Below are 72,089 nucleotides of genomic sequence, written 5' to 3' on the forward strand. Positions count from 1 at the left end.
GACTCCCAAGAGGCTCACAGGGTTCCTTGGAGTTGTGCCCAGATACGGGGGGAGAGTAGCAGAGGTGGCAGCTAGGGCGGCTTCGAGATCCAACCAGGATCTTCCACTCTACTGGTCATGGTCATGGTCCGTGTGGCCATGGTCCGTGTGGCCATGGTCCATGTGCGACCGCTATGGCGTCCGGGGCGAGCAGACCCGCATAGGGCTCTGCTACGTGAAGAGTGACTACCTCCATGTGAGCTACAGGTGGACATCTCAGACGTTGGCATGCGGCTCCTCCGCTGTGCCCCAACGCTTTGGCCTCACCCAGGCCAACCACCAGGGGGCAGAGCTGGGGGTGCGGAGCTGCCAGATCCCCCCTCCAGGTCCATCCCCCAGCCAGAACACCAGGCCCTTCTGAAGTTCCTGGGCCTCAATGAGCCAGAATCTCCAGGGGTCCCTGTCTACAACCACAACCACCCAGTGGACACCCCACTCATCCTCTCTGCCCTGGGGCCAAACCTCAGCACGTGGTAGCCTGGGACCAAGGCTCTAGGCCTCTGTACCACTCCCACTACATGGAGGGCCTGAATGAGACCTCCCGTCTGTTCATAGACACAGGCCACCACCTGCACTGCAGCCCAGCAACACAGGAGGACAGAGGGTCCTGCTGGATCCAGGGGAAGAGGGCTGCTGAGATCAGGCTGTGTGTTTACTACCATCTGGGCTGCAAGCATCTGCTCTCTGACCCTGAGGATTATTCTCCTCTACTATGGGGGGATGACTGGGGATATTTGTTTTGATAGTGCTGTTGAAGTATACTTGGCGCACAGTAAGACCAAAAGTAGCCAAATACCTGAGGTGTGCTTGACACTTGGTGAGATTGGTTTTTGTTGAGTTATTTTAAATAAATAATTTTGTGAAATGTAGAATTGCCTCTACTTCCAATTGATCTAACTCCAAGCTAAAGAAAGAAAGTGTGTTAATAAAGTGTGCTAATGATGTAGGAACATGTGTCCAAAAACTTATGCTATTGCCTACCCTATTGGATGTTTGCTTGATAACCAATAGGTGGCACTAGTGCATTAGCCTGGATGCCAATGGGGACGCCTATGATGCTGACAGCTCGAAGCCTATTACTTTTTCTTTTAAGCCATGTTTTACCGTAGGCTAAACTGACATGCATACCTTTAAAAAAAGAAGCTTTATTGTCATTACTCACTGGTTTTAAAGATAATTTAGGGATAAAGTGCACACATTAGGCCTATTTATTATGCGCACTGATTTTCCGCGGCAGGTTCATGTGAGATGCAACATCAAAGGCTTTATTGCGTTATACACACCATCAGCAGCTACGCCTTGCAAATGTCAAGGCGTTGCAGAAAGAGGAAGATCAAGTGAGCTACACGACACACACAGTCAAGTGGTAAGTAAACCAGCTTCTCTTTTTTTGGTAATGCAAGACGGGAGAATCTCCAGCCCGACTTTTGGTACTGCTTCTGCAAAGTGATGATGTCTCTGCGTGCTGGACTTATAAAGTGATTTTTTTTCTTCAGCTTACAAGTTCCCACAAGTGCCTCACGGAGAGGTTTCAGTCGCCACGGGTTTCCAAAGAAGACAGTTGCGCGCAAAGGGGAATCATGAAGGACCAAAGCTGTACTGATGAAATTACACAAATCTTCCAGGAGGCTCCGTCGGCGAGACGAGCCCTGTTGGACAACTACGACAACTTGATGAAGGTGGCTGAATACTGCGAGAGCAACTACCTGCAGGTGAGATGGAAGTTTAGTGCAGACATCGCATAGTTAATGTATAACTACGTCAGTGTTAGGACACTGCCTAAGTTATGCCGTAGCTAGTAGACATGCCATAGCCTATCAATTACTTGTACAGTTGAACAAATAGCCCACAGTACCGTTAACTTCACAGCCCACAGTACCGTTAACTTCACAGCAACGAGAGTAGGCTATTAAAATCTAGGCCCGACATCATGCATCGATCCGTCAAAATAGTGAAAGAGAATGGGTGAATCTTTCACCTCATTCCATAACACAACTGTTATCACACAGCATATCCAATGTGAAAAATAATATACATTTCAACATAAGCTATATATCCAAGAGTATGTGGACACCCCTTCAAATGAGTGGATTCGCATATTTCAGCCACACCCATTGCTGACAGGTGTATAAAATCGAGCACACAGCCATGCAATCCCCATAGACAAACATTGGAAGTAGAATGGCCTCACTAAAGATCTCGGTGACTTTCAATGTGGCACTATCATTAGATGCACCCTTTCCAACAAGTCAGTTCTGTCAAATTTCTGCCCTGCTAGAGCTGCCCCGGTCAACTCTAAGTGTTGTTATTGTGAAGTGGAAACGTCTAAGAGAAACAATGGCTCTGGGATGGCCGAGTGCTGTAGCCCATAGCACGTAAAAATTGTCTGTCCTCGGTTGCAAACTGCCTCTGGAAGCAACATCAGCACAATAACTGTTTGTCGGGATCTTCATGAAATGGGTTTCCATGGTCAAGCAGCCGCACACAAACCTAAGATCACCATGCGCAATGCCAAGCGTCAGCTGGAGTGGTGTAAAGCTCGCCACTATTGGACTCTTGAGCAGTGGAAACGTGTTCTTTGGAATGATGACTCACACTTCACCATCTGGCAGTCCGACATACGAATCTGGGTTTGGCGGATGCCAGGACAACGCTACCTGCACCAATGCATAGTGCCAACTGTCCCCATAGCAAAACCCTTTGAAGAACCCTTTTTGTTTCCAGGTAAAACCACGTAGAACCCGATGCGGAGGGGTTCTTCGAGGAACCTTGAACCAAAAATGGTTCTTCAAAGGGTTCTGCTAATAACCTTTTTAGGTTCGAGATAACACCTTTTTTTCCAGAAGCGTGTACACTCTTAGAAATAAAGGTGCCTGCAAGAACCTTTTGGGTCGCCACATCGGCGGAAACTTTCCAGTTAAAAAAGGTTCCTTGAGGAACCCCTCTGAGAAGGGACTTCGAGGAACCCCTGTGTAAATGTTCAAACCGGAATCTTTTTGTGATGGGAGGGGTTCAACCTTTTTTAATAATAAATACATTGTATATTGTTCCACCACAAATGTGTTGCTACATTGAACCATTCAAGGTTCCTCCAAGAACCCCTCAAATAACCGAAGGTGCAAATATGAACCATTTACTAGGAAAGGTTCCTTGCAAATCCATGGGGTTCCTCGAATCACCACTAATTCTAAGAGTATAGGCTACAGCGTGGCCAAAGTGGTTCCTAATTCGGCTTCTTAAATTACTCTTTACGTATTGATCAATGGAGATAATTTTTTGGGCCACCAAACCAAAACTGTTGCAGTGATATAATTGAAATTGTGATGGTGAGTCAAAAACAATGTTTGATTTCACCAAATTTTAACATTCTGTGAATAACAGCACATGTTCAACTTAATGAAAAATGTTTTCCTATCTCAAGTGGTAAAACAAGTGCCTCACTTCAGCGTAGTTAAATAATGAAAATAAAATAAAGTGCCCGATTTAAATGAAAACTGTACAACGGTCCACAGTATGTCAAAGTGTAGGTCTGTGTCTTGTGCTTCCAAAAGTGTTTATGCTATTACTATACTACTATTGTCACGCCCTGACCATAGACAGCCCATGTTTCTCTATGGTGTAGTAGGTCAGGGTGTGACGAGGGTGTAATTTAATGTTAATGCTATGTCCAACTGGCCTCACAACCGCAGACCAGGTGTATGGCGTCGTGTAAGTGAGTGGTTTGCTGATGTCAACTTTGTGAACAGAGTGCCCCATGGTGGCAGTGGGTTATGGTATGGGCAGGCATGAGCTACGGACAAAAAACACAATTGCATTTCATCAATGGCAATTTGAATGCACAGAGATACCGTGACGAGAACCTGAGGCCCATTGTCGTGTCATTCATCTCCTCATGTTTCAGCATGATAATACTTGGCCCCATGTCGCAAGGATATGTACACAATTCCTGGATGCTGAAAATGTCCCAGTTCTTCCATGGCCTGCATACTCACCAGACATGTCACCCATTGAGCATGTTTGGGATGCTCTGGATTGACGTCCATGACAGCATGTTCCAGTTCCCGCCAATATCCAGCAACTTCATACAGCCATTGAAGAGGAGTGGAACAACATTCCACAGGCCACAATCAACAGCCTGATTAACTCTATGCGAAGATGTGTCGCACTGCATGAGGAAAATGGTGATCACACCAGGTACTGACTGGTTTTCACAGGTATCTGTGGCCAACAGCATATCTGTATTCCCAGTCATGTGAAATCCATAGATTAGGGCCTAATTCATTTATTTCAATTGACTGATTTCCTTATATGAACTGTAACTCAGTAACATTTTTTCAAATTGTTGCATGCAGCATTTATATTTTTGTTCAGTATACATTAAGAAACATTCCTGTCAAAGAAAGAGGAACAGATGAGTTTACGTTGTCAGAAGTATTCATACTCATCTTGAAAGCTTACTAAAGTGACAAGGAGCATTTCGGTGCTTGTATTCTAATCCAGTGTGCACCCTGGGAGAGTGAAGCTGCTAGATTGGGCATTGTCGAGATGAGCAGGAAGAAGTGCACTTCTGGTGAACACCCATCTCTTTCAAATATTTCAGTGTAAAGAGAGTTTCATTTTTGAAGAGAAACACAATTGAGTGCATCCTAATTGGTTGTGCCTGCGTGTGACGCGTGTCTCTGTCGGGCATTCGAGTCTGAGAGAGAAATGGTGTTCATCTGAGCACAGCAAGTAACACAGGAAGTCTCTGTGCATCTGTGTGTACAGTATATGTAAAGTGAGCGTGTACAGTATATGTGAAGTGTAAAGTGAGCGTGTACAGTATGTGTAAAGTGAGCGTGTACAGTATGTGTAAAGTGAGCGTGTACAGTATGTGTAAAGTGAGCGTGTACAGTATGTGTAAAGTGAGCGTGTACAGTATGTGTAAAGTGAGCGTGTACAGTATGTGTAAAGTGAGCGTGTATAGTATGTGTAAAGTGAGCGTGTATAGTATGTGTAAAGTGAGCGTGTACAGTATGTGTAAAGTGAGCGTGTACAGTATGTGTAAAGTGAGCGTGTACAGTATATGTGAAGTGTAAAGTGAGCGTGTACAGTATGTGTAAAGTGAGCGTGTACAGTATGTGTAAAGTGAGCGTGTACAGTATGTGTAAAGTGAGCGTGTACAGTATGTGTAAAGTGAGCGTGTACAGTATGTGTAAAGTGAGCGTGTACAGTATGTGTAAAGTGAGCGTGTATAGTATGTGTAAAGTGAGCGTGTATAGTATGTGTAAAGTGAGCGTGTACAGTATGTGTAAAGTGAGCGTGTACAGTATGTGTATAAGGTGAGCATGTACAGTATATGTGAAGTGTAAAGTGAGCGTGTACAGTATATGTAAAGTGAGTGTGTACAGTATATGTAAAGTGAGCGTGTACAGTATATGTAAAGTGTAAAGTGAGTGTGTACAATTGTTTGATATTTGTGACGTGAGCATCCTTTTTTCACGACTGTTTTCCCGTGTCTCGCTCTCTGTCTCTCTCTTTCTCTCCCTCTCTCTTTCTTTCTCTCTCTCCCTCCCATTAGGCAGGTGCGGATGCGGTCAAGGCCCTGGAGGAGACTAAGAACTTTACCACCCAGTCTCTGGCCAGTGTGGCCTACCAGATCAGCACCCTGGCCTCCAACGTCCTCAAGCTGCTAGACGCACAGAACTCCCAGCTCAGACACATGGAGTCTTCTGTCAACCTCATCGGACAGGTACATCATCTCCACACTTTTTTTATCACTAGCATGTCTCCATACACACTTGTGAGTTAGGCCCCGATTCAGTTTCAGGAAGAGAACACAAGCATGTGGATGTTAGCAGCAGTGGTGGTCGGTGCCGTTTAAGGTAAGGGAGGACACTTTTTTTTTTATGAGCATGGACTAATTTCTATTACAGGATATTGGATGACTATCATTCATATTCCATTCATTACATTTACATTTACATTTACATTTAAGTCATTTAGCAGACGCTCTTATCCAGAGCGACTTACAAATTGGTGCATTCACCTTATGACATCCAGTGGAACAGTCACTTTACAATAGTGCATCTAAATCTTAAAGGGGGGGGGGGGAGGGAATACTTATCCTATCCTAGGTATTCCTTAAAGAGGTGGGGTTTCAGGTGTCTCCGGAAGGTGGTGATTGACTCCGCTGTCCTGGCGTCGTGAGGGAGTTTGTTCCACCATTGGGGGGCCAGAGCAGCGAACAGTTTTGACTGGGCTGAGCGGGAGCTGTACTTCCTCAGTGGTAGGGAGGCGAGCAGGCCAGAGGTGGATGAACGCAGTGCCCTTGTTTGGGTGTAGGGCCTGATCAGAGCCTGGAGGTACTGAGGTGCCGTTCCCCTCACAGCTCCGTAGGCAAGCACCATGGTCTTGTAGCGGATGCGAGCTTCAACTGGAAGCCAGTGGAGAGAACGGAGGAGCGGGGTGACGTGAGAGAACTTGGGAAGGTTGAACACCAGACGGGCTGCGGCGTTCTGGATGAGTTGAAGGGGTTTAATGGCACAGGCAGGGAGCCCAGCCAACAGCGAGTTGCAGTAATCCAGACAGGAGATGACAAGTGCCTGGATTAGGACCTGCGCCGCTTCCTGTGTGAGGCAGGGTCGTACTCTGCGGATGTTGTAGAGCATGAACCTACAGGAACGGGCCACTGCCTTGATGTTGGTTGAGAACGACAGGGTGTTGTCCAGGATCACACCAAGGTTCTTAGCGCTCTGGGAGGAGGACACAATGGAGTTGTCAACCGTGATGGCGAGATCATGGAACGGGCAGTCCTTCCCCGGGAGGAAGAGCAGCTCCGTCTTGCCGAGGTTCAGCTTGAGGTGGTGATCCGTCATCCACACTGATATGTCTGCCAGACATGCAGAGATGCGATTCGCCACCTGGTCATCAGAAGGGGAAAGGAGAAGATTAGTTGTGTGTCGTCTGCATAGCAATGATAGGAGAGACCATGTGAGGTTATGACAGAGCCAAGTGACTTGGTGTATAGCGAGAATAGGAGAGGGCCTAGAACAGAGCCCTGGGGGACACCAGTGGTGAGAGCGCGTGGTGAGGAGACAGATTCTCGCCACGCCACCTGGTAGGAGCGACCTGTCAGGTAGGACGCAATCCAAGCGTGGGCCGCGCCGGAGATGCCCAACTCGGAGAGGGTGGAGAGGAGGATCTGATGGTTCACAGTATCGAAGGCAGCCGATAGATCTAGAAGGATGAGAACAGAGGAGAGAGAGTTAGCTTTAGCAGTGCGGAGCGCCTCCGTGATACAGAGGAGAGCAGTCTCAGTTGAATGACTAGTCTTGAAACCTGACTGATTTGGATCAAGAAGGTCATTCAGAGAGAGATAGCGGGAGAGCTGGCCAAGGACGGCACGTTCAAGAGTTTTGGAGAGAAAAGAAAGAAGGGATACTGGTCTGTAATTGTTGACATCGGAGGGATCGAGTGTAGGTTTTTTCAGAAGGGGTGCAACTCTCGCTCTCTTGAAGACGGAAGGGACGTAGCCAGCGGTCAGTGATGAGTTGATGAGCGAGGTGAGGTAAGGGAGAAGGTCTCCGGAAATGGTCTGGAGAAGAGGGGAGGTTGTTGGGCGGCCGGCCGTCACAAGACGCGAGATTTCATCTGGAGAGAGAGGGGAGAAAGAGGTCAGAGCACAGGGTAGGGCAGTGTGAGCAGAACCAGCGGTGTCGTTTGACTTAGCAAACGAGGATCGGATGTCGTCGACCATCTTTTCAAAATGGTTGACGAAGTCGTCTGCAGAGAGGGAGGAGGGGGAGGGGGAGGAGGATTCAGGAGGGAGGAGAAGGTGGCAAAGAGCTTCCTAGGGTTAGAGGCAGATGCTTGGAATTTAGCGTGGTAGAAAGTGGCTTTAGCAGCAGAGACAGAGGAGGAAAATGTAGAGACGAGGGAGTGAAAGGATGCCAGGTCCGCAGGGAGGCGAGTTTTCCTCCATTTCCGCTCGGCTGCCCGGAGCCCTGTTCTGTGAGCTCGCAATGAGTCATCGAGCCACGGAGCGGGAGGGGAGGACCGAGCCGGCCTGGAGGATAGGGGACATAGAGAGTCAAAGGATGCAGAGAGGGAGGAGAGGAGGGTTGAGGAGGCAGAATCAGGAGATAGGTTGGAGAAGGTTTGAGCGGAGGGAAGAGATGATAGGATGGAAGAGGAGAGAGTAGCGGGGGAGAGAGAGGGAAGGTTGGGACGGCGCGATACCATCCGAGTAGGGGCAGTGTGGGAGGTGTTGGATGAGAGCGAGAGGGAAAAGGATACAAGGTAGTGGTCGGAGACTTGGAGGGGAGTTGCAATGAGGTTAGTGGAAGAACAGCATCTAGTAAAGATGAGGTCGAGCGTATTGCCTGCCTTGTGAGTAGGGGGGAAGGTGAGAGGGTGAGGTCAAAAGAGGAGAGGAGTGGAAAGAAGGAGGCAGAGAGGAATGAGTCAAAGGTAGACGTGGGGAGGTTAAAGTCGCCCAGAACTGTGAGAGGTGAGCCGTCCTCAGGAAAGGAGCTTATCAAGGCATCAAGCTCATTGATGAACTCTCCGAGGGAACCTGGAGGGCGATAAATGATAAGGATGTTAAGCTTGAAAGGGCTGGTAACTGTGACAGCATGGAATTCAAAGGAGGCGATAGACAGATGGGTAAGGGGAGAAAGAGAGAATGACCACTTGGGAGAGATGAGGATCCCGGTGCCACCACCCCGCTGACCAGAAGCTCTCGGGGTGTGCGAGAACACGTGGGCGGACGAAGAGAGAGCAGTAGGAGTAGCAGTGTTGTCTGTGGTGATCCATGTTTCCGTTAGTGCCAAGAAGTCGAGGGACTGGAGGGAGGCATAGGCTGAGATGAACTCTGCCTTGTTGACCGCAGATCGGCAATTCCAGAGGCTACCGGAGACCTGGAACTCCACGTGGGTCGTGCGCGCTGGGACCACCAGATTAGGGTGGCCGCAGCCACGCGGTGTGGAGCGTTTGTATGGTCTGTGCAGAGAGGAGAGAACAGGGATAAACAGACACATAGTTAACAGGCTACAGAAGAGGCTACGCTAATGCAAAGGAGATTGGAATGACAAGTGGACTACACGTCTCGAATGTTCAGAAAGTTAAGCTACGTAGCAAGAATCTTATTGACTAAAATGATTAAAATGATACAGTACTGCTGAAGTAGGCTAGCTGGCAGTGGGTGCGTTGTTGACACTACACTAATCAAGTCGTTCCGTTGAGTGTAATAGTTTCTACAGTGCTGCTATTCGGGGGCTAGCTGGCTAGCTAGTAGTGTTGTTTACGTTACGTTGCGTTAAAAGAACGACAATAGCTGGCTAGCTAACCTAGAAAATCGCTCTAGACTACACAATTATCTTTGATACAAAGACGGCTATGTAGCTAGCTATGTAGCTAGCTACGATCAAACAAATCAAACCGTTTTACTGTAATGAAATGAAATGAAAATGTGATACTACCTGTGAATGCGACCGGGTTTTTGAGTTCTATTCAGAAGACGTTGGCTAGCGTTGGCTAGCTGTTGGCTAGCTAGCAGAGTCTCCTACGTTAAGGACGACAAATAGCTGGCTAGCTAACCTCGGTAAATTAAGATAATCACTCTAAGACTACACACTCTAGACCTAAACAACACAATTATCTTGGAACGAAGATACGAAGACAGCAAAGACAGCTATTTAGCTAGCTAACACTACACTGATCAAGTCGTTCAGTTGAGTGTAATAGTTTTCCCAGTGCAGCTAATCAGTGGACGTTAGCTAGCTGGCTAGTGAAGACTACGTTAGGACGGCGAAATACGATAATTACGCAATTATCTTTGATACAAAGACGGCTATGTAGCTAGCTGAGAAGAAATTGCTAAGATTAGACAAATCAAACCGTTGTGCTATAATGAAATATAATGAAATGTAAAAAAGTTATACTACCTGCGGGAGCGAAGCGCCGATGCGACCACTCGCTTCAAACCGGAACCGGCTCAATGTAACATCGATAAGTTTAGGCTACTACACGATACTCAAATTTTCCCTATACGCATCATGAGGTTGCTACAACTTTAGCCTATGAATGAGAGTTTACAACGTCTGTGCACAGGTCGAGAGAAATTTGAATAGTCAAGGTGACAGACATTAATACATTCAACACCGCCTTGCACACCCTTGCCTGCATCTAGTCCAACAGTTCATTAGTCCAACAGTTGCAAACAAGAGTTTATATAGGACAAATTCAGGGATCTTTATACCCGTTTAGTTCCGTTTGCTTCCGTTTACGGAAAGTTTTTCAACAGAAATCGGCGGAATTTCTACACCCCTGATCACACGCAAACACCGTTTACTTTCATAGCAGCCACTCACAAACAGCATGATCACTTTTCTCTTTGTATAGTCCTTCTCGCATCTACGTAATCTCCTCCTCTCACATTTCCCCTTTACTTGTGGACTTCAGTGCAGAACACATCAACTGTCATCAGAAGCCAAACCTTCTTTTCATAACTGCTAACCGCTAAACACAGCCTAGATCATCGTCACCAAATTTTCATGGTCAACATAGCTACAGTGGGGCAAAAAAGTATTTAGTCAGCCACCAATTGTGCAAGTTCTCCTACTTAAAAAGATGAGAGCCCTGTAATTTTCATCATAGGTACACTTCAACTATGACAGACAAAATGAGAAAAAAAATCCAGAAAATCACACTGTAGGATATTTTATGAATTTATTTGCAAATTATGGTGGAAAATAAGTATTTTGTCACCTACAAACAAGCAAGATTTCTGGCTTGAAAACCTCCTTCCATCAGCAAGGGCATTGAAAATGAAACGTGGCTGGGTCTTTCAGCATTACAATGATCCCAAACACACCGCCCGGGCCTCTGTCCCGGATTATTGTTTGCTGTTTGCTGTTTGCTGTGTCTTGTTCCGTCCTGTCGTGTTTTGCCTTTTCATCAGATGCTGCGTGTGAGCATCCCTACGGCCCGCGCCTACCCGAAGGACCTGCAATTCCCCTCAACAACTAAAGAGGATTTATGTTTTCCCTGTTTGGACATTTCCTGTAAAGGATTGAGGATTATGTTTTCTCTGTGGCTTTGTAAGAAGCATTTGAAGGTCCTGGAGTGGTCCTGAAAGACCCAGCCAGTCTCCAGATCTCAATGGCCCCATTAGAAAATCTTTGGAGCATGGAGTTGAGATTCCATGTTGCCCAGCAACAGTACATCTTCTTCTGGATCATCCAAATGCTCTCTAAACATCACTGCTCTACTGCAGGAGATAAACATGGAGGAATGGGCATTCAAAATACCAGCAACAGTGTGTGAAAACCTTGTGAAGACTTACAGAAAACATTTGACCAATTTTGTTTCTGTCATTGCCAACAAAGGGTATATAACAAACAGATATTGAGATAAACTTTTGTTATTGAACAAATACTTATTTTCCACCATAATTTTGCAAATAAATTCTAAAAAAATCCTACAATGTGATTTTCTGGATTTTTTTTCTCATTTTGTCTGTTATAGTTGAAGTGTACCTATGATGAAAATTACAGGCCTCTCTCATCTTTTAAGTGGGAGAACTTGCACAATTGGTGGCTGACTAAATACTTTTTGCCCCACTGTACTAGAACTAACACGTTAGTAAACCCACTACAATCTTCCATTACAGTCAGCAGCAAGCAGTTTAGCACTTACACTGGCAAGCCCCGGTTGCAAAACATTTGTAAAACCAAAAGCTTATCTTAACTTGGAAGAGTTCTTGTGTTGGATAGCCATAGCCAGCTAACTAACATAGTATCCCAATCTGTTTGAGCCAGTTGTTTGGGTAGGCTAAACTAGCAAGCTGCATTTGCTAGCTAAGTAAGTGAAAGTGAAAAGAAAAAACAATTCAATATAGCTAGCTCTAGATTAATTCTGGGATCCTTTGATTGGGTGGACAACATGTCAGTTCATGCTGCAAGAGCTCTGATAGGTAGGAGGACGTCCTCCGGAAGTTGTCATAATTACTGTGTAAGTCTATGGAAGGGGGTGAGAACCACGAGCCTCCTAGGTTTTGTATTGAAGTCAATGTACCCAGAGCAGGACGGAAGCCAGCTGTCCTCTGACTACACCATGGTGCCACCCTACAGAGTGTTGTTGAGGCTACCATAGACCTTCATTGCAAAACAGTGTGTTTTAATAAATTATTTGGTGACATGAATATATTTAGCATAGTTTCATTTATTGAAAAATGATAACTTTTTTTGGTGTTTCACTATTTTTATTTTTATTAAATTCACTGAGGAGGATGGTCCTCCCCTTCCTCTTCTCAGGCGCCTTCACTGGTTAGCATAAATGTACAGTTAACTTTGCTAAAAAGGAAGATTTGCTTGCTTGAACCCAGGCTTTAGAATGAGGAGGCCCATCAGTGTTAGTGACTGGACTGAAGGGGCACAAAAAAAGGAAATTTGATTTCATGAGTCACCCTCCGTCCGGGTTGATGCGTTGTTGCACCTAGATCAGCAGGGTTCTATGAGTGTCAATGGTACCCACTGTGCCAATTTTCTTTATTCCTTTCCCCCTCCCTCTCTTCCTCTTTTTCCTCTACCCCTCCTTATCCACTACCCTTCTACTCCTCCCTCCACTCCACCATCCCTTCCTTCCTCCCCCTCATCTCCTTACACCTGGTGCTCAGCATATGAAAGCTGCAGGGTCTGCCTCTCTGCTGATCTGGGCTGGTTTCCAGGGACTCTTTGGGGACCCTGGCCTTCTTCCATGCAGAATAGCTGAATTCTCCATCCCCAGTACACCGCGTGTCCCCCCCCCCCCAGCTTACTCTCTTACACAAGCACAACTGTCCCCCGCTGCCCCCCATCCACCTCTCTGTAGCCCCACTGTTCCCCGCTGCACCCCCTCCCCTCCCCCTCTCTGTAGCCCACTGTCCCCAAAAGCTGGCACAGACCCCAGGCATTCCTGCATGCTCCGTGCCCAGCATTATCATACAGAACCAGGTCACCTGAGGAGGGGGTTGGGGGTGGAGGGGTGAGTGGGTTGAGGGGCAACAGGGTGAAATTTGACCTTCAACACAGAGCATCATTGGGGCTGGGATGGAATGAAAGACCCCAATGTTCTCTGTTCTGAGCGTTCCTTCCTGCAAACCTCTGATTGATGTCCTCCATTTTCTGCTGGCACCCGTGAAGGGTCCCTAACAACTGTATACTAAATGATAGGGCTCACTTGAAAGAGTGTTTGAGAATATTACCACTTTCGTTTATGAGCTATATTGAGCCAATGATGTTGCCAGAGAAAGGGTACCACGCTATTCCATCCTGTGTGGTTTATTTTGTATTTTGGAAAAATGTACGATTTACCAGAGGGAAGGAATTAAGAATAGCACATGTTTATCTGTAGTTAAAAAAAAGCGTTATTGATTCATACCCTGACGGCAACATCCTCTGCCTCTTGTCTTGCAGACAGTGGACATGCACAGAGAGAAGGTGGCCCGGAGAGAGATCGGGGCTTTCACCACAGCCAAGAGGGTTCCCCGCAGTCACAAAATAATCCCCCCGGCAACAGGCAAGGAGCCCAAACCCAAGTACACCCGTAGTCCCATCGCCTACTCTGACCTGGACACACTGGGACATGGCATGAAGGTGAGACTGAGTGTTCAAGTTCAAGTGCAATTACTCACATGTTTTACCTAACATTCCCATGACATTAAAAAGGCCAAAGGCGCAAATACTTTCCCTGCACGTGTCTTACTATACAGCTACAGAACTGTACACTACTCTATGTTGCAATCAATATTCAATAGTAATGCTGGAAATTACTGATGTGGAAATGTCATTTCTCTTTGGTGAAAACGGCTTTTTAAAACCTGGGTTGTGTCACCAGGGTACTATGGTTGGAGTCCAAAGGCTCCGTAGGTTTCCTTAGCTCTCAAGACAAGCCGTTTAAAATGCAGCCAGGCAGCAGCCATGATTTTTGTTTTACCACCCTGCCTCTCGTCTACACCACATCCAGTTAGAGAGGAGCAGCTTGTTGCGTAAGGCTGACTAGCGTAAGGCTGACTCGATTAGCGCACGCACACACACACACGCACACACACAGAACAAGCAGCCAGCCAGCCACTGTGCACCGTGGGAAAATGGCTAGACACACTAATTAGTGCTGCCAAGGCTCAGCCGCTTCATTGATGCTCCAACACAATTCGCTCATCCACAACACACACGCACGCACGCACGCACGCACACACACACACACACACACACGCACGCACGCACACACACACACACACACACACACACACACACACACACACACACACACACACACACACACACACACACACACACACACACACACACACACACACACAAACGACCTCCTCCTTTTCACTCTGCTCTCCCTTTGTCTCTCTCTCTCTGTCTCTCTCTTTCTCTCTCTCTATCTATCGCTCTGTCTCACTGCATCCCCACAGGATTCTGGTAAGCTGATGGGGAAATCAGGGTCATCAAAACGCAAACATGGCAGCACAATCAGGTATGATGCTGACACAGCTGACTCCATGTGATTGCTCTGCTCTCACACTACCAGTCTAACTGTAACTGTTTCACTTCCTGTTAAAGACCTTCGGACAGGAAGTCTAGTTTCCGCACATCCTCTGTGCTCAGTGGTCCACGAAAAGCCCTTGTTCAACTTTAATTCGATACCAGAAACATCAGCAAAAGAAATGTTTAAAACAATTTGTGTGAGCTTGCGGGTAGGATTGGGGAATGTATTCATGGCTAACCACACCTCCTGTCCAGTCATGTTTGTTGTGTTCATTCAGTCGGGGGTTGAATGACATTCAGTCAGAGGGAGATTTACTGTGGACAGGAGAGAGCGATTACAGAGCTTTCACATTGTGATTATGCCAAGAACAATTTGCACCTAGTAGCATATTTAAACTGTTTCGCGAGAGAAGAGAACAACGTCTCACTGTCAATGTGCGCGAGTGCGATTTGAAGCTTTCTGCACGTTTCTCACTATTTATGAGTTGATAGAGCTGGTCTGTGTGATGTCCAAGTGTCAGCATTTGTGATAATGCAGTACAGAGACAAAGTGGAATCTCAATTCAATGGCTCAGACACAAGAGGCATGTGGCAGGGTCTACAGTCAATCACGGACTACAAGATGAAATCCAGCCCAGTCACGGACCAGGATGTCTTGCTCCCAGGCAGACTAAATAACTTTTTTGCCCGCTTTGAGGACAATACAGTGCCACTGACACGGCCTGCAACGGAAACATGCAGTCTCTCCTTCACTGCAGCCGAGGTGATTAAGACATTTAAACGTGTTAACCCTCGCAAGGCTGCAGGCCCAGACGGCATCCCCAGCCGCGCCCTCCGAGCATGCGCAGACCAGCTGGCCGGTGTGTTTACGGACATATTCAATCAATCCCTATACCAGTCTGCTGTTCCCACATGCTTCAAGAGGGCCACCATTGTTCCTGTTCCCAAGAAAGCTAAGGTAACTGAGCTAAACGACTACCGCCCGTAGCACTCACTTCCGTCATCATGAAGTGCTTTGAGAGACTAGTCAAGGACCATATCACCTCCACCCTACCTGACACCCTAGACCCACTCCAATTTGCTTACCGCCCAAATAGGTCCACAGACGATGCAATCTCAACCACACTGCACACTGCCCTAACCCACCTGGACAAGAGGAATACCTATGTGAGAATGCTGTTCATCGACTACAGCTCGGCATTCAACACCATAGTACCCTCCAAGCTCGTCATCAAGCTCGAGACCCTGGGTCTCGACCCCGCCCTGTGCAACTGGGTACTGGACTTCCTGACGGGCCGCCCCCAGGTGGTGAGGGTAGGCAACAACATCTCCTCCCCGCTGATCCTCAACACGGGGGCCCCACAAGGGTGCGTTCTGAGCCCTCTCCTGTACTCCCTGTTCACCCACGACTGCGTGGCCACGCACGCCTCCAACTCAATCATCAAGTTTGCGGACGACACAACAGTGGTAGGCTTGATTACCAACAACGACGAGACGGCCTACAGGGAGGAGGTGAGGGCCCTTGGAGTGTGGTGTCAGGAAAATAACCTCACACTCAACGTCAACAAAACTAAGGAGATGATTGTGGACTTCAGGAAACAGCAGAGGGAACACCCCTATCCACATCGATGGAACAGTAGTGGAGAGGGTAGCTAGTTTTAAGTTCCTCGGCATACACATCACAGACAAACTGAATTGGTCCACTCACACTGACAGCGTCGTGAAGAAGGCGCAGCAGCGCCTATTCAACCTCAGGAGGCTGAAGAAATTCGGCTTGTCACCAAAAGCACTCACAAACTTCTACAGATGCACAATCGAGAGCATCCTGGCGGGCTGTATCACCGCCTGGTACGGCAACTGCTCCGCCCTCAACCGTAAGGCTCTCCAGAGGGTAGTGAGGACTGCACAACGCATCACCGGGGGCAAACTACCTGCCCTCCAGGACACCTACACCACCCGTTGTTACAGGAAGGCCATAAAGATCATCAAGGACATCAACCACCGAACCACTGCCTGTTCACCCCGCTATCATCCAGAAGGCGAGGTCAGTACAGGTGCATCAAAGCTGGGACCGAGAGACTGAAAAACAGCTTCTATCTCAAGGCCATCAGACTGTTAAATAGCCACCACTAACATTGAGTGGCTGCTGCCAACACACTGTCATTGACACTGACCCAACTCCAGCCATTTTAATAATGGGAATTGATGGGAAATGATGTAAATATATCACTAGCCACTTTAAACAATGCTACCTTATATAATGTTACTTACCCTACATTATTCATCTCATATACATATGTATATACTGTACTCTACAACATCGACTGCATCCTTATGTAACACATGTATCACTAGCCACTTTAACTATGCCACTTTGTTTACTTTGTCTACACACTCATCTCATATGTATATACTGTACTCGATACCATCTACTGTATGCTGCTCTGTACCATCACTCATTCATATATCCTTATGTACATATTCCTTATCCCCTTACACTGTGTATAAGACTGTAGTTTTGGAATTGTTAGTTAGATTACTTGTTGGTTATCACTGCATTGTCGGAACTAGAAGCACAAGCATTTCGCTACACTCGCATTAACATCTGCTAACCATGTGTATGTGAAAAATAAAATTTGATTTGATTTGATTTGCTATGTGACGCTTAGGGCTGTGTGTGTGTTTTCAGCAGGAGCACTTCCAGAGCACCCCCAGAGCCTGTCCAGTGTCCCATAGCCCCCTCTCTGTCTCGAGGGGCGTCCCTCACCTCGCTCAATGATCGCTCCATTGGGTAAAAAACACTTACTGGAAATACAGTTTTACTGTACACATGTAATCTTTGACACTTACTGTAGTATATCTCCAACCAGACATGGAAATATACCTCTAGCTCACTTTGACGTTGCCCTCCCCTCCTGTAACAGGTCCAGCTTCGGCAAGGCTGTGCCTCCCCCCCGTGGTCCCCGGCTGGCCCGCGTCACCCGACTCTGACATCATCACCACCCTGCTGGAGGAGGCCCCGCCCCCACCACCGCCCCTGTCTCTGATGGAGGATGGTGACGCCGCCATGACAACTGCGGCCCCTCTTCCTCCTCCTCCCATGGCGCCTCCTGCCTCCTCTCTGGATGTCCCTCCTCTGCCCCCCACCACCACAACCAGCACCCCTGAACCTGCCCATACCAGCCTAGCCTGCATCCCCCCTCCCCCTGCCCCACCCCCACTGGAGACTGGTAAGTGTCTGTATCACATTTTATTATCAATTTTCACACATTTCTACAAACTATTTGTAACTAGTGTACATACTGTTAGTAATTGACTGTAAACGTACTGTATGAGTAACTAAAGTACATTAACATGTCTTAAACTGAATATCACACTCAATATCAAACATCCTGGCAGGAAATATTGCTTGTTTTTTTGTGTTTCCCACACTGTGAGACAGCTTTAGCACACCGCACAGTGTAGGAGAGGAAATGAGAACACGTTGTGTGCAGACAGACACCCAGAGACATGCTCATGCTGACACATCTAGAGGCAGGAAACCAGGAACTGTGATACTTGTGCCTGCACTGTGATACTAAGAAATAGATCCTTTTTTTTCTTCCCCTTAGTTGCATGATTGTGTTACTGATTTCACACGGTATGAAACGCTGAATATCAACCGAAGCAGATATTCTTCAATGAATATTCTCTTTTCTTAGTGGCTGAAGAGAACGGCTTCCCGCCCCCAATGCCACCACCATCTGACGAGCCTCTCCCGCCACCAGCCAGTGAGGGCCTGGAGCTCCCTGACCCGCCTCCTCCACCGAGTGATGAAGTGGATGAAGGTGAAAGGAGCGGAATGTGTCACACTGTACTTTTAATGGTCTTTCAACAAGTGGTTTTGAAAGGACTCTTGAATGAGACCTCGCATCCATTTCTAACGCCGTGAAGGATCTGATTTGTTGAAATGTTGCTTATCTGTTTGTTTAGATTAGCTGTCTGTCTGGGGTTTGTCTGTTTGTCTGTCTGTCTATGCAGAGCATGCTCGCTGATGCTGATCTTTGGTGTTTTCCTGTCCTTATCTCTGTTATTCGACTTTCTCTCTCTCTGTGTGTGTCTGTCTGCTTCTTCTTGACCTTTGACCTGTGACCTGTCTCTCTCCGGCTCAGCTCTGCAGCCCAGGCGGCCTCGTGTACGTCGTCACCCCCCCCAGCTCGCGCTCCATGTCCCTCAGGGTCCGCACGGGCCCTAGCTCTCGCTCGCTCTACACTCGCTCGCTCTTCCTGCCAACCATCCAATCACGTAAGGCCACTTTGACAACCCCCCCCCCCCAATCCCAGGTTCTACCCCCCTGGCTGTAGTCCAATATGGCCTCATGACTCAGTATTACTATACCAATCATTAGTTCTTGAGGAGCTGAACATGGCTAATGCAAAACTGGTTTAATATTACACCACCGTTGTTTAGGTTTATAATGCATGATGAAAGTTGAAGCCTTACTTAAGCAATAGTGTTAGCTTAGTGCTGGCGTTAATATTTGGGCCGTCATTGTAACTAACTATTTGTTCTTAACTGACTTGCCTGGTTATATAAAGGTTCAACCAGTAAATAGATTTCAACAAATGTGGAGTCCCCTCTGAAGACCCATTTTGGTTGATCTGATGTTACCTTTCTCCGTCACCCATTCCTACCTCTCCCTCTGTGACTTCACCGCTCAGTCATGATCCCTCCTCCCCCTTCATACCCTCCCCCTCTCGCCCCTCCCGTGTCGCTGAGCCCCCTGTCCAGCCTGCCCGCCCGCCTTGATCACCTGGGTAAGTGGAGACTGTGTGAGACCTCAATACACCCTCCAGGCTTCTGGGGGGGGGGGGGGGACTTCTGTCCAAATTACTGCATCACTGCTGCTGCTGCTATTGCTGTTGAGTCTACTGTGTTGGAAGGTAAAGCCATGGACAGATCCTGTCCTCTAGAAGTGCACCAGACACTGGGTTGGTAACGTCTTTGTTTTGGCTTTTCAATGTAACAGATAACACATTATGTGGAGAAAATAGTTTCAAAGAAGCTAGGTACTGTAAATGGATTGAAACAGTCCTCGGGAACAAGTTATACACTGTAGTTTTGATACACTTTGGAACAAGAATTACTTGTATGGGAAGTGGTGCAGCCTATCAGTTTGGGTTTATATAGGCCTTTTTCCCCAATCCTGTAGATCTGGTGATCCCAGCCCCGCCTCCTCCACCTTTTACCGACAGTGTGGGTGGCTTTGATGACGTCATGCCACCCCTACCTCCCCCTGCTGATTATGACACGACTGGCCCTACAGACTTTTTAGAGAAAGGTATGATAGTTCTCCATGCACAAACACCAATGGATAAATTACTAAATGCTGACATGGCCCAAATTGCATCTATACTTCTACAGTACTTATTCAATGTCTGACCAAGTAATACCATTCAAATTTGCCCTGTGTTTCTGGGGTGTCTTGGTTGTCTCATTGCAATTCACTTTCCCTTTCAGTGGTGGCGCTGTACAGCTACAACTCAGGGAAGCCTGGCGACCTGATGTTCCAGGAGGGAGAAGTCATCTACCTGATCAAGAGGAATGAAGACGGCTGGTGTGAGGGAACGCTCAACGGAGTAGAGGGATTCTTCCCTGGGAACTACGTAGATTCCTTCACCAACTAAGATATTAGACCGCTTAAAGGTAGACTCAGCGATATGACGTATATGCAGAAAGTAAACAGCACAGTGGGTCAATTTCCACTACAACTAAGAGTTTTGAAGCCCGAGGCTCAACTTGTCCTCTGTTTTGGTCTTGTGGCTACCATGTTGTAAAAGCGCGGAGTCGTGCATCTCGGCTTATCGCAATATCTGTGGTGCTGCTCGTGGCAATGTCATTTCGCTTAGTCTACCTTTTAACCTGTTGCGACGAGCAATCCCGTATCCGGGAGCGTAATTATAGCCTCAAGCTCATTACCATAACGCAACGTTAACTATTCATGAAAATCGCAAATGAAATTAAATAAATATATAGGCTCACAAGCTTAGCCTTTTGTTAACAACACTGTCATCTCAGATTTTCAAAAAATGCTTTTCAACCATAGCTACTCAAGCATTTGTGAAAGAGTATTGATAGCTAGCATAGCATTAAGCCTAGCATTCAGCAGGCAATATTTTCACAAAAACAAGAAAAGCATTCAAATAAAATCATTTACCTTTGAAGAACTTTGGATGTTTTCAATGAGGAGACTCTCAGTTAGATAGCAATGTTCAGTTTTTCCAAAAATATTATTTGTGTAGGAGAAATCGCTCCGTTTTGTTCATCACGTTTGGCTAAGAAAAACCCCCGAAAATTCAGTCATTACAACGTGAATTTTTTTCCAAATTAACTCCATAATATCAACAGAAACATGGCAAACGTTGTTTAGAATCAATCCTCAAGGTGTTTTTCACATATCTATTCGATGATAAATCACTCGTTGCAGTTTGGTTTCTCCTCTGTTCAAAATGGAAAAATGCACGCACCTGGAGATTACGCAATAGTTTCGACGGAGGACACCGAGCGGACACCTGGTAAATGTAGTCTCTTATGGTCAATTTTCCAATGATATGCCTACAAATACGTCACAATGCTGCAAACACCTTGGGGAAATGACAGAAAGTGTAGGCTCATTCCTTGCGCATTCACAGCCATATAAGGAGACATTGGAACACAGCACCTCCAAAATCTGGCTCACTTCCTGTATGAAATTTCATCTTGGTTTCGCCTGTAGCATTAGTTCTGTGGCACTCACAGACAATATTTTTGCAGTTTTGGAAACGTCAGAGTGTTTTCTTTCCAAAGCTGTCAATTATATGAATAGTCGAGCATCTTTTCGTGACAAATTATCTTGTTTAAAACGGGAACGTTTTTCATCCAAAAATGAAATACTGCCCCCAGAGGTTCAAGAGGTTAATATGAAGAGGGAAAGTCGGCTCTGTCCACAAACAACCCCTAACCCTAAACCCTAGGTCTACCTAGGCACTTTATGTTGATCAGTAAGAATTGAACGGGTGTAAACATACATACTCACATCATTGGTATAAGAAATAACTATTGTAGCTTTATCTGTCCCTTTGATAGGCCAGGTGGAATTTCAATCATATTGCCTGTCAGGTATAGCGTTTCGGGCTAGTGGTTGTTGAGTTGTTTCTTGATGGGGACGTGGTCAACTGTAGAAATACCTCTACTGACCCCTACTGGTCATAGTAATATGAACGGAAAATAAGGCAATATTTCCACTTGGAATGATGACAGGACTCTGAAATATAGCCACTATATGTAGTTATATATTACCAAGAGGGTCACAAGGTAGGACGACTTAAAACCTGCTATGTTTCAACCAAGACTAGATCAAATATAAAAAGTCAGCTTGCTTATTAACCATGAAGGTAGTGAATACTTGGGAAATGCTTTGCAAGTTATACAATAGCTCTATGTCCCGTTCAGTATTGTTTTACAAGTACTGTAGTACCAGTATATGAGCTACTGTTGTGCTCAGTAGGACAAGCCCTAAACGCTGTATAATGATGTGGTAAAGTTGCTTCCGTTTTTTTGTCAATGTGACCAGCCACTGTTTGCTGCTGCAGTTTTTGGCTCTGCAGGATGATATTGGTCACTTAATTAGACTTGCACTAATATATTTTGTAATATTCAAACTCAGATGAAATAATATATGGATTATAGAGAAAATTCTCTGAGAAAATATGTGTATGAATTCTGTTACGAGGTGAAAATATTTTACTGGCAGTGAGGTCATATGAGATTGAGAAATGTAAAGGTGATTTTAAACTTGTTAATGTGGTCAGTTAGTTTCATTTTTGATGTTTAGCGTATCCTTTGAGGTTGAACAATGTTTCATTTACATGTCTGTCAATAAATGCGTAGCTTTTCCAAATCAAACTTCCTCAAGTTCTCATGCTTAATCTAGAAACCAACTATAGAACAAAAGACTACTGCTGCGTGTGCCATGAAGAGCGTTAAGAGGTGTAACAAACTAAGTCCATGTCATTTTGTTGTCTAAAACGTTCCCCCGATATTCTATATTCTTATTCTAATGCTAAGACAACATGACACAGTAACTTTGTGCCTTTAAACAGAAACGGATTGCTATAAACCTGTCACCTTAACCCTTAACCCTCAATAGCACACCCGTTGCCAGATAAGACACACAGACATTACAATACACATACACTCAGGTCTTCTATATTCACACACACACACACACACACACACATAGTACCCATAGGTTCAGGTCCTTATTGATTTCCGTTGAATTCCCAGGTTCACTGAAAGCGGCCTGCTGGCTTTAAGGTAAGATAAAGTTCATTTTGGATTTATATGTTTACACAAAGTATAATATGACTATAGGTCAACAGAACGTTGTTGGCATGAATGTGGGACACATATCTACTCGGACAGACTGAATTGAATAGGTTCTTCTTGGTGTTGACTTCTTTGTGTTGTACACACTGTTAGTTATACTATTCTTTGGAAACTTGTTCTTTCACTCCACTTCCACTTGTGTTTTTTTTTATCCACTTGTGATTTTATCCACCTGTGGACTTGTTAACATGATATACTGTCACCTGTGAGTGCCTCTCGATCAAGCCACAGACGGCCATAAACAACCTATTTATATAAACACACCACAGCTTTACAGTAGAATGCCGATACTACCTGTAGCTTGATACTGACCAATTCAAATTGAGGGTGACAGAAGTTTTACATTACATTTTCGCTGCAACGGTCTTTTTTAAAAAGTGCAACTAGTCTCTGGTAGCTGACATTTGGTTCTGAGTGTTGCAAAGGTACTGTTTCCTGAGTCATGTTTATGACCGTTGTGGAAAAACATGATTTCACAAGTGAAGTCACTTCACTCAGATGAAGTTTTACGTGTGTCCAGAGTTTCAAGTTCCCTGGTGTCCACATCACCAACAAGCTATCATGGTCCAAACACACCAAGACAGTCGTGAAGAGGGCACGACAACACTGTACCCCCGCACATTTCTCTTAACACCTTTTGGGGGGTTACTACATGATTCCATGTGTTATTTCATAGTTTTGATGTCCTCACTAGTATTCTACAATGGAGAAAATAGTCAAAATAAAGAAAAACCCTTGAATGAGTAGGTGTGTCCAAACTGTATATATATATTTTTTATTCTGGTTTTTCAGGGGGTGCTACAGCACCCTCAGCACCCCTACTTTCCGAGGCTATGCCTGTTTCAAGACGTCCACTATCATCCCCGTGCCCAAGAATGAGAAATGAACTGAACTGAATGACTATCGACCCTTAGCCCTCACCTCCGTCACCATGAAGTGCTTGGAGAGGCTATTCAAAGACCACATCACCTCCCTCCCAGACACACTCGACCCTGTCCAATTTGACTACCGCCCCGGCGTCTACGGACGAACACCGTTGATTATTCGATCGGGAGGACGAAAAGGGATGTCAAACTATGGTGTTGTGTTTGTTCTTGCAGGTTTCTACTGAGGTGTGCGGGTGTTAACTTCACAAGATGCCGATACAAGAGTCTTTTTACTTTTTAGAGTAAGAGTCCCATTCCTGTCCACATTCATATCAGTCTAGGACACACACACACACACACACACACACACACACACACACACACACACACACACACACACACACACACACACACACACACACACACACACACACACACACACACACACACACACACACACACACACACACACACACACCCTTACTGAAATGGACTTTGCCTGTGTCTGGTCAGGTGCTCCTACAGTAATGAGCAATTTCACGAACCAATTACATTTATCTTCCCTTAGAATCTTCATCCCGATGATCACATTTGGCATCACCATCATCTGCTGCACAGCCTTTTGTAAGGCCTTCCACCGGGCCCGCCAGGAGCAACTGGACCGGGAGGAGAGACGAGACAGGCCCTCCATCTACGTCATTCCCTTCCCCGCAGTATCTTATGACAGCGAAGACCTCCACAGGCCTCCTCGCTACAGCACCTCAGAGTTCTCCAGCCCACCTCCGGCCTACAATGAGGTATTAGTCCATCCTAAACACGAGGTACAAATTGTACTGTTCAATAGGGTTTACAACTTTACAATACATTTTTATTCACACTTTTTTGGGTAAAACACTGTACTGTATTGTAAGTGTTTTTTAATCTCAATGCTTCTAGTCTATTCATCCAATCTCATTTTGTCTAGGTGGAGATGAAGCCAGACTTTATCCACCCAGAGCTTCCTCCAGCCTACTCGGAGGTCTCCAACGCGCCTGTTTCCCCCCTGCAACCTTACTCGGCGTCTCCTGAACCCCACTCCCAACCATAGGACCGTACCAGCTTAGGAAGCCTGCGAGGGGGAGGCCTGAAGCCACATACTAAGGGATAAATGACACAGAATATGGCACATACTGTATGTGGAGTGGGGATTCTGAAGCTGGATATGTACATGTATACCACAGAGACTTGGTCCTTGGGATTGTTCAATGGGGACGTGAGGTGTAAAGTTTGGAGACCATAAGGAAAAGCAAGTGTTTGGACATCTATGAAAGTGTGTAACTGTAAAGCAGAAGTTGGGGACAAGAGATTGAATGGGGTTGCGTAGTAGCTATAGCTACCAATCTGTACATACCAGTGTGTAAATATTAATACATCTTTCAAATGGTATTTTTCAAGGTGTTACTTTTTCAAGGTGCCATGGAACTTGCTGTGTAATATGGTAAATAAAGTCTGTTTTCGTTACCAAAGATTCAATCTGTCCTATATTGGTCATGTCTGATGCTGTAACACATCGTCCGTGCTCTTTGGCCAGATAGGTTACATAACAGCCCTACCCAGGAAGCTGTTCTGTAAAACACTGGTAAGATATTGAACAGACAAACTGAAATGTACTATGTGATGGACATGACAGTTTTTGGCATTCCTCTCGGCCATAAACACGTTATTTCCTCTTACTCCAGTTGCCCAATCATATATCCTGACATGAATATGAACAAGTCTTTGGCTGATGGTGTGTAGTGTACTAAGTGACAGTAAAATAGTAACCCCTTGACTTAATGTCCCCTTGCCTATGACTGTAAACTATGATCAAAACATATATGGCCCATCTCTGTCATTCATGATCTAAGATTAGGCCAGAGGTTGAGCAGTTGTTACTGAGATGCCTCAATGCTACTAACCCAACACTGTTTTGCTTTATGTACATGAACAATACTAGCATTTTGCAAATATGACAGACTGGGATTGAAACCTGGGTCTCTAGTGTGCTTGTGGACTGTGTTAGCCCGATGAGCTGAAGCCTAGGCATTAACTTGGGGAACTAACACTTGTCTTCAGGACAGGTGTCAGTGCAAAGTTACTCACTCATCATGAATCTCATAGCAAAAGGTCTGAATAGTTATGTAAATAAGGTATTTCTGTTTTAAATTAAAAAATAAATACATTTGGTAACATTTCTAAAAACCTGTTTTCGCTTTTGTCATAATGGAGTATTGTGTGTAGATTGGACATTATTTTTTATTTCATCCATGTTAGAATAAGGCTGTAACGTAACAAAATGTGGAAAAAGTCAAGGGGTCTGAATACTTTCCGAAGGCACAGTAACACTTGTCGTGAATGTTTAAGTGATTTTAATGGCATGGGAGTTCAATGTCCAGTTCCCAGCATAGTGTTTGTACTGAGAAGTGAGGTGCAGTGAGAGTGACTTATTTTCTCCTATCTGCCATTTGAGTCGATAGAACAGGACAAGCTGAAACCTACCTGGTGTCTGTCTACAGTACTAGGTGCAAAACGTACAGCAGTGTAAGCACAGTGTAACAGTGAAAGATACTACAGTAGCAGCATTACTTGGTTACAATGGATTGTACAAGTATTGAACATAATCTGGCTGAACCTACCCTCAGTGGAGAGGGGGGGGGGGTGCAAAGTGCACCTTAATGAGTTTGTCTATCCCACAGAAGCACTTCAATGGAAACGAAACATAAAACACACCCATGTTTCTGCCTGCGATCTGACTAAAGAGTAGCAATCATTTACGACTGTGAGGAATCCAGTGATGTCTCTTTTTTCCCGAACATCATTAAACAAAGCTAAAGAGATGGCAATGTGTAACCATAACAGGTAAGAAAGAAAGACACCATATTTTCATTCAATATAAGACAACATGGTACTGTTACATGAAACTGATAGACAGGGTGATAGACAGGGTGATAGACAGGGTGATAGACAGGGTGATAGACAGGGTCATAGACAGGGTCATAGACAGGGTGATAGACAGGGTCATAGACAGGGTCATAGACAGGGTCATAGACAGGGTGATAGACAGGGTCATACACAGGGTGATAGACAGGGTCATAGACAGGGTCATAGACAGGGTCATAGACAGGGTGATAGACAGGGTCATAGACAGGGTGATAGACAGGGTCATAGACAGGGTCATAGATAGGGTCATAGACAGGGTGATAGACAGGGTCATACACAGGGTGATAGACAGGGTCATAGACAGGGTCATAGATAGGGTGATAGATAGGGTCATGGACAGGGTGATAGACAGGGTCATGGACAGGGTCATAGATAGGGTGATAGACAGGTTGATAGACAGGGTGATAGACAGGGTCATAGACAGGGTGATAGACAGGGTGATAGACAGGGTGAAGAAATGTGACATACTGTATGCAGTAGCCTACACGGTATTGGTTTATGTAATGATTTTGACTGTGGTCAGTGCTGTGTCCAAATAGTTTCTCAGGCCTTGTTACGAGCCTTTTCACGAGTCTGCTTTTTGAGCTGTTTCTTCAGCGCTAGGAGGTCCATGTAGAGAACACGGTCCAGAACTGTCGAGGCACACAGGATTCCTCCGTGCAGAGCACCGGCCATCCCGTTACAGAACACGTCCTGGCCTGGGGTTCAGAACAAGACAAACAAAGGGTTTGCTGATATGAAAACTACTGACAGTAGGTTTGAACAATGTGTAGAACCATCTAGAATAGATCAGAAACATTATTATCTATGGTAGCACCTTAAAATGGCTTTCAGTTCTTGCATGTTACGCTGCTGAGTAACTCATAGAACTGCCACAGTCAAGCATCGCCTTGTGCCTTTGTGACCAATGTACTCAAAAACAACTCAAATACTACCACAGTGACCCATTTCTTTCTCACCGGTGAGGTAGAGTCCCTTGACGGGGGTGGGGGGCCGGGTTCTGGCCACCGTCTCCGGGCTGAAGCGGTCCAGGTTGTGTTCAGCCCCATACATCTCTCCACGCGGGGCGCCCAAGTAGTGCATGTTGGTCAGGGGAGTGGAAGCCTCCATATACACCACCTATAGCGAGACACAAGGTACCCAGTGAGCAAACTCGGTTTTTCATCATCTTTCAACCAAAAATACGTATTTTCAACACCTTGTGCTGGTAGGTACAGAGACAGCCAGCAGGTATGAGACATTACAATTGGATGACATTATTGCCTCAAAGAAGACTTGATTCCAAGCACAATGGGTGTGATAACGAATTATAATGCCTCTTTGGATTGTCAAAGAAACTCTACTCTACTGTATACATCAGTAAATTGAATATGATCGTGTATTTTGCTCAAATTACGCTATATTTTCAAAGTACCTTATCCCTGAGCTGAGGCAAGACAACCAGTGCCCAGTCTAGGAGCTCCTTGGCCATGCTCATCTTCAGGTCTTCGTAATCGGGCCCTCTCTTGTTTATCTTGGTATCTTTCCAGTCCTCAAACCACTCAAACTTGGCCATGGTCAACAGAGTCATACAGGTCTTCCCTGTTGGGAGGTGGAGAGAGAGTCTTAGAAGACAATCATTTGAGCTATAAAAACTCTTTCTCATAATTAATGTGTGAAACTATCTGCTTTTCTTTTTGGTGTGAAAATCGACCTTCAGCAGCATTGAAGTACGGATCATCACTGCTCATCTCAAATGTTTTATTTGATATATTATACTTTACTCTGTCTTTTCGGTGTTTCTGTTGGTGGGATGGGTGCTCTATGAATTCAAATACGACGTTATATTCTATATAAGAAGGATTTCACTGTTGGTCTACAGCTGTTGTTTTTACGAAGCATGTGACAAATGAAATTGGATTGATTTATTATTGGTGCAGGTGTGTGTTGTTGAGGCTGCTACCTGGATGGCGGGTACTGGAGGTGGGGTCTTTGGCAGAGGGGGAATGAATGAACATCATGGGGATGTTCCCCACCACCTCCTCTCGGCTCAGAGAGCTGTAGCGCTCCATCCTACAATCAAAACATTACACGTACGCTTAAATAAGTATACATGTGATGTAAAAGTGAAGGCATGTAATACTGTGGTTAGGCCCTCAAAGTGCAAGGGATTTCACAAAGTGCAGTTCATTTCATTTCATTTTCTCTGCACATACAGGAGTAAGTAATTAAGGCCTAGTGCACTCATTTGGCATGGAAACATTTTGATTTCATTCATCTGTATATTATATTATTTAATTCTGATTTGTCAGGGGATGCTGCAGCACCCTCAGCACCCCTGCTTCCCACGGCTACGGGTGTCACACCTTTCCCCCATCCCTAGCAAACACAGCTCATGAAACGAGTTGCATTCTACACTGAAGATCGTGATTAGCTGATTACTGGAGTCAGGCGTTTTAGCTGGGCCTGACTGGGGCAAAAGTGTGACACCAATCAGGCCCCCCAATGACTGGAGTTGCCCATCCCTGAATTAAATAGAACACAATAGAACACAAATGTCGTACTATATTTCGCTACAGAACGAACAAAGACCAAATGAACGAGCGAGTGACAGAATCAAAGATAATAGAATTCAAGAGACCCGCTACTGTACTAACAGTGTGTCCAGGTCGTTTTCTTTGTACATCCAGTAGTTCATAGAGGTGATGCCCAGCTCCTCCTTCGTGCCGTCCAGACCCACAAACACCAGGAAGTTGCCCATTCCATGCTGCATCCTCCCCAGCAGGGCCTGGATGTCTGGGAACATAGAACACATCTGATTAGTCCAAATCAGTCCAACACTGTCTACTCGTCACGTTTCCTCATGTTTCAACCTGTTTCAGTTAAATGTTCAGCATGGCTAGAGTTCAGTACAATTCATGACCGCCCCCACTCACCCGGCTTGGCCTGTATCTCTGGGGGCAGGAACTTCTCAAAGGTGTTGAAGATGCCAGCGTTGGAGATGACCACTGGAGCCAACACCTCCACCTCCTCCTGACCTTTCCTCACCGTCACACCTGACAACCAGAGGTCGACCAGAGGTCAGTGGACAAAAACCAACAATTCACTTTGCAATGAGTCTAATGTAACGCCAAAGATTCCCATGGAAGACGGTCAACAGTAAGCATATCTAATAGTACAATGTCATTGATTTAGTGCTTTCCCCCTCGGAACTAGATACTGACCATACGCTGAGCCCTCCTCATTCAGAAGGACCCTCTGTACAGGGGCTCTGACCAGCACAGCGCCACCTGCCTTCCGGATGACTGGGATTATGTGGAAGGCGATCTCACTGGCCCCTCCAATGGGGTAGTAGGCTCCCCTCTTATAGTGCTGCAGCAGTAGAGTATTCATTAGGAAACTGGATTCCTTAGGGGGAACACCTACCAGCAGGGGAAACAGTTACATTTCACATTAGAGCAGGGGTTGCCAACCTTTTTCCCCCAGGGACCCCCAAACCACTACATTACAGAACATGCAGAGAGAGAGAAATGTAACCACATGCTCTACATCCAAGAAGGACAGAAGAACACTCAATTGTGTGTTCTAGGACTATGTTGTAAACTAGCAAGAGTGTGTCAGTTCAGTTCGGAAAATAGTTGTCCATTAAAAGTATTGGAATTCACGCTGGGAGTGGATGTGTATAGGGACTGACCATAGAAGAGGTATGCGGAGAGGGCGTGCAGGTCTTTGTTCTTGGTCAGAGTGGTCATCTTCTCTGTGTGTTTGGTGATGGCCATGCGGAACACTGAGGAGATGCGCTCTAATAGGCCAGTCCGAGCCAGGAAGCCTACCAGCCACATGGGCATCATCTTGAGGCCGGCCAGGAGATTGATACGACGAGCTGCCTTCTGCAGCATGGGGAAGACATGAGAGAGTTTATGATCACACACACACACACACACACACACACACACACACACACACACACACACACACACACACACACACACACACACACACACACACACACACACACACACACACACACACACACACACACACACACACACACACACACACACACACACACAGTACCTTCATATACTTGAAATATTCATTCAAGGCCTCCACATCATCAGGAAACTGCCTCTTCAGGCTCTCAGCCATCTCTGTCTTCCCAGAGAGGATGTGGTAGTCCCTGCGGTCTTCACCCTGACCTAGGATCAGTGTGTCAAAGTGCTGCTCCAACCTGTTGAACTGGATCTGGCCCTCACTGATCTGATCCAGGGCCACACGAAACATGCTGTTCTCATGGAGCTGGCCCAGGTAGTGGATCCCTAACAGAGGGAGGGGGTAGAGGTGGTGAGAGAATATTTGCTGGATCATTTGTGCATGTATTAGAAGCTTATCCTGCCCAATGATCCTCGCTTATGACTGTGCCTAGATTGAGTTCATCAAACACCACTCGCCATTTCATTTTGCTTAATCTCTGCATCCCTGAACCAACTTTTGCGTGGAGCACTGGCCTCTGGCCGTCTGTCACCACTCTCACCAGAGAATAGTTTTCGCTTTGTAAATTCTCAATGAAACAAGTTCTGATTTTTCACCGAGATTAACAAACACGAATAACCTTACTAGCCCGAACAACTTGAGTTACATGCACTTTAAGGCCTCCTTGAGTGTGGTCCATGGGCGGTTCTGTCACAGTGGCTCTTACCTACGTCAAACTCAAAGCCATGGTTCTCAAAGCTGTGAGTGCACCCTCCAGCCTGGTCATGCTGCTCTAGAACCACAACCCTCTTCCCTGCTTTGGCTAGAACCGCTGCTGCTGTCAGCCCCCCGATACCGCTGCCAATCACTATAGCGTCAAGGTTCTCCGGGACACGGTCCACTCTGAAACCTGGAAATGGTGATAGGGGGAGGGGTGAGTTAATATCATCATAGATATAGGCAGAAAAGAGGATATCCTATTCGTAAAAGTGCAGTGTGTTTGTGTGTACTTTCTGCTCGGTTCATTTTCACATGTTGGCGTTGAAGTCGATTCTAAAAAAAACAATCACTCAGAATAACATCAATGTGATTTAGACAGACAATCACCGGGGAATCGACCATCTTAATTGGGAAGACCGGCGGAAGTGGCAGGCAACGTGGATGCAACTTTTCCCTTTTTCGTCATCCACTCACACAATAAAAAAAAGGGTTTTAAGGAATGGTGAACTCAAATGTAATATTTCCAAGAGCTGCTATGTTTGTCACACCATGCACATGCCTCACACCCGTTGTTTTAATATTTCATTCAAATGCTTAGGTCATATTTGTAACCCTTGTCAAGTTAGGGTATTGCTGTCAAATAACCATTCATTGTTTAAGCACATACTGTTGAAGCCTACATTATAGTAGACATGGCCTTGTCAGACATCAACACAACAGTAACAGATCACATTTGACATTATATGTATACAGTAACCCAATCCAGAGATGGATATAATCCTGTCTCTTCTATTCATAGCACGGCGTCATTTTCAACAGCAGTTCAAAAACACAGCTAACTAATTCCCCCATCTTACTTAGGCAAACCTACCATCATCAACAACATTGAGTCCTGTACCATTGACAACTCACCTTTCTTCAGCACCTCATCTCTCTGCTTCTTGTCGGTCACCAATGGCCCCGGTGGTCGCAGGCACTCCTGGGAAAAGACCCTCTTTCTCTTGGAATAATTTCGAATGTAGACGGTCACCCAGGCCACCACCAAAGCAGTGAACACACCAAACAGCACTGGCCACATCCTGGACAGTTCGGCAGGAGGTTAGAGGCACAGGGAGCACGGTTATCTGTCACGTCCTGAAGGAAACACCTACGCTTGTTGAAACTGTTTTTAAGTATTGTGCTTGTTGGTTGGTAGATGGCTGAATATCCTGAGCTGTCTGTTGCGGAAGAGATTGAAGGGTTGAAGCAGTGGGGGAACTGAGGGATGGAAAGAAAGAAGAGAATTATATATATAACACAGATGATTAAATCATCTAAATCACCCACCATTTGTGCTTTGGCCTTTGGGGATGAGGAGTGACAATGGGCAGGGCTCTTAGAAACACAGGGGGAACTGTTTCTATCGATATTATCTGACGAGGCATTGATAATCTAATATTTGATGCTAGTTTCATTGAATATCAGTTGGAACAATTCATTCTTTTCAGTGACAGTGGAAAATGGAGTCAGATGAGGTCATTATGGCGTGGAATGCATATCCTCCTGATAGGCCTACCAATAGTACGTTATCATGTGCTTGGGCTACCACATGTGTTCTTAACCTTGGAAAACCCTTGCACGTGGGCCTAAAAAGTGGGAGAGCTTCTGCTGTTTCTTAAACCCCCTAATAAATGTAGCTTGACTGGGATGCTATGGGGTGGCAGGTAGTCTAGTGGTTAGAACGTTGGGCCAGTAACCGAAAGGTTGCTAGATGGAATCATTTACATTTACATTTAAGTCATTTAGCAGACGCTCTTATCCAGAGCGACTTACAAATTGGTGCATTCACCAATCCCCCGACGTGACAAGCTTAAAACAAACATCTGTTGTTCTGCCCCTGAAAAAGGCGGTTCTGTTCCTAGACCGTCATTGTAAATAAGAATTTGATATTAACTGACGTGCCTAGTTAAATAAAGGTTAAATAAAGGTTCAATAAAGGTTCAATAAAAAACAGATCCTTCCACAGAATCAGACGCCAATTTGGTCTCGTTGATTTTAAGCATTTAATTGTGCGCATCATCAAATGTATAGTTCATTTTCCTTTAAACAATACACTGTTACTGTAGTTAGCGTTTGCCTCTAGTCTATTGTCTATCTACATTCACAGTCTGTCATTTACAGTACATCTAGAAACTGTGACTGATACACAGTCAAATACAGAAGCATCTTGAAATTGTTCAATCATGGATTCATCTAATTGAAATCTCCAAACTCATATTCTTAGTGTTTGAAAATGCCATGGATACATGTGAGCATTATGGAATGTAGAAACCATACTAAAAGTAAGAACCTCTATGACCTTACACTCATCGGGAGCACACAAACGTGTCATTGTTGTATGTCATTCCTCTGGAGTTTCCAGGGTCATATTTATATTAGGGCACATTATAGCTAAATGTTTCGCAACAGAAAACAAAAACAAGCGTATCCTATTGGAGAAGTAGTACATCCTCAGTCTGTTTTCTTCTGTTTCGTGTCTAGTGCCTTTAGCTTTCTCTTTCCCAAACTAATTATCACCAAATCCCCCAAAGCCTGGGGTGCATCAATTTCAACTGACCTAATAGACCTAGCATCCTGTACTACTGCATCACAAGGTCCTCTGTTGCGAAAGTGTAATAAAAAGGTCTGCCCAGTTGAACAAGTAAAACGGCTCCAGAGTTTTACTTGATGGGTTCCTTGCTGTTGGTTACCCAGAAGGCCTGATGAATGGCTCCAGAAGGCCTTCCTTGTAACCAACATCAAGCAACGCAACGTGTAAAACTCTGGAGATGTTTATTTGTCAAATTGGTGTGTACTGTACTGTACAGCAGACCTGGGTGGAAATAATCTTTTTTTTAAAATCAAATAGAAAGAAGGCTTTTGACACATCAAAAACAAATAGAAAAAGTGCCCGTGTGGTCACATAAATAAAGGTGGTACTTACAGTCTTTTTTATTTGATTTATTTCACCTTTATTTAACCAGGTAGGCTAGTTGAGAACAAGTTCTCATTTGCAACTGCGACCTGGCCAAGATAAAGCATAGCAGTGTGAACAGACAACACAGAGTTACACATGGAGTAAACAATTAACAAGTCAATAACACAGTAGAAAAAAATGGGCAGTCTATATACAATGTGTGCAAAAGGCATGAGGAGGTAGGCGAATAATACAATTTTGCAGATTAACACTGGAGTGATAAATGATCAGATGGTCATATACAGGTAGAGATATTGGTGTGCAAAAGAGCAGAAAAGTAAATAAATAAAAAACAGTATAAAAACAGTATGGAAATGAGGTAGGTGAAAATGGGTGGGCTATTTACCAATAGACTATGTACAGCTGCAGCGATCGGTTAGCTGCTCGGATAGCTGATGTTTGAAGTTGGTGAGGGAGATAAAAGTCTCCAACTTCAGCGATTTTTGCAGTTCGTTCCAGTCACAGGCAGCAGAGTACTGGAACGAAAGGCGGCCAAATGAGGTGTTGGCTTTAGGGATGATCAGTGAAGTACACCTGCTGGAGTGCGTGCTACGGATGGGTGTTGCCATCGTGACCAGTGAACTGAGATAAGGCGGAGCTTTACCTAACATGGACTTGTAGATGACCTGGAGCCAGTGGGTCTGGCGACGAATATGTAGTGAGGGCCAGCCGACTAGAGCATACAAGTCGCAGTGGTGGGTGGTATAAGGTGCTTTAGTGACAAAACGGATGGCACTGTGATAGACTGCATCCAGTTTGCTGAGTAGAGTGTTGAAAGCCATTTTGTAGATGACATCGCCGAAGTCGAGGAACGGTAGGATAGTCAGTTTTACTAGGGTAAGCTTGGCGGCGTGAGTGAAGGAGGCTTTGTTGTGGAATAGAAAGCCGACTCTTGATTTGATTTTCGATTGGAGATGTTTGATGTGAGTCTGGAAGGAGAGTTTGCAGTCTAGCCAGACACCTAGGTACTTATAAATGTCCACATATTCAAGGTCGGAACCATCCAGGGTGGTGATGCTAGTCGGGCATGCGGGTGCAGGCAGCGATCGGTTGAAAAGCATGCATTTGGTTTTACACGTGTTTAAGAGCAGTTGGAGGCCACGGAAGGAGTGCTGTATGCCATTGAAGCTCGTTTGGAGGTTAGATAGCACAGTGTCCAATGATGGGCCAAAAGTATATAGAATGGTGTCGTCTGCGTAGAGGTGGATCAGGGAATCGCCCGCAGCAAGAGCAACATCATTGATATATTCAGAGAAAAGAGTCGGCCCGAGAATTGAACCCTGTGGCACCCCCATAGAGACTGCCAGAGGACCGGACAGCATGCCCTCCGATTTGACACACTGAACTCTGTCTGCAAAGTAATTGGTGAACCAGGCAAGGCAGTCATCTGAAAAACCGAGGCTATTTAGTCTGCCGATAAGAATATGGTGATTGACAGAGTCGAAAGCCTTGGCGAGGTCGATGAAGACGGCTGCACAGTACTGTTTTTTATCGATGGCGGTTATGATATCGTTTAGTACCTTGAGTGCAGCTGAGGTGCACCCATGACCGGCTCGGAAACCAGATTGCACAGCGGAGAAGGTACGGTGGGATTCGAGATGGTCAGTGACCTGTTTGTTGACTTGGCTTTCGAAGACCTTAGATAGGCAGGGCAGGATGGATATAGGTCTATAACAGTTTGGGTCCAGTGTGTCTTCCCCCTTTGAATCCTTGGGGATCTCAGACGATATGAAAGAGAGGTTGAACAGGCTGGTAATAGGGGTTGCGACAATGGCGGCAGATAGTTTCAGAAATAGAGGGTCCAGATTGTCAAGCCCAGCTGATTTGTACGGGTCCAGGTTTTGCAGCTCTTTCAGAACATCTGCTATCTGGATTTGGGTAAAGGAGAACCTGGAGAGGCTTGGGCGAGGAGCTGCGGGGGGGGCAGAGCTGTTGGCCGAGGTTGGAGTAGCCAAGCGGAAGGCATGGCCAGCCGTTGAGAAGTGCTTATTGAAGTTTTCGATAATCATGGATTTATCGGTGGAGACCGTGTTACCTAGCCTCAGTGCAGTGGGCAGCTGGGAGGAGGTGCTCTTTTTCTCCATGGACTTCACAGTGTCCCAGAACTTTTTGGAGTTGGAGCTACAGGATGCAAACTTCTGCCTGAAGAAGCTGGCCTTAGCTTTCCTGACTGACTGCGTGTATTGGTTTCTGACTTCCCTGAACAGTTGCATATCACAGGGGCTATTCGATGCTATTGCAGTCCGCCACATGATGTTTTTGTGCTGGTAGAGGGCAGTCAGGTCTGGAGTGAACCAAGGGCTGTATCTGTTCTTGGGTCTGCATTTTTTGAACGGAGCATGCTTATCTAAAATGGTGAGGAAGTTACTTTTAAATAATGACCAGGCATCCTCAACTGACGGGATGAGGTCAATGTCCTTCCAGGATACCCGGGCCAGGTCGATTAGAAAGGCCTGCTCACAGAAGTGTTTTAGGGAGCGTTTGACAGTGATGAGGGGTGGTCGTTTGAGTGCGGCTCCGTGGCGGATACAGGCAATGAGGCAGTGGTCGCTGAGATCCTGGTTGAAGACAGCGGAGGTGTATTTGGAGGGCCAGTTGGTCGGGATGACGTCTATCTGTCATATACATCTCTCTGTGTATCTACATGCTATCTTCACATTATTTTGAATGTTTTATGTTCACACCTCAGCGTCTTGCGTTTTTGAAATTATAGAAAAAATAAATACTCAACAGTAGGTGTCATAAAGGGTTTCAACTTGAACTCCCCATACAAAAAAAATAGAATTTGGTAATAAAAATAGAATTTGGGGAATAACACAGCTGGCTCCCTTTGAGTGTGTGTGTGTGTGTGTGTGTGTGTGTGTGTGTGTGTGTGTGTGTGTGTGTGTGTGTGTGTGTGTGTGTGTGTGTGTGTGTGTGTGTGTGTGTGTGTGTGTGTGTGTGTGTGTGTGTGTGTGTGTGTGTGTGTTGCTGACCTAAAGAATCAATGTAGCGAACATGATTATGGTTAAGACACTCTGCAACCACACGAATGCACGCACACACAGACACACACCAGAATCACATAATGTCCAAACAAGAAAATCCTTGACGTTTTGTCGACAAATTTCCAAAAGCAATATGTACACAGCAAAAAGAATGCTGTCAGTTCAGTCTTATGTATGGGGTCCAAAGGTCAGAGGTCCAGAGGTCACTGTGATGATGAGCCAGACAGTATCATCGGATGTCTTGTGTTGACGAATGAGAGAACAAGTGTTCAACACCAGCCTCTTGTCCTTCTGTCTCTCACTAGAAGACCCAGGTGACTGGGACCCACTGCTGGGTTGCAGAGACCTTCTCCAGAGCTGCCTTCAGGTTCCTGTATCTCTCGTCCAGGTTGCCGTTGACGATGGTGAGGTCAAAGTAGTGTCCGTAGGCCGTCTGGATGCGGGGGCTCTCGTCCACTGTTCTCTTTAGCTCTGAGTCCTACAGAGAACAAAGACGGAGGTTGATAGAACTTAGAGAAACAGGAAGGGAAGAGGCCCCACACAAGCTAATTAGTTATGTTTATGAGGCGCCAATAGACATGTAAGACGTGTAGCTATTGAGCAACGTTTGGGCGTTTCAGCTTTACAGCAAGTTGTGGCCTTGGGTCTATAACGTTCTATCGGTGCAAAGCAAAGTTCTACCTGAACTAGTCATGTTCACTGTTGCTATTTGAATATATAAATGATAGAATAACACTATTGTACCCAGATAAAGTCAGGATACATCCTCAAGTACATCAAGACATGTATTATGATCATCAGACGAGTGACTGTCGTCACTGAAAAACGATGTGACATTGTTTACTTCTGACATTTCTGACAGTGTTGTCGGCAAAGACACGTCCTGATTCGTCCGTCTGCATTTGTTCAGGCTTGTGATTGGATAGCTCCAAGTTCAAATGGCTTCATGCAGTTCGAACTTCTTAGTGTTGACTTTTTTTTCCACTTGTACTTTTTCAAAAATCTAACTTCACAGATGTACAGTATAAAGAACCATCTGAATATCTATTATATGTGGCTCACTCATTTTTGACCAAAAAAATCAGTTGTGTGAATTTGGACGGATGTCCTTTAGGTGCCATTCTTGATACACACGGGAGACAGCGTGAAAAACCCAGCAGCATTGCAGTTCTTGACACAAACCAATGTGCCTGGCACCTACTACCATACCCCGTTCAAAAGCACTTAAATGTTTCGTCTCTCCCATTCACCCTCTGAATGGCACACATACACAATCTAAGTCTCAATTGTTCCAAGGCTTAAAAATCCTTCTTTAACTGTGTCTCCGCCCCTTCATCTACACTGATTGATGTGGATTTAACAGGTGACGTCAATAAGGGATCATAGCTTTCACCTGGTCAGACTATGTCATGGAAAGAGCAGGTGTCCTTAATGTTTTGTATACTCAGTGTATAATGGCTAAACAAAGTGAGGCATGTTGGTCTTCCTGAATGAAAGACATAGTCAGTAGCTGTCAGTCATTATCCTCTGTTTGGCTTCACCCTAGTGCTTACCGTCAGCTGCTTGGTGACGACTCCAGTCTCGATGGCCGACTGGTTCATGGCCTTGAGGACCTCAAAATCAGGGGCCTCGATGAACACCACGTAAGGCAGGAACTCAGACGTCCACAGTACCTTCAAGGCCTGGAAGTAGTGCAAGGAAAACAATGTCTGTAAGAGGTACCAATGTCTCTAACTGTTAGGACCCTGAATACACCCATATAGGGCTCCAGATTGGGGTGTGTGAGGTCACAATGTGGCCAATCGCTCCTACCTGAGGATTGGCGTCCAGTACACAGATGCGACCGGCCTCCACCACCTCATGGATGGAGTCAATCTTGGTGCCGTAGAGATTGCCGTCATACTCGCCATGCTCCAGGTAGTGACCGTTCTTGATGTCTGCCTCCATCTTGCTCCGCGAGGTGAAGGCATACATCTGGCCTTCCCGCTCCCCTAACTTTGGCTTTCTGGAGGTGTCTGGAGGAGGCAAGAATATCATCTACATTTGAGTTATTTAGCAGACAATCTTATCCAGAGCGACTTGCTGGAAACTATTTAACAATCACTAGTTACTGTATGAAGGTGTCCTAACACAATGGATTCAATCCAAAAATCCAAAGAACATTCTTGGATTGTCAGAACTCTACATCAACGGCTAGCTTTAGCGTGTTAGCATTTTTGTTGTTGTTTTTAATCAGTTGGATAGTTAGCGTTAGCAACACTCACGGGGGATGGTGGTGCCGTAGTGCTGTGGGTCAGACAGCAGCAGGTTGTTCTTCAGGCTGCGTCGGCCCACTCCCAAAGCACCAATCAGAACCAACGTCTTCCTGCGGAACGGAGGCACCTTGGCAACATCCTCATAGATCAGTAACTCATGCCTGTCAAACTCTAAGAGATAGAGAAATAGAGAGAGAGAGAGAGAGACAGAGACAGAGAGAGAGAGAGCGAGAGAGAGACAGAGAGAGACAGATACAGAGAGAGAGAGACAGAGAGAGAGAGAGAGAGACAGAGAGAGAGAGAGGGTGAATAAAAACCATGACAGATAAAGACAGAGAAATACAGTGACAAATTGATAGCTTTATTTATGTGTCAACCTTTCAATGTAACTTACAGAACATTTTCAGAATTCATAAAATTCCCACCTGCATTCTTAGTGGTTAGATACATCATATTTTTCTTCTTGTTCTTTCCCGCCACTCCAGTACAAAGGTTTCATGTCACAATAACAGACATGTAAACAACGATGATCCCATACAAACATAATCCCACACAAACATGATCCATTACAAACTCCATCTATCCACATGTATCCACAGGTATTCACATGGTTTTCTTATTGATCATCCATTTGATTTTTACACTAGGGGGCAGTATATAACAATGCCAAGTAGAGATCATGGGTACAAAAAGATGGAAACATTCCGAAATGGACCTGGGGCTTTCCCACCCGGACCCAATATGCATAAATATTTGTTACTAGGGGGCAGTATTTTCATTTTTGGAGAAAAAAATGTTCCCGGATAGTTTGTCAGGACAAGAGGCTAGAATATGCATGTAATTGACAGCTTCGGATAGAAAACACTCTAACATTTCCAAAACTGTAAAGATATTGTCTGTGAGTATAACAGAACTGATGTTGCAGGCGAAAGCCTGAGAAAAATCCAATCCGGAAATGCCCCAGGTTTTGAAAGCGCTGCGTTCCAATGAGTCCTTATTGAGCTGTGAATGTGCCATCAACGAGCATACGCTTTCTACGTATTCCCCAAGGTGTCTACAGCATTGTGACGTAGTTTTACGCATTTATGTTGAACATTGCGTAAGTGGTCACATGGTGGCTCCGAGAGAGATTCTCGTATAAAATACAGAGGTAGCCATTACTCCTACTGAAAAACAAATTGTCCCGACGGATATATTATCGAATAGATATTAGAAAAACACCTTGAGGATTGATTCTAAACAATGTTTGCCAGGTTTCTGTCGATATTATGGATCTAATTTGGAATATTTGCAATTTCCGGGCGATTTCTCAGCCAAAGTGAAGAACAAACGCTACAAAAATAATATTTTGGGAAAAATGAACTTTGGCTATCTACCTTGGAGTCTCATGAGTGAAAACATCCGAAGTTCATCAAAGGTAAATGATTTAATTTGATTGCTTTTCTGATTTTGGTGACAAGGTTGTCTGCTGCTAGCAAGGCATAATGCTATGCTAGTCTATGATAAACTTACACAAATGCTTGTCTAGCTTTGGCTGTAAAGCATATTTTGAAAATCTGAGATGACAGGGTGATTAACAAAAGGCTAAGCTGTGTTCCAATATATTTCACTTGTGATTTTCATGAATTGGAAGATTTTCTAGGAAGATTTATGTCCGTTGTTTTATGCTAATTAGTGTCAGTCAATGATTACGCTCCCGGACCCGGGTTTGAGAGTCACAAGAAGTTAAAGAGACCCGTTCTGAACGGACCTGTCACGCCCTGATCGAAGTATTTTGTGTTTATCTTTATGTATTGGGTCAGGCCAGGGTGTGGCATGGGGTTTTTGTATTGTGGTGTGTTTTGTCTTGGGGTTTTGGTGTGTATATATTGGGATTGTAGCTAGTGGGGTGATCTAGCAAAGTCTATGGCTATCTGGAGTGGTTCTCAATCAGAGGCAGGTGTTTATCGTTGTCTCTGATTGGGAACCATATTTAGGCAGCCATATTCTTTGAGTTTGTCGTGGGTGATTGTTCTTAGTGTCCTTGTTCCTGTCTGTGTTAGTTTTCACTAGTGTAGGCTGTTTCGGTTTTCATTACGTTCTTTGTTTTGTAGTGTTTGTATTTTAGATTCGTGTTACGTTTTTTGTTCATTAAACATGGATCGCAATCTACACGCTGCGTTTTGGTCCGACTCTCCTTCACCACACCTAGAAAACCGTTACAGGACCCGAGGACAACTAGACCCATTCAGTATAGACCTGGTTGCTGACTCGATCCGAGTAAGAAAAAAGTGAAAAGTGAAGTGATAAATCTACTTTATTAACCCGGAGCTGATCACTCAAAGAGGGAGAGGTGTCGCTCTAGCAGGTGTGGGAGGGAGTGTGTTAATGTGAGCGAGTGACACAGGGTGGAGGGAGGGAGAGATGAGAGATATTAACCAACAAAGCCGACTTGTGCTATAGCAAACTAATAGCTGCCATAGCTAGGTTATTTATCATCCAATACAATTACGTAGTACCAGTCTTGACTGCATCAAACCGGGAGAAGCCAGTTAAGCTAGCTAGATAGATAGGAAGGCTAATTGAGGCTGCAGTGATTGAGCTCTCTCGTCCTACAGCTACAAATAACAACAACTCCATTCAGAATATTAAGTACCAGCCTAACCGTTGGCTCATGGTCGTTGTAGCCTACCCTGCTTCTTAAACGTTTAATTCTGTGATCTTAATTCCATCTTCCATTAATTAGATATCTCATAACTTTTGCCACGGAGGCTCTATGACGCTTTGATGACTTACGATTGGCCAACAACAAGCTACAAGTGCCACTATCGTGAAAAGAGTGGCAGCATAAATGATACAATTTATCTCTCTCTACTACAGCAGTCACCTTTCGGGTATGTACGGGTCCTTTCAGACAAGTCAGTTCAAATGAAACATACCCAAAGACCCCTGACAATCATATCATATCAGATCCAACCCAGACCCGTGACATTATTTACAATTCTGGATCCGGACCCACTCGGGTCTCTGTATTCTGTACCTCACCCATCATTCCTCTCTACATAAGCTACATAATAAGCTACACATCTAGGATCTGACTCATATTAAATGCTGTCTGTTCATTAGTGATGAGACAGACAGACAGACAGACAGACAGACAGACAGACAGACAGACAGACAGACAGACAGACAGACAGACAGACAGACAGACAGACAGACAGACAGACAGACAGACAGACAGACAGACAGACAGACAGACAGACAGACAGACAGTATGACTGCCACACCACCAGCTATGAGTCATGACCACAGTAAAATTCCATTTGACCATTGAGTGATGGTTATCTCCTTTTATGCATTCGAGACACGCTTTGGTTGTACCCAACATGTTTGTGCAGTTATCCAATTATTTTTTAAATTCACTTTTATTTAACTAGGCAATTAAGAACAAACTCTTATTTACAATGACGGCCTACCGGGGAACAGTGGGTTAACTGCCTTGTTCAGGTGCAGAACGACATATTTTTACCCTGTCAGCTCGGGGATGTGATCCAGCAACCTTTCGGTTACTTGCCCAACGCTCTAACAACTAGGCTACCTCCCGCCCCAATACATAGCTTTCTGCATATTGTGCATGGCAGAAAAATGAAACAAATGAAATAAAACTGATTTAAGATGTCTGCTATACTGTTACATATGCACTGGTCCTACCTGGGGGGGGCTAGCTCCACGTCTCTCTTGACAAAGGCTTTTCTCTTCTCCTCCAGCAGCTGACTGGGGATCAGCCCAGCACTGCCTCCCTCCACGCAACAACGAGCCTGACAGACCCACAGGATGAACCTCTCATCAATACTTAGACCCACCAGCACGCACACCGTTTACCGATAGGAACAAGTAGCCAAATGGAGAGGTGATAGCATTGACAGCAGAAGCAATACACAAAACAATGTGCGTTACATACAGTACATGGCAAAATAATCCCTATGCACCCACCTGCCACCAGTTGAGGTCATCCTGATTGACGATCTGCAGGATGTCACGGGTGTAGAACTTAAGCCCCGCCTCTTTACACGGGATCAGGTTGTCATTGGCCGGGTCATAGTCATAGTGACACTTCACAAACACCTGTGGGGAACAGGAAGCCGACACATCCAGATGGTTACGAGTCTGTTACTGTTGGATAGTGTTGAACATTTCGTGGCAAATTCAAAAGGAGGAGCTTGAGTCGTGCACATTTCCAACTTGCAAAGTCTACATTTAAACTTAAATACATCTGCACATCTATCACTCCAGTGTTTAAGTGCTATATTGTAATTATTTCGCCACTATGACCTATGCATTGCCTTACCTCCGTTATCCTACCTCATTTGCACACACTGTATAGACCTTTCCTATTGTGTTATTGACTGTACGCTTGTTTCTTCCATGTGTAACTCTGTGTTGTTGTCTGTGTCGCATTGCTTTGCTTTATCTTGGCCAGGTGGGGCGGCAGCGTAGCCTAGTGGTTAGAGCGTTGGACTAGTAACCGGAAGGTTTCGAGTTCAAACCCCTGAGCTGACAAGGTACAAATCTGTCATTCTGCCCCTGAACAGGCAGTTAACCCACTGTTCCCAGGCCGTCATTGAAAATAAGAATATGTTCTTAACTGACTTGCCTGGTTAAATAAAGGTAAAAAAAAAAATAAAACTAGCCGGGTTAAATAATGGTGAAATAAATCAAATGTTTATCGAAGTGTCATTTTTGCTCTAGAGCCCTCCATGTGTGCATTCAGAGTATAAAGTCCTATACAGTATTCCAGCTGATCACAGCAGGCCATTATCCACAAGAATGCATGAAAACAAAGCACTTTCTACAATCCTCCCATGAACTACATTAGGCCTAGTGCAAACATCAACTCTTCCTCAGCAGCCATAACACCCTTCTGCTGACGACTTGTTTGTACTTTCAGACTAACTTTTCACCCCCCCCCCCACAGCCCACCAGCCACAGAACCAGAGAAGATAAAAGGGAAGAAATCCCCCAAAATGACATAAAGGGATTACTCAGCCCCATCTGCCTGGTGGTATCCATGACAACCAGAGGGGGTGAACACTAGCAGACAATGTGACACTGTCATAATCCACCCCTCAAAGAATATATTCTTAGAGCCAGTAAATGATGTGCAAACTGTGTAGTAGATTGAAGTTCATTGGCAGGGGCAGATTAGTGCATTTACCTACCGCAGGGCATTTGGGTACAATAGTGGGGACCTGTCTGTGGGGCTTATGGCTCGTCTGTCTGGAGGCATGGGGCTCTTGTTAAACCTGTCTGTTGGGCTGGTAGCATGCTGTTACAGCAAGTGTTGTGTATGTTAACCCTTACCTGTCCACTTGCAGTTTGTTAGGTCACACATCATTTTGATAGTCTGGATTGTCCATCTGTAGATTCTCTACAATCAAAAAACGATCTGTTGATAAGCAACTCCTTGCCTACGGTTAGGGTTAGGTTTAGAATAAGGGTTAGGGTAAGGCTTAAGGTTAGGGTAAGGCTTAAGGTTAAGGTAAGGGTTAAGTTAGGGTTAGGACAAGGGTTTACGTTAGGGTTAGTAGATAGTTAGTTGAAATGTTACTGATTGTCTGTTGAGCATCTACAGATGGGACTATCCCCCCCCCATAAAGTGTTATCGTTTGTTATTAACCTCGTACTTTGTCTGGGGCCTTGGTACTTTATTTCTCGTACCTGTCCTGGCGCATGGCCCTCCTGATAGCTGGGGAGGATCTTGAGCACCACGCTGCCGCTGGCATCCTGCAGCATCTCCTGCACCACCCTCGGGTCTTCACCCACCTCCTTCCCGTTCAACTCCTTGATGATGTCACCCGCGTGGAGGAGACCCTGCTGGTCAATCATCCCTCCGTGGAGGATCCTGGCAATCACCAGCTCCCCCGCCTCCACACGGAATGTCACGCCCTGAACAGGTTCAAAACATATAAACCAATGGGGACGTTGCTACTTTGGCACAAACTCTGTCCTCTCATCATTGTCCTTCTACAATGTCCAATATGTTCAATAAAATATCTAAAAATGAAAAAATAATGGGAATTCCCTCTCCTGAAAAAAGGACATGAATGAGAATACACCACAATTTTACACTATGGTTAAAACCACTAGCCTGTTTGGGATTCAGCCAAAGGAGTAAGAGTTGACTAAAACACCTCAACTCTGGGTGCCATGCTATCTATAACAGATAGGTGATCGACAACGAGCAAGGTGGTACTAACCAGGTGTTCACCAGCTACTTTGCGGATGCCCACCATCCGGACGGTATCTGGGGGCACGGGCTGGTTGCTGACGGGGGGCTCCATGTAGGCACAGAGGCTGGGTGGAGGGTGTCACACACCTGGGACGCCACCGAGTCATGGGTCTCCAGCAGAGACTGGGAACCAGTCGGCAGAGAAAGAACATTAGATTGACAGCAGACTGAGGCAATACTTCCTTAAGACTAAATAGAGTATTATGTGATGAAGGATGTGTCTACTCTGCATGTCCATGTAGGTGTATGTGTGCATTGATGTCCACGTGAGTGTATGGCTTAATGGGTATGGGTATGCGTGTGCATACTTGTGTGCGTCTGTGTGTGTGTACCTGAAAGTGGGGGTTGATGAGGATGCGCGTGAGCTCTGCTGCAGTGTTGCTTTGGTGTGTGAAGGGACTCAGCTCTCTGAGGATCTCCTCGACCAGCTCTACGTTGTTGTCCCTCACCGCCACCAATCTGGTCTTTTCCAGACTCTCTGGTTCCTATGGGACATAAAGAAAACACACACACACACTTATTATTTTATTTGAATACATTTTGAAATATTAAAGACAAACCTCCCGCTTTGGCCTGGGTGTGTCAAAGACCAAAGAGCTGTCAAAGGACACCAGAAACAAAATTGTAGACCTGCACCAGGCTGGGAAGACTGAATCTGCAATAGGTAAGCAGCTTTGTTTGAATAAATCAACTGTGGGAGCAATTAGTAGGAAATGGAAGACATACAAGACCACTGATTATCTCCCTTGATCTGGGGCTCCATGCAAGATCTCACCCTGTGGGATCAAAATGATCACAAAAACGGTGAGCAAAAATCCCAGAACCACACGGGGGGACCTAGTGAATGACCTGCAGAGAGCTGGGACCAAAGTAACAAAGCCTACCATCAGTAACACACTACACCGCCAGGGACTCAAATCCTGCAGTGCCAGACGTGTCCCCCTGCTTAAGCCAGTACATGTCCAGGCCCATCTGAAGTTTGCTAGAGAGCATTTGGATGATCCAGAAGAAGATTGGGAGAATGAGATATGGTCAGATGAGTTTCGAGGACAAAGAATGCTGAGTTGCATCCAAAGGACACCATACCTACTGTGAAGCATGGGGGTGGAAACATCAAGCTTTGGGGCTGTTTTTCTGCAAAGGGACCAGGACGACTGATCCATGTAGAGGAAAGAATGAATGGGGCCATGTATCGTCAGATTTTGAGTGAAAACCTCCTTCCATCAGCAAGGGCATTGAAAATGAAACGTGGCTGGGTCTTTCAGCATTACAATGATCCCAAACAAACCGCCCGGGCAACGAAGGAGTGGCTTTGTAAGAAGCATTTGAAGGTCCTGGAGTGGCCTAGCCAGTCTCCAGATCTCAATCCCATAGAAAATCTTTGGAGGGAGTTGAGATTCCATGTTGCCCAGCAACAGCCCGAAAACATCACTGCTCTAGAGGAGATAAACATGGAGGAATGGGCCAAAATACCAGCAACAGTGTGTGAAAACCTTGTGAAGACTTACAGAAAACATTTGACCTCTGTCATTGCCAACAAAGGGTATATAACAAAGTATTGAGATAAACTTTTGTTATTGACCAAATACTTATTTTCCACCATAATTTGCAAATAAATTCATAAAAAATCCTACAATGTGATTTTCTGGATTTTTTTCTTCTCATTTTGTCTGTCATAGTTGAAGTGTACCTATGATGAAAATTACAGGCCTCTCTCATCTTTTTATGTGGGCCTGAGTAGCAGGCAGTTTACTCTGGGCACCTTATTCATCCAAGCTACTCAATACGGCCCCCTGCCATAAGAAGTTATTAAGATGGAAATAAATATGTTTCAGAATGGTTTGGGGTTCTTTAAAAATAGTAAGTACACATACTTTGCACCTTAAAATATATATAAAAATCTTTCAAAATCATTGAAACTTTTTTTTGCTCTATTTGACTTTAATATGATTAATTAAGTATTTTTCATCAAAGTAGAGTGGAAGCCATTAATACTTCACAGAGTCTCCAAATTCCGCCCAAAATGTCCTTACTGCCTGGCTGACTTTCTCTTTGAAGTTCATTCACAGAGGGAAATGAGTTCAAAGTCAGCTGATCATGTCTTTAATGTAAAAGCAGATGCTTGAAAGTAATTATTGAGAGAATTAGTGGACATGAACAACTGAAGGGACGGGCCAGACACGACCATGGGTTCTGGGACTGAGTGGCATCTGGCACGAGCCTGGAATTTAGGCTTCCAGCCCAGTGGTTGTCTTAAGAGCAGATTTAGGATCCATCTATCCTTCTTTAACGTAAACCTAACATGAAGAGGGATTTAGCTAATCTGTACTGGGATCAACACTTAAAGGCAAAGTGACCCACCTACACAGAGTATATGGGCCTCACTGCCAGACCAATTTAATTTGAACTTTTATGGAATCATGCCACATGGTGGACAAGTAGTGCACCTACACCTTAAATCTGATTCATTGACAAACTGTGGTTCAAGGCAAATAAATACGTCAGGCCTCCCTTAGAAGTGCTAATTTTAGTCTGGGCTGTCACTTCTCATTTCCCCTGTAGGGGAGAGCCAGCGAGTGTGTGTGTGTGTGTGCGTGTGTGTGTGTGTGTGTGTGTGTGTGAGAGAGAGAGAGAGAGAGAGAGAGAGAGAGAGAGAGAGAGAGAGAGAGAGAGAGAGAGAGAGAGAGAGAGAGAGAGAGAGAGAGAGAGAGAGAGAGAGAGAGAGAGAGAGAGAGAGAGAGACTCCTCTCATCATCTGACATCAAAGCGGTCCAGCAGCAGTCATTAGTGCTGGGGCATGACAGTTCCACATCCTCAGATGTCGACATAGTTTGAGATTATATTACCCTCTTCAAGAGATGGCCTAATTTAAATCATTTAATTTACTTGCCCTAACTATGAATAAATGAATAACAAAATGATAAAGACCTGTTGTGCTTAAAAAAAAGATCTGTGTCTTAGTAGCCTTTGTTCCAAACCGACCCCCTGCATTTACAGCAACAGTACCCAGATACATCCTCTTTAATCACTGAGCAAGACTTAATAGCCTTTGTTCCAAACCGACCCCCTGCATTTACAGCAACAGTAACCAGATACATCCCCTTTAATCACTGAGCAAGACTTCAATGGAAGGTGCAAAACCCTTCTCCTTTGACCATTAATTGAACAAAAGGCTAAACACCCTATTTATTTCCTAAGCAATTGAATGATTCCTCTTTCCGTCTCATTTGTTTACAGCTGTGGTTTCCTTTCCCTCAGACATGGAGAAAGTTGTAATGACTTACAGCTCTCCCTGCTATTTTCATTTGGTAGTAAATCATTTAACAGTTTGCAAAGGTTGATGCGTCCCACCTTTTTAAAAATGCATGTCAGCAGAAGGGGGATATCAGTTGCAATTACATGCTGTAATGCCTCTCACCTTTTATAGAATGCATGTTCAGAGGGAGGGTGTCAGTTTACATGGCATTGTCTCTGTTGCCATACAGGGTTGTGAGTTCGTAAAGGCTTGAATGAGTGATAGCTTCTGGGAACGTGCAATGTACTTTTGGCACTGGCAATTCTTGGTTTTAGGACTGTGGGCCTTATTCAATCACTCTCTCTGGTTTGTGTGTGTGTGTGTGTGTGCGCGCGCCTGTGTGTGTATAAGTGTGTGTGTGTGTGTGTGTGTGTGTGTGTGTGTGTGTGTGTGTGTGTGTGTGTGTGTGTGTGTGTGTGTGTGTGTGTGTGTGTGTGTGTGTGTGTGTGTGTGTGTGTGTGTGTGTGTGTGTGTGTGTGTGTGTGTGTGTGTGTGACCCTACATACTAGGCCTATATTTTTCACCTTGCTCTGACTCACTACAAGGCTCTGTGTAGGCCTGTGTGTAAATACATCCTGCCATGTTTGACTGTATGTATACAAGGTCTCTCTCTCTCTCTGACTTACCACGGGGCTGTCTATGATGCCCTTGAGGAAGATGAGGTCCAGGTCATTGGCAGTGGTGGAGTTGTTGCTGTCACTCAGGGTATCCAGGACCTGGGGGGGTACCACTATACACAGGGACACAAACACAGATACAGATTCAGAGGAATGAGTTACACCCAGCTTCACACAGAGACACAGAAACACAGATACAGATTCATAGGAATGAGTTACACCCAGCTTCACACAGAGACACAGAAACACAGATACAGATTCAGAGGAATGAGTTACACCCAGCTTCACACAGAGACACAGAAACACAGATACAGATTCAGAGGAATGAGTTACACCCAGCTTCACACAGAGACACAGAAACACAGATACAGATTCAGAGGAATGAGTTAGACCCAGCTTCACACAGAGACACAGAAACACAGATACAGATTCATAGGAATGAGTTACACCCAGCTTCACACAGAGACACAGAAACACAGATACAGATTCAGAGGAATGAGTTACACCCAGCTTCACACAGAGACACAGAAACACAGATACAGATTCAGAGGAATGAGTTACACCCAGCTTCACACAGAGACACAGAAACACAGATACAGATTCATAGGAATGAGTTACACCCAGCTTCACACAGAGACACAGAAACACAGATACAGATTCAGAGGAATGAGTTACACCCAGCTTCACACAGAGACACAAAAACACAGACACAGATTCAAAGGAATGAGTTACACCCAGCTTCACACAAGAGACACAGAACACACAGAGACACAGCTTCACAAAGAGACACAGAAACACAGATAGAGATTCAGAGGAATGAGTTAAACCCAGCTTCACAAAGAGACTCAGAAACACAGATACAGTCAGAGGAATGAGTTAGACCCAGCTTCATACAGCAACACAAAAACACAGACACAGATTCAGAGGAATGAGTTACACCCAGCTTCACACAGAAAGACAGAAACACAGATACAGATTCATAGGAATGAGTTACACCCAGCTTCACACAGAGACACAGAAACACAGATACAGATTCATAGGAATGAGTTACACCCAGCTTCACACAGAGACACAGAAACACAGATACAGATTCAAAGGAACGAGTTACACCCAGCTTCACACAGAGACACAGAGACACAGAGACACAGATACAGATTCAGAGGAATGAGTTACACCCAGCTTCACAAAGAGACACAGAAACACAGATACAGTCAGAGGAATGAGTTACACCCAGCTTCACACAGAGACACAGAAACACAGATACAGATTCATAGGAATGAGTTACACCCAGCTTCAAACAGAGACACAGAAACACAGATACAGATTCATAGGAATGAGTTACACCCAGCTTCACACAGAGCCACAGAAACACAGATACAGATTCAGAGGAATGAGTTACACCCAGCTTCACACAGAAAGACAGAAACACAGATACAGATTCATAGGAATGAGTTACACCCAGCTTCACAAAGAGACACAGAAACACAGATACAGACAGAGACAGAGACACAGAGACACAGAGACACAGAGACACAGATACAGAGGAATGAGTTAGACCCAGCTTCATACAGCAACACAAAAACACAGACACAGATTCAGAGGAATGAGTTTACACCCAGCTTCACACAGAGACACAGATACACAGATACAGATTCAAAGGAATGAGTTACACCCAGCTTTACACAGAGACACAGAGACAGAGACACAGAGACACAGAGACACAGAGACACAGATACAGAGGAATGAGTTACACCCAGCTTCACAAAGAGACACAGAAACACCGATAGAGATTCAGAGGAATGAGTTAAACCCAGCTTCACAAAGAGACTCAGAAACACAGATACAGTCAGAGGAATGAGTTAGACCACAGCTTCACACAGCAACACAAAAACACAGACACAGATTCAGAGAATGAGCTTCACTTCACACACAGAAACACAGATACAGATTCAGAGGAAGAGTCACACAGAGACACAGAAACACAGATACAGATTCAGAGGAACAGTTACACCCAGCTTCACACAGAGACACAGAAACACAGATACAGATTCAGAGGAATGAGTTACACCCAGCTTCACAGACAGAGACACAGAAACACAGATACAGATTCATAGGAATGAGTTACACCCAGCTTCACACAGAGACACAGAAACACAGATACAGATTCAGAGGAAATGAGTTACACCCAGCTTCACACAGAGACACAGAAACACAGATACAGATTCAGAGGAATGAGACACAGAGACACAGAAACACAGAAACACATAGGACAGAGACACACACACAGAACACAGACAGATACAGATTCAGAGGAATGAGTTACACCCAGCTTCAGCTTCACAAAGAGACACAGAAACACAGATACAGATTCAGAGGAATGAGTTACACCCAGCAGACACACAGAGACACACACAGAGACACAGAGACACAGAAACACAGACACAGATTCAGAGGAATGAGTTTACACCCAGCTTCACACAGAGACACAGATACACAGATACAGATTCAAAGGAACGAGTTACACCCAGCTTTACACAGAGACACAGAGACAGAGACACAGAGACACAGAGACACAGAGACACAGAGACACAGATACAGAGGAATGAGTTACACCCAGCTTCACAAAGAGACACAGAAACACAGATACAGATTCAGAGGAATGAGTTACACCCAGCTTCACACAGAGACACAGAAACACAGATACAGCAGAGGAATGAGTTAGAGCTTCATACAGAAACACAAACACAGACAGATTCAGAGGAATGAGTTACACCCAGCTTCACACAGAGACACAGAAACACAGATACAGATTCAGAGGAATGAGTTAGACCCAGCTTCACACAGAGACACAAAAACACAACACAGATTCAAAGGAATGAGTTACACCCAGCTTCACTTCACAATGAGACACAGAAACACAGATACAGATTCAGAGAGACACAGAGTCAGAGGAACACACCCAGCTTCACACAGAGACACAAACACAAACACACAGATTCAGAGACACAGAGACACAGAAACACAGATACAGATTCATTGGAATGAGTTACACCCAGCTTCACACAGAGCCACAGAAACACAGATACAGATTCATAGGAATGAGTTACACCCAGCTTCACACAGAGACACAGAAACACAGATGCAGATTCATAGGAATGAGTTACACCCAGCTTCACACAGAGACACAGAAACACAGATACGGATTCAGAGGAATGAGTTCACACAGAGACACAGAAACACAGACAGATTCACACAGAGACACAAAAACACAGATACAGATTCAAAGGAATGAGTTACACCCAGCTTCACAATGAGACACAGATACAGATTCAGAGGAATGAGTTACACCCAGCACACGGAGACACAGAAACACAGAGACACAGATACAGAGAGAAATGAGTTACACCCAGCTTCACACAGAGACACAGAAACACAGATACAGATTCAGAGGAATGAGTTACACCCAGCTTCACTTACACAGAGACACAGAGACAGAGACAGAGGAATGAGTTACACCCAGACACAGAACACACAGAAACACACAGATTCAGAGGAATGAGTTACACCCAGCTTCACACAGAGACACAGAAACACAGACAGACAGTTACACCCAGATTCACACAGAGACACAGATACAGAGAATGAGTTAGACCTAGCTTCACACAGAGACACAGAAACACAGACACAGATTCAAAGGAATGAGTTACACCCAGCTTCACACAGAGACACAGAGACACAGAGACACAGATACAGATTCAGAGACAGACAGAGACACAGAAACACAGAAACACAGATTCAGAGGAATGAGTTACACCCAGCTTCACACAGAGACACAGAGACACAAACACAGACACAGATTCAGAGGAATGAGTTTACACCCAGCTTCACACAGAGACACAGAAACACAGATACAGTCAGACACAGCTTTCAGATTCAGAGGAATGAGAATTTACACCCAGACACACAGACACAGAGACACAGAAACACAGATACAGATTCAGAGGAATGAGTTACACCCAGCTTCACACAGAGACACAGAAACACAGATACAGATTCAGAGGAATGAGTTACACCCAGCTTCACTTCACAATTACAGATTCAGAGGAATGAGTTACACCCAGCTTCACACAGAAACACAGAAACACAGATACAGATTCAGAGGAATGAGTTACACCCAGCTTCACACAGAGACACAGAAACACAGATACAGATTCAGAGGAATGAGTTCACACAGAGACACACCAGTTCACAGATTCACAGAGACACAGATACTTCACACAGAGACAGAACACAGCTTCACACAGAGACACAGAAACACAGATACAGATTCAGAGGAATGAGTTACACCCAGCTTCAGAGACACAGAGACACAGAAACACAGATACAGATTCAGAGGAATGAGTTAGACCCAGCTTCACACAGAGACACAGAAACACAGACAGATTCAGAGGAATGAGTTACACCCAGCTTCACACAGAGACACAGAGACACAGAAACACAGATACAGATTCAGAGGAATGAGTTACACCCAGCTTCACACAGAGACACAGAAACACAGACACAGAAAGGAACAGACACAGCTTCACACAGAGACACAGAAACACAGATACAGTCAGAGGAATGGGTTAGACCCAGCTTCATACAGCAGACACAAAAACACAGACACAGATTCAGAGGAATGAGTTACACCCAGCTTCACACAGAGACACAGAAACACAGATACAGATTCAAAGGAATGAGTTACACCCAGCTTCACACAGAGACAGAGACACAGAAACACAGATACAGATTCATAGGAATGAGTTACACCCAGCTTCACACAGAGACACAGAAACACAGATCACACAGTTACACCCAGCTTCACACAGAGACACAGAAACACAGATACAGATTCAGAGGAATGAGTTAGACCCAGCTTCACACAGAGACACAGAAACACAGACAGATTCAAAGGAATGAGTTACACCCAGCTTCACACAGAGACACAGAAACACAGATACAGATTCAGAGGAATGAGTTACACCCAGCTTCACACAGAGACACAGAAACACAGATACAGATTCAGAGGAATGAGTTACAACCCAGCTTCACACAAACAGAAGAAACACAGATACAGATTCAGAGGAATGAGTTACACCCAGAAACACAGAGACACAGAGACACAGAGACACAGAGACACACACAGACACAGAGACACAGAGACACAGAGACACAGATACAGATTCAGAGACAATGAGACACAGAGTTGAGACACCCAGCTTCACACAGAGACACAGAAACACAGATACAGATTCAAAGGAACGAGTTACACCCAGCTTCACACAGAGACACAGAAACACAGATACAGATTCAGAGGAATGAGTTACACCCAGATTCACACAGAGACACAGATACAGAGAAATGAGTTAGACCCAGCTTCACAAAGAGACACAGAAACACAGATACAGTCGGAGGAACGAGTTACACCCAGCTTCACACAGAGACACAGAGACACAGAGACACAGATACAGATTCAGAGGAATGAGTTACACCCAGCTTCACATTTACATTACATTTAAGTCATTTAGCAGACGCTCTTATCCAGAGCGACTTACAAATTGGTGCATTCACCTTATGACATCCAGTGGAACAACCACTTTACAATAGTGCATCTAAATATTTTAAGGGGGGGTGAGAAGGATTACTTTATCCTATCTAGGTATTCCTTAAAGAGGTGGGGTTTCAGGTGTCTCCGGAAGGTGGTGATTGACTCCGCTGTCCTGGCGTCGTGAGGGAGTTTGTTCCACCATTGGGGAGCCAGAGAACAGTTTTGACTGGGCTGAGCAGGGAACTGTACTTCCTCAGTGGTAGGGAGGCGAGCAGGCCAGAGGTGGATGAACGCAGTGCCCTTATTTGGGTGTAGGGCCTGATCAGAGCCTGGAGGTACTGAGGTGCCGTTCCCCTCACAGAGGCAAGCACCATGATCTTGTAGCGGAGACCCAGCTTCAACTGGAAGCCAGTGGAGAGAGCGGAGAAACACAGAGCGGAGGTGACGTGAGAGAACTTGGGAAGGTTGAACACTCACACAGCAACACAAAAACACAGATACAGGCTGCAGCGTTCTGGATGAGTTGTAGGGGTTTAATGGCACAGGCAGGGAGCCCAGCAAACAGAGTTGCAGTAATCAGACGGGAGATGACAAGTGCCTGGATTAGGACCTGCGCCAGCTTCCTGTGTGAGGCAGGGTCGTACTCTGCGGATGTTGTAGAGCATGAACCTACAGGAACGGGCCACCGCCAGATTGAGGAATGTTAGTTGAGAACGACAGGGTGTTGTCCAGGATCACGCCAAGGTTCTTAGCGCTCTGGGAGGAGGACACAATGGAGTTGTCAACCGTGATGGCGAGATCATGGAACGGGCAGTCCTTCGGGAGGAAGAGCAGCTCCGTCTTGCCAGAGGAAAGTTCAGCTTGAGGTGGTGATCCGTCATCCACACTGATATGTCTGCCAGACATGCAGAGATGCAATTCGCCACCTGGTCATCAGAAGTGGGAAAGGAGAAGATTAATTGTGAATGTTACGTCTGCATAGCAATGATAGGAGAGACCATGTGAGGTTATGACAGAGCCAAGTGACTTGGTGTATAGCGAGAATAGGAGAGGGCCTAGAACAGAGCCCTGGGGACACCAGTGACACAGAGAGCGCGTGGTGAGAGACAGATTCTCGCCACGCCACCTGGTAGGAGCGACCTGTCAGGTAGGACGCAATCCAAGCGTTACCGCCCGGAGATGCCCAACTCGGAGAGGGTGGAGAGGAGGATCTGATGGTTCACAGTATCGAAGGCAGCCAGATAGGTCTAGAAGGATGAGAGCAGAGGAGAGAGAGTTAGCTTTAGCGGTGCGGAGCGCCTCCGTGATACAGAGAAGACACAGATACAGTTGAATGACTAGTCTTGAAACCTGACTGATTTGGATCAAGAAGGTCATTCTGAGAGAGATAGCGGGAGAGCTGACCAAGGACGGCACGTTCAAGAGTTTTGGAGAGAAAAGAAAAAGAAGGGATACTGGTCTGTAGTTGTTGACATCGGAGGGATCGAGTGTAGGTTTTTTCAGAAGAGGGTGCAACTCTCGCCCTCTTGAAGACGGAAGGGACGTAGCCAGCGGTCAGGGATAAGTTGATGAGCGAGGTCAGAGGAATGAGGAGAAGGTCTCCGGAAATGGTCTGGAGAAGAGAGGAGGGGATAGGAAACACAGAGCGGGCAGGTTGTTGGGCGGCCGGCCGTCACAAGACGCGAGATTTCATCTGGAGAGAGAGAGGGAGAAAGAGGTCAGAGCACAGGGTAGGGCAGTGTGAGCAGAACCAGCGGTGTCGTTAGACACAGCAAACGAGGATCAGGATGTCGAACACAGAGACCTTCTTTTCAAAATGGTTGACCCAGAAGTCATCTGCAGAGAGGAGGAGGTCACACAGGGGGAGGGGGAGGAGGATTCAGGAGGGAGGAGAAGGTGGCAAAGAGCTTCCTAGGGTTAGAGGCAGATGCTTGGAATTTAGAGTGGTAGAAAGTGGCTTTAGCAGCAGAGACAGAGGACAGAAAATGTAGAGAGGAGGAGTGAAAGGATGCCAGGTCCGCAGGGAGGCGAGTTTTCCTCCATTTCCAGCTCACTGCCCGGAGCCCTGTTCTGTGAGCTCGCAATGAGTCGTCAAGCCACGGAGCGGGAGGGAGGACGAGCCGGCCTGGAAGATCAGGGACATAGAGAGTCAAAGGATGCAGAAAGGGAGGGAGAGGAGGGTTGAGGAGGCAGAATCAGGAGATAGGTTGGAGAAGGTTTGAGCAGAGGAAGAGATGATAGGATGGAAGAGGAGAGAGAGCTTAGCAGAGGAATGAGTTAGGGGGAGAGACACAGAGCGAAGATAACAAAGATACACAGAAACACAGATACAGATTCAGAGGAATGAGTTACACCCAGCTTCACAAAGAGACACAGAAACACAGATACAGTCAGAGGAATGAGTTAGACCCAGCTTCACACAGCAACACAAAAACACAGACACAGATTCAGAGGAATGAGTTTACACCCAGCTTCACAAAGATACACAGAAACACAGACACAGAACAGAGTTACACCCACACAGAGACACAGAGACACAGAGACACAGAGACACAGAGACACAGATACAGATTGAGGAATGAGTTACACCCAGCTTCACAAAGAGACACAGAAACACAGATAGAGATTCAGAGGAATGAGTTACACCCAGCTTCACAAAGAGACTCAGAAACACAGATACAGTCAGAGGAATGAGTTAGACCCAGCTTCATACAGCAACACAAAAACACAGACACAGATTCAGAGGAATGAGTTTACACCCAGCTTCACACAGACACAGAGACACAGAAACACAGACACAGATTCAGAGGAATGAGTTTACACCCAGCTTCACACACACAGAGACACAGAAACACAGATACAGTCAGAGGAATGAGTTAGACCCAGCTTCATACAGCAACACAAAAACACAGACACAGATTCAGAGGAATGAGTTTACACCCAGCTTCACACAGAGACACAGAGACACAGAAACACAGATACAGATTCATAGGAATGAGTTAGACCCAGCTTCATACAGCAACACAAAAACACAGAAACACAGATACAGATTCAGAGGAATGAGTTTACACCCAGCTTCACACAGAGACACAGACACAGAAACACAGATACAGTCAGAGGAATGAGTTAGACCCAGCTTCACACAGAGAAATAAGACTAATTCAGGATTGACCCTTGGAAAGAGGAAATAGTCGCCCTTTTTGCGAAGGCAAGTTAAACTTGAAGTGAATGTTTTGGAGGAGATATCACATTTCTACTGCCAAGGTTCAGGAGGTTTTCCGGACCACCTTGAATGGATCATCAGTTTTAGCTTCATCTCATAAAACCTTCAGCAGGCAGCTAAATGTATAAAGCAAGCGGTTGTTTTACAGCCTTGCAACTCAATTTACAGCACAGTCATGAAGCTCCCCCCGTTATTAAACAAGATTTGTAGCTGTATTCTGTCTCTGCATTTCTGCACCCAGCTATGAGTGACTAAGCTATGAGTGACTAAGCTATGAGTGACTAACAATGACATCAACATGTCGTTAGCATGTCACTCTCCAGTACAGGATATAAGGACTTTAAAAGTAGATCTACACATCGTTAGTCACAATCAATGGCCGCATCCTATACTGTCATAGTATCTCATACGTGGTTTGCCCAAGGTCTCAGTTGACCACCAGTTGACCACCTGCTATTGATTAAAAACAGTCTATTTTGAGGTAGCTAAGTCCCAGAGAAAATAATAAGTGCTCATACAGTATCTTCTCTCTATATCACTGCTGGGTAACATTTGTGTGCCTTAAAGGGGCAATCAACAGTAACAAAAAAAATAATAATGTTTACCAACCACTGTTTCAGTAAAACGCTGAGGGGATGAGGCTAGAGAAATGTTACCACTCTCAAATTCATAGAAAGAGCTATGGATGCAAGGACTGACCAGCCATGAATAGAGTTTTAACCATGTTTTGAGGTTATACAGTGTTTGTGTACATGTATTTGTTTTAAAATATTGGAGTAAAACAAGCTTATTTTGGGTTGTGATGGGGCACGGCAGTTGAACTAAGCTCATGAGGCATTTATACGTTCGTCTGTTGAAGGAAGAGAGTCAGACCGAAATGCAGCGTGTTTGTTACTCATGATCTTTAATGAATAAAAACGTGATACATGAAATAACTATACAATACAAAACAAACGGAACGTGAAATCTAATTACAGCATATCTGGTGAACACTACACAGAGACAGGAACAATCACCCACGAAATACAAAGCGAACTAAGGCTGCCTAAATACGGTTCCCAATCAGAGACAACGAGAATCACCTGACTCTGATTGAGAATCGCCTCAGGCAGCCAAGCCTATACAACACCCCTAAACAGCCGCGATCCCAAATACTACAAACCCCAATACGAAAAACAACATATAAACTCATGTCACACCCTGGCCTACCCAAACATATAACAAAAACACAAAATACAATGACCAAGGCGTGACACATATCATTTATTTATAAGTCAACAAATGGATGTAGCAACTGCAGATTGACCTTTAATGTCAAGTGTGACCCAAGACTCTCTCCACCAAATCCCAAAACTTATGCAGGAAAGGATGGCGGCAGTTGTCTGGACAAGCAGTGAAAAATGGGTCTACTTCCAGGAAGTAACAGTGTCAGTTCAATCTCCATTTAGGGGACACATTATACGGCTTCATTAAAGTAGCCCTTTTCTGGCTGCGGCATTGAGAAACTGTGGGTGTTAATGGCTGTGTGGTGTGTTTATGGATGTGGGTGTCATATAGAACATGGGGCGGCCCCATTTTTCAGAGCTACAGAGAGGAGATGAGCTGGGTAAGGGAGGAGGAGGTTGAGGGGCTGGAGGAAGGAAAGGAGGGGTGGAGGGAGGAAAGGAAGGGAGAGGGAAAAACAAAACTCACCACGCTCGGAGCCAGTCAACGCCACAGGCATGTCGAGGCTTTAGTCAAACTGTGTCAGCTGCCGAGAGAGAGAGAGAGAGAGAGAGAGAACTGTGAGGAAATGTTTCCATTAGTCAGGATCTGAGCTATCGGACATTTGTACAGTAATCTAATCAGACCTACATACTTAGGTCCAATATTCATCCTCTGTAAACATCAAACAGGTAGTTCCATTCTATACGGTCAAAAGCTTTTTCAGAATCTAATGAAGCCGTCACTACAGATTCTTGGTCATAATACATAATATTAAATAATCTTCTGATATTATCAGGAGATGAGCAAACAGCAAACAAGAATTTCTAATAGGGCAAAAAAGCCTCGTTTAGTCCACATCAACCAAGTCCGGAAGAACCTCATCCAGTCTAAGAGCTATGAGTTTCGCAAGAATCTTGTATGATGTGTTCAATGGAGATGTTGGTCTTTATGACCCACAAAGCAGAGGATCTTTCCCAGAGTTTAACAAAACTGTGATCAGTGCCTGTTCAAATGTGTCTGGGAGCTTTTCTGTCTCTATGGCATAATTAAACATACTGCAAAAAGGCTCAATTAGTTTGGGTAAAAAGGATCGATAGAATTCAATAGGGAATCTGTCTAACCCTGGTGATTTTCCCCAAGCAGTGTTGAAAATGGATTCCCTAATTTCCTCTGAGGTAATATCTTTCTCCAGGTGCTCTCTATCCTCATCAGTTAAAGCTTGTAAATTGAGTTTGTTCAAAAACTCATGCATTGTGGCAGGGACATCCCCTTCAGACTTGTACAATGTTTTATAAAACTCCCTGAAGACTAGATTAATTTCCTCAGGACTGAACAACTGTGTTATTGGGCAGCTTAATAGAGCTAATAACTCTACTAGGATCCTCTCATCTTATCTGCCAAGCAAGCAACTTCCCTGCTTTATCTCCATGTTCGTAGTAGTTTTGTTTTATTCTCCTAAGAGCATTTTCCACTTTATGGGTCATCAGGGTGTTATGTTCCAATCGAGTCTAATTTTTGTAGAGTTGAGTCGTCAAATGTTACACTATGTCCATTTTCCAGATCTCTAATTTCATTTTCCAATGAATCTACTTGAGCCTTATACATCTTACGAGCACCTGAACTAAAGGTTATGATTTGCCCCCTCAGATATGCAAGAAAAGCTTCCCATAGAATTAGGGGGGGGGGGCAGAGTTGTTATCGGTGCTAAAAAATATGTCTATATAAGTGTTCAGAAATGTTACAAATGTGGGATTATTTAGTAAGTATGTGCCAAACCTCCATCTTCTTGAGGGTGGTTGTGTTTTACTGAGTGGTACTGAAGCCAGCAGGGCAGAATGATCTGATATACATCTTTGTAAGTCCTCACATCCAGTAGTTAAACTTTCCTTGGCTGCAGGAATAATTCTCTAATAAGAAATACGTAAATTAATGTAACTGTTATGGACAGTGGAGAAAAAAATTAGTATTCTTTAACCTTTTGGTTGTGAAATCTCCATAAGTCTACAAGTCCAAAATGTTTCATTTCTGCCTTTAACATTTTAGCTGCCTGTGTGAGGTTGATACTATTAGAGGAATACCTATCACTGTAAGGGTCCAGTACCAAGTTAAATTCCCCTGCCATTATGATCTCTGATGATGGGCACATTAACTTCAAAAAGATTTATTGGTAACAATTTAGGATCATCATGTTTAGGTCCATAAACATTCACAATGGTAATGGGCTCAGTGTTAATGAAACTTTGAATGATCACCCCCTTTGTCTTTAACCTGATATTGTATCTGAAAGGGAAATGCTTATTTATGAGTATGGCCACCCCTCTTGCGAGAGAGGTGAAAGATGAATGATACACTCATTCTCTCTTCAGTTTATCATGCTCAGAGTCAGTCAGGTGTGTCTCCTGAAGAAGAACTATATAAACCTTATGCTGCTTTAGATCATTCAGAATGTGTTTGCGCTTGACTGGGCATTTAGTACCTTAATGTTAAGTAGATAGATATTAGGTGCCGACATCTTTAAAGAAAATAAGAAATAAGGAAAAAGAAAGAAACCAAATTGCTTGAGTGTCTACAACTTGTACAAAATGAAATGATGAAAGTATAAAGTAGTAAACATCTTGTGAGCTAATACCCTGACCCTACTACAAACCTACCCAACCTCCTCCCCAACTGAGGGAGTTAAAGAACCCATACCCTTAGACTCTAGTCTTAAAGCTAGATGTACCTGCTATGCATAGCATCGCTCTAATTAGGTTAATTCTAAATGACATGTAGATGGAAATAGAAGTACATTGACTGTTCCTTGTAGCATGAAAATATTGTTCGTCAAGTAACAAAATACAATTTGATTACAACACATAATGACCAGACTATTTATCCCCACTTGAGCATGTCTCAACAACAACAACAAAAACCTTGTGTGCTTTCATAGTCACCAACAGAGCCTACCCGCACACCCAAATGTCAACCAATCGGCATTCCCCAATGCGCCCTGAAACCTGTGTTGCGCGGCGACAAAAGCGATGACCACAAAAGCACCCCAGCAGGTCAGGCAAAAAGACATCTATAAATGAAGACCTTTACCAGACGATAACTATCATCTCTCAAATATAAAACAGGGACAAGTAGTTAAACGATCGCCATCCTCCTGAGTTCACCCTCCCCCCAAAATATTATATGTATGCACATACACAAGTGTAAAGTTATCAGCCAGCTGGCAATTAGGTGGCCAGCCAGTGTGCAGCTTATCCCTGCCTCGGTATCACTAAACACTAGCATACATCTCTAACAATAAACAAGCCAGCCAACGTAATAGTGCTAAAATTCCCTGAAGTAATATAAACAACAGTTAGGCTTGAAACCCAGTCAAAAGCCACATAACTATTTAACCAAACCCGACCCGGCTTCTCTGAGTAAAATAAAAGTATACAGCAAAAGTGTAACTACCTGACATAGTGTGGCTGTGTAGTAGCTATAGCTACACCCTTGTAAACCTAGCGAGCTGGCTAAATAGCACAGACAACATTAGCCATCTAACCAGCCAGCCAGCTAGTCGATCATATGACTAATTCCGTTGTTTCCTCATGTGCTAACAGTTCACTATCCACTATATCTAAGTTCAAAAGACAGTTCCTCTAGGTGTAGTAGATGTGAACAAGTCAGGAAGTTCTTTCCTCGTGAATGTTTCAGCCATCTTCACAGAGTCAAATGTGCACTCACCATTCTTGGATTCGATCCACAAAGTTGCTGGGTAGTGCAGGCCGTATGCCAAGCCAGCCTGACGCAGAAGTCTATTCAGTGGGGAGAAAGTCATCCTCCTCTTGTGTAGTATGGGAGAAAGATCCGGAAAGATCATGATTCTGGCATCTCCGTACTTGAGCTCTCCCTTTGCTCGGGCAGCAGAGAGGATGCGAACAGTGTCCTGGTACTGTAGAAATGTAATGACAAATGCCCTGGGTGCAACCTGGCCAGGCAGCCACCTCCGTAGGGTGCGATGGGCCCTCTCGATCTCCAGTGGGTGCGTGGGAGGAGGTAGATCCAGAATTTTGGGAATCCATTCCTGTAGAAAGGAGATCGCGTCCCTTCCCTCTCCGGCCTCCAGGAAACCTTGAAATCTCAAATTTGAGCGCCTTCGGAAATTTTCATAATAATCTAATTTCTCCTCTTCGAACTTTGTCACTCATCCCTTTGTGACTTTCTGGTCTTCGTGGAGTTTATCGACCAGTACATACATTTTTCTGAGGTGTTCAGAAAGTGTCTCTTGGATTTTTGTTATACCCTTGTCCATCTCCATTCTGAACCATGCTGGTGCTTCTTCCGAGCTAGCATCCACCGAGGCCGAAGAAGGGCTGTCAGAGAGGGGCATTTTCCATGCCTCGTCTGAGGCTTTGGCGACACAAAAGATCTTTAAACTTCCAGTTCACTATTAACGAACAGGTAAACCGTGTCAAAATCCAATAATATTGTTTGAGAGTTCGAGGACGCTATGCAGACCCGTCTTGTTAGAGCTTCGCCATTGCCAGAAGTCAACCACCGTATTCTTATCGGCAAACTCAACAGCCTTGGTTGTTGAGTCTGACTGACTCGCCTGGTTCACCTACTACTTCACTAATAGAGTTCAGTGTTTCAAATTGGAGGGCCTGTTGTCTGGACCTCTGGCAGTCTCTATGGGGGTACCACAGGGTTCAATTCTCGGGCCGACTCTGTTCTCTGTATATATCAATGATGTCGCTCTTGCTGTGGGTGTCTCCCTGATCCACCTCTACGCAGACAACACCGTTCTGTATACATCTGACCCTTCTTTGGACACTGTGTTAACTAACCTCCAGTTGTGGCCTCCAACTCCTCTTAAACACTAGTGAAACTAAATGCATGCTTTTCAACCGATCGCTGCCTGCATCCGCCCGCCCGACGAGCATCACTACTCTGTACGGTTCTGACTTAGAATATGTGGACAACTACAAATACCTAGGTGTCTGGTGAGACTGGAAACTCTCCTTCCAGACTCATATTAAACATCGCCAATCCAAAATTGTATCTAGAATCGGCTTCCTGTTTCGCAACAAAGCCTCCTTCACTCACACTGCCAAACATACCCTCGTAAAACTGACAATCCTACCGATCCTCGACATCAGTGATGTCATTTACAAAATAACCTCCAACACTCTACTCAGCAAACGGCATGCAGTCTATCATAGTGCCCTCCGTTTTGTCACCAAAGCCCCATATAACACCCACCACTGCAACCTGGCCCTCGCTACATATTTGTCGCCAGACCCACTGGCTCCAGGTCATCTATAAGTCTTTGTTAGGTAAAGCTCCGCCTTATCTCAGCTCACTGGTCACCATAACAACACCCACCCATAGCACGTGCTCCAGCAGGTATATCTCAATGGTCATCCCCAATGCCAACACCTCCTTTGGCCGCCTTTCCTTCCAGTTCTCTGCTGCCAATGACTGGAACGAATTGCAAAAAGCGCTAAAGTTGGACACTTATATCTTCCTCACTAACTTTAAGCATCATCTATCCGAGCAGCTTACTGGTCGCTGCAGCTGTACACAGACCATCTGTAAATAGCCCATCCAATCTACCTACCTCATCCCCATATTGTTTTTATTAACTTTTTTGCTCCTTTGCACACCAGTATTTCTACTTACACATCATCATCTTCACATCTATCACTCAAGTGTTAATTAGCTAAATTGTAATTGTTACTTTGCTACTATGGCCTATTTATTGCCTTCCCTCCTCACGACATTTGCACACACTGTATATAGACTTTTTCTATTGAGTTATTGACTGTACGTTTGTTTATTCCATGTTTACCTCTGTGTTGTTGTTTGTGTCGCACTGCTTTGCTTTATCTTGGCCAGGTCGCAGTTGAAAATGAGAACTTGCTCTCAACTGGCCTACCTGGTTAAATAAATGTGACATTTAAAATATAAACAGGGTTGTGTTTTAAAAATATATCAGAAACTTTGAACACGGAGCACGGAGCACCAGTAAATCCATTATTTAAAAATGTAAAGAATATGGCACCACAACAAACCTGCCAAGAGAGGGCCACTCACCAAAACTCACGGACAAGGCAAGGAGGGCATTAATCAGAGAGGCAACAAAGAGACCAAAGATAACCCTGAAGGAGCTGCAAAGCTCCACAGCGGAGATTGGAATATCTGTCCATAGTACTACTTTAAGCCTTACACTCCGCAGAGCTGGGCTTTACAGAAGAGTGGTCAGAAAAAAGCCATTGCTTAAATAAATAAATAAGCAAACACGTTTGGTGTTCGCCAAAAGGCATGTGGGAGACTCCCCAAACATATGGACGAAGGTACTCTGGTCAGATGTGACTAAAATGTAGCTTTTTAGCCACCAAGGAAACCGCTATGTCTGGCACAAACCCAACACCTCTCACCATCCGAGAACAACATCCCCACAGTGAAGCATGGTGGTGGCAGCATCATGCTGTGGGATGTTTTCCATCGGCAGAGACTGGGAAACTGGTCAGAAATGAAGGAATGATGGATGGTGTTAAATGCAGAGAAATTCATGAGGGAAACCTGTTTCAATATTCCAGAGATTTGAGACTAGGACAGAGGTTCACCTTCCAGCAGGACAATGACCCTAAGCATACTGCTAAAGCAACACTTGAGTGGTTTAAGGGTAAACATTTACATGTCTTGGAATGGCCTAGTCAAAGCCTAGTCAATCCAATTGAGAATCTGTGGTATGACTTGAAGACTGCTGTACACCAGCAGGAGCCCATCCAACTTGAAGGAGCTGGTGCAGTTTTGCCTTGAAGAACGGGCAAACAACCCAGTGGCTAGATGTGCCAAGCTTATAGAGACATATCCCAAGAGACTTGCAGCTGAAATTACTGCAAAAGGTGGCTAGAGGGGGGGGTGAATAGTTAATTCCAGGTTGTAAGGCAACAAGATAGGAAAAATGCCAAGGAGGGGTGAATACTTTCGCAAGCCACTAAAGTAGCAGCCTCCCTGTTGGCTCTTCGTCATTGTAGCCTATCCTGCTCCTTTAACTCCATTTTAATATCATCTTCCATTGATTAGGTATCCCCTGACATTTGCCCACATATAGACTCTATGGTTTTAGCCTATTGACACTTTGATGACTTATGATTGGCCAACAACCACAAGATACACGCGCCACTCTCGTGAAAAGCAAAGAGCAGCAGCATAAATTACGCAATTTCTCTCTCTCTCTATTGCAGTAGTCGTGTTCGGGTCTGTATGGGTCCTTCCAGACAAGTCAGTTAAAACTACACATAACCGAGATACGACAATCATATCAGATCCGACCCAGACCCGTGACATTTAAAAAAAAATCTGGATCCGAACTCACTCGGTCCAGGATCGGGTCTCGGTTATTCAGGTGCAGCGGGATCCATGAAGACCTCTAATGTACAGTAACGATACACATTTATACCAGCATAGAATCCAACAGGTGCATTTGGACTCTGCAAGGTGTCGAAAGCGTTCCACAGGGATGCTGGCGATGCTGACTCCAACGCTTCCCACGGTTGTGTCAAGTTGTCTGGATGTCCTTCGGGTGATGGACCATTCTTGATACACACGGTAAACTGTTGAGAGTAAAAAAATCCAGCAGTGTTGCAGTTCTGGCACCTACAACCATACCCCGTTCAAAGGCACTTAAATCTAAGTTTTGTCCATATTTTTGCATATTAGCTAGAGGTCTCCATGAATCTACCTGTACCTGAATACCCGAGGCCTGATCCAGGAACCGAGTGATTAGCTTGTTGTTGTTGTTGGCCAATCATAAGTCATCCAAGCGGCAATAGGCTACAGTCATAGCCTCCGTGTGGGGCAAAAGTTAGGAGATAGCTAGCTTAACGTTAGCTATCCTAACTAACTTCTCCCGGTTTGATGTAGTCAAGACAAGTACAACGTAATCATATTTTATGATAAATATCCTAGTCTCCTGTAACGCAAGTCGGTTTAGTTGGTTGCTGTGTCTCGTCTCTCCCTCCCTGCTTCCGTTTCACTTGTTTCACTTGCTCACACAGTACGGCCTCTCTCCCGCCTGCTAGAGCAGCACCTCTCTCTCCCTCCTCTCCCACGCGCTTTATCAGCTCTGGTTAATTAAGTAGCTTTCCTCGGATCAAATCGGACCGGGTCTGGATCCAACCAGGTCTATATGCAAAATGGGTCTAGTAGTCCTTGGGTCCGTTCAGAATGGATCTCTATATAAACATGTTTTAATTATGCATATCAGGCTCGGTGGGAAAGCCCCAGTTCCATTTTGGAACGTGAAGACCTCTGGATTTCTTCTAACCCTTCGACTGTGTGTGGGTATCTATTATCACAGGACAATGTAAGGAGACATGAACAAGAGAGAAGGCCTGTGCCGTCACAGAGAGAGTGGGCTTCCGGTGTAGCTAATTCGTGGTATCCATGACAACAGGCTCAACGTATGGTAAGAATGGAGAGGTAGGGGCAATAAAGGAGAACAAGTCAAATTAAAGGAGCAGAATAAAGTGCAGAAAATCTTACTTAAGCAAGCAATAATAAGAGCCTGAGGCGGCAGACAAATGTACTCTACCAACACACTGTAAGAAGCCATTTTGCTGCTTCAAAGTGTTTTGATAACGTCTGCTAGAAAGATATCGGCCAGATTCCCCTCATTTACAGACTCTTCTTGTCACGTTCTTCTGACCTTAGTTCTGTAATTATATCTTTGTTTTAATATGGTCAGGGCGTGAGTTGGGTGGGTTGTCTATGTTCGTTTGTCTATAATTTGGGATTTCTGTGTTCGGCCTAGTATGGTTCTCAATCAGAGACAGCTGTCAATCGTTGTCCCTGATTGAGAATCATACTTAGGTAGCCTGGTTTCACTTTTGAGTTGTGGGTGTTTGTCATTCATGTCAGCGTTTGTTACCACACGGCACTGTTTCGTTTATTCACGTTCATTGTTTTGTTTTGTTCTGTTGTGTTTGATTAAACATGATGGACACTTACCACGCTGCGCATTGGTCCTCCAATCCTTCTCACTACTGCTCCTCAGAAGAGGAGCACGAGATCCCGTACACTTCCGAGGCAACAAGACAGGCAGTAAGATATGAGGAGTGACTCTTGAATGACTCACATAGATTACACCTGCTTCTACCATTAATACAGTTATTACACTTCTGTATTAGATATTTATTTGTTTAATCTGTTATATATATATATATACGTTTTCTTTACTATTATAGGTACTGCTCTTATTCTTGTCGCTGTTGTTTTCATAATTGTTAGGTGCATCACTTCGCTTTGGCAACATTGACTTTTTCATTCAAGCCATTGAAACATGCCAAATCAACAGTTTAAAAGCTCTGGAACGCACCCCCGTTTGTCTCTCACAATCTCCGACCAGGATACACGAAGGACCCCTCTACAATTACAGTCAAGGACAAACAAAGTAAGGATTTACATTAGCATTAACATGAACTTTCAAGTGAATCGTAACCAAAATCACTGTAGTTAAGATTCAGGCTACTTTGAACATAATGGAAAGCATAATGTGTGTCGCCGCAAACAAAAGATTTAGCAACAAACAAATGAATCGGTATGACGACCACAAACTCTCATGACCGCAAATGTTTCTTCTCTCGTACTGCTGGTCTAAAGTCAAAATAGAGAACCATTGCTGCTGAAACATTTTTAATTTGTGACCCTTGAACTCAGGTAGCCTGTTAACCCCCTCAGTAGCCTATTAACACATCTTGTCAGAGGGCAGTCGTGTGGTCAACAACAACACACTGACCAACAGCAGACCCATTACACAACACCGGTGACGAGTGGCTTTAGGCCTACCTATTACCCCCACAAAACATTGTCAAAACAGCCGTAAAAGAAAATTTACTTTATCTGTAAAATGGTAAGAAGAGAAATATGTCCTGTATCAGTGAATCCAGCCATACAGTATCTGTCCTGTGAAATATTTCATTAGATTTAATGGTGTTCCAACTTCCATGTGTGCGCTTGGCTGGCGATGGCTACCTTACATCCATCCCATAGTAAGCCAGCAGCTCTCCTTTCCTCTCTGTCCACTGATCTACTCTAATAAGCTAGGGCTGAAAATAGCCCCTTTGTAGAGAGAGCCACAACAGGCATACACACATGCATGCACGTATGTACAGTGTACATATGCACGCAATCATACACACACACACATGCACACACACAGAGACATACACACAGAGGTCCAGTCCAATAAAACCTACAGTATGCCAGAAACCACAGGTCTCCCATGATGCTATTCTGACGCCAAGGACTGAGTATGGTTGATCTGGTCGGCTTTATCTGCACACACTCTGACTGATAGACAGAGCTGCTGTATAACACATCTCCTAGGGCTATCGACCTATAGATCTGTGGTCAGACAAGCCTAGCTCCCCTTAGCATTTTTCCTATTTTGTTGCCTTACAACCTGGAATAAAATAAATGTTTTTTTTGTGGGTTTGTATCATTTGATGTACACAAAATGCCTACCACTTTGAAGATGCAAAATATTTTATTGTGGAACAAACAGAAAATGAGACTTTAATTAAACTGGACTATTCACCCCTCAAAGTAAATACTTTGTAGAGCCACCTTTTGCAGTAATTTCAGCTGCAAGTCTCTTGGGATATGTCTCTATAAGATTGGCACATCTAGCCACTGGGATTTCTGCTCATTCTTCAAGGCAAAACTGCACCAGCTCCTTCTGGTAGTTGGATGGGTTCCTGCTGGTGTACAGAAATCTTTAAATTATATCACAGATTCTCAATTGGATTGAGGTCTGGGCTTTGACTAGGCTATTCCAAGACAATTAAATGTTTCCCCTTAAACACTCGAGAGTTGCTTTAGCAGTATGCTTAGGGTCATTGTCCTGCTGGAAGGTGAACCTCCGTCCCAGTCTCAAATCTCTGGAAGTTTGGAGAGCTCCTTGGTCTTCATGGTGCCGCTTGCTTGGTGGTGCTTAGTTGTGTTGCAGACTCTGGGGCCTTTCAGAACAGGTGTATATATACTGAGATCATGTGACAGATCATGTGACACTTAAATTGCACACAGGTGGACTTTATTTAACAAATTATGTGACTTCTGAAGATAATTGGTGGCACCAGATCTTATTTAGGGGCTTCATAGCAAAGGGGGTGAATACATACATACACACGCACCACTTTTCCGTTTAACATTTTTTTGAATTTTGTGAAACAATTAATTTTTTTCATTGCACTTCACCAATTTGGACTATTTTGTGTATGTCCATTACATGAAATACAAATAAAAATCAATTTAAATTGCAGGTTGTAATGAAACAAAATAGGAAAAAATGCCAAGGGGTGAATACAGGTGCAAGGCACTGAAATGGACTGCCTCATTTCTTCCCCGTCAGCCAGTTGCTATGACGATCTGCTAGTACAGTCTGCAGCCGCCATAGTGACCAGTAATGATGCTTAGGGAAAGGGATCGGGATGCATATTTTCAGCGCATGGCACATGGTAGAGGGGCTTCTGGAATGGAGAGGGGGGAGCAGGGGGAACGTGGGTAGAGGAGGCACTGTCAGCAGGGGTGATTAATCTAAGCTATATACACACACACAGACACAGACACACAGACACACACACACACACACACACACACACACACACACACACACACACACACACACACACACACACACACACACACACACACACACACACACACACACACACACACACACACACACACACACACACACACACCGTTCCATCATTCCACCACTCATGCCAATGTTATAGGTGGGGAAACAAAGCAGCCTTCCAGCCTCCTCAGCTGGCCACCCGAAAAAAGGAAAAGGTGATTATGCCCTGATGGGAGGTAGGCAACCAATGAGATGTACCGCTTTGTACCCCGACCCTTTAACCCACATTCACACTGCTGAGAGGCTAGGCATTGTGCAAGAAGTAGAAGGTGGAAATGGAGAGGGAGTACATCTCGAGACATCTAGGGGCAATATGGTTAATCAATCCATAAAGCCACTGACAGATGTGCTGGCTTGTTTGTCTTTTATGCACAAAATGTCACCTAAGAGTGTATACATGGGGGAAGATGAATCTAATACAAAAATTAAGCAATGGTTGGAATGTCTGACTTAAACCATTTAAATGAACATGTCCCTTTTTAGGAGCAAGTCTGTGTGTGCGGATATTTATTCTGCA

At 44.8% G+C, this 72,089-nt stretch overlaps 2 protein-coding genes and 2 pseudogenes across 3 annotated transcripts; 2 read left to right on the forward strand and 2 right to left on the reverse strand.

Annotated features, from left to right (window-relative positions):
- The first annotated feature begins 1,425 nt into the window (after window positions 1-1,425).
- LOC124015678 lies at window positions 1,426-20,576 on the forward strand (annotated as a pseudogene).
- A 2,156-nt stretch (window positions 20,577-22,732) lies between these two features.
- Window positions 22,733-25,327, forward strand: LOC124015077. Of its 2 annotated transcripts, none has more exons than XM_046330001.1 (4): window positions 22,733-22,889; window positions 24,062-24,129; window positions 24,396-24,648; window positions 24,792-25,327. In XM_046330001.1, the coding sequence occupies exons 2-4, from the start codon at window positions 24,098-24,100 to the stop codon at window positions 24,912-24,914; spliced, it is 408 nt and encodes a 135-aa protein (XP_046185957.1). In that variant the 5' UTR covers window positions 22,733-22,889; window positions 24,062-24,097; the 3' UTR covers window positions 24,915-25,327. The 2 variants fall into 2 exon arrangements, with proteins under 2 accessions (XP_046185957.1, XP_046185958.1); XM_046330002.1 differs by having other exon boundaries at window positions 24,396-24,624.
- Window positions 25,328-26,198: 871 nt separating this feature from the next.
- On the reverse strand, window positions 26,199-32,775 carry LOC124016255 (all-trans-retinol 13,14-reductase-like). Its single transcript, XM_046331805.1, has 11 exons — window positions 32,369-32,775; window positions 31,464-31,646; window positions 30,842-31,083; window positions 30,459-30,654; window positions 29,989-30,186; window positions 29,701-29,820; window positions 29,422-29,560; window positions 28,728-28,837; window positions 28,200-28,366; window positions 27,745-27,904; window positions 26,199-27,483 (listed from the first exon to the last, which is right to left on the reverse strand). The coding sequence occupies exons 1-11, from the start codon at window positions 32,532-32,534 to the stop codon at window positions 27,329-27,331; spliced, it is 1,836 nt and encodes a 611-aa protein (XP_046187761.1). The 5' UTR covers window positions 32,535-32,775; the 3' UTR covers window positions 26,199-27,328.
- Window positions 32,776-36,931: 4,156 nt separating this feature from the next.
- LOC124016140 lies at window positions 36,932-60,429 on the reverse strand (annotated as a pseudogene).
- Between the last annotated feature and the right edge of the window lie 11,660 nt (window positions 60,430-72,089).

This window comes from Oncorhynchus gorbuscha, linkage group LG26, assembly GCF_021184085.1.
Source record: "Oncorhynchus gorbuscha isolate QuinsamMale2020 ecotype Even-year linkage group LG26, OgorEven_v1.0, whole genome shotgun sequence".
Taxonomy (NCBI): Eukaryota; Metazoa; Chordata; class Actinopteri; order Salmoniformes; family Salmonidae; genus Oncorhynchus; species Oncorhynchus gorbuscha.

Bases quoted from the DNA above. Each gene is read 5' to 3' on its own strand.
- LOC124015077 (XM_046330001.1), top strand. From the start codon at position 24,098: ATGCCGATACAAGAGTCTTTTTACTTTTTAGA. The intron at 24,130-24,395 runs GTAAGAGTCCCA...ATCTTCCCTTAG, and splicing joins GAGTCTTTTTACTTTTTAGA to AATCTTCATCCCGATGATCA. The intron at 24,649-24,791 runs GTACAAATTGTA...CATTTTGTCTAG, and splicing joins TAGTCCATCCTAAACACGAG to GTGGAGATGAAGCCAGACTT.
- LOC124016255 (XM_046331805.1), bottom strand. From the start codon at position 32,534: ATGTGGCCAGTGCTGTTTGGTGTGTTCACTGCTTTGGTGGTGGCCTGG. The intron at 31,084-31,463 runs GTAAGAGCCACT...TCCCTCTGTTAG, and splicing joins TGGCTTTGAGTTTGACGTAG to GGATCCACTACCTGGGCCAG. The intron at 27,905-28,199 runs GTACTTTGAAAA...GTCTCGCTATAG, and splicing joins TGCCTCAGCTCAGGGATAAG to GTGGTGTATATGGAGGCTTC.